Source organism: Corvus moneduloides, chromosome 2 (genome assembly GCF_009650955.1).
Source record: "Corvus moneduloides isolate bCorMon1 chromosome 2, bCorMon1.pri, whole genome shotgun sequence".
In the NCBI taxonomy this organism is placed as follows: domain Eukaryota; kingdom Metazoa; phylum Chordata; class Aves; order Passeriformes; family Corvidae; genus Corvus; species Corvus moneduloides.
This window is the reverse complement of record NC_045477.1, coordinates 111,201,636-111,273,724: the sequence shown is the minus strand read 5'-3', so window position 1 is coordinate 111,273,724 and position 72,089 is coordinate 111,201,636.

Genomic DNA, 72,089 nt, shown 5'->3' with positions numbered 1-72,089 from the left:
AAAATTTCTTCACAGAAAGATTTTTAAAGCATTGGAACAGATTTCTCAGGGAAATGAAGGAGTCATTATCAGTGCAAGTATTCAAAAAAGGTGTGGATATGGCACTTGAGGAAGGATTTGACGGTAAGTATGATGGTGCTAGGTTGACAGTTGACTGATAATCTTAAAGGTCTTTTCTAACCTTCATGGTTCTTTGATTCTATGATATATGTCCACACACTGGTCTTTCTAGTTTCACTTACATTCAGTGTCAAATAATAAACTGCTCAATAGTGTGAATATTAAGGTTCACAGCATGATTGACCATCTTAAGGTAGATATTTAAAATTAGCTAGCTTGGTAGGAATCTGTATGTTTCATTTTTTTCCTCTTTCTTGATGTTAAAGGGACCATAAAATGACCACTTCATATATAGATGCTTGAAACTACATGCTGTGAATCTATTTAAAGATATATATTCATATAAAAAGCATTTATACTTGTAATGTCCTCTGAACAGTTTCAAGAAGAATAAACAACTGCCAGATTAATTTTACATAGACGCTCTCTCTTCACTACATTTCAAATAGCCATGGTCCATTCACCAACTGCAAAGATGGAAAAACGGAGGAAGAGCTTAGAACTGCCAGAGAATCCATCTAAAATTATAATCCTCAGAAAAGAGACTCGGCTTTCACAGCTGACCTGTTTCACAGGTATCATTCAGACTCTGGTATGTAAAATTCATAATTTCCACGTTACCAAGAATTTCTTCAGTGCCATTCAGTTCTATCAGTAACCATTCAGATACTGAACTGAATGACTCAGAACTGAATATACTTATTAGCTCACAGTTTACACCATTTCTGAGATCTAGGGGTATGTTAAAGGATTTGTACATCTGAATCACCTTGCATGATGCATGATCTTCCACAGATGACATAAATACAAGTTGTTCTCCAGATATATTGGCTACTCTGTACATACACAGGGAGCTGGGCCCAGTTAGCCCCTAAAATCAGATTAAATGTGTCCTTAAGTTATATATGCTACCCTATCCTTCAGTTGTGACACTTCCCTAATCCAATGAGACAAAAGGACCTAGTCTGTTGCTACCAGAAAGCTGGAATATGGGTTTGTTGTCTGTAAGGTAAAGCATCTCCTCTTTAAGATACTCTTGACACTCTTGACAAAAATAAATAGTGACATATATATTAAAAAAAAAAAAAAAATCTTGCTTTTCATTCAGCTCTTAAAAGCTTTCCACCTCTTTTTGTAAGCAAACAATTTGTAAAAGAAAATAGTCCTTACAGACCACAATAATAATAATAATAATAATAATAATATTTATTTGTCTTGAACTGCTTAATTTTATCAGAAATAAGTATTTCCTAGTCCTGAATTTTGTTAGAAATATTGAAATAATACTGTTGCTAAAAAAGAATTGTGGAAAGGTGTAAAAACGTGCGGATACTTTACTTAAACTGAACATTTGACACTTTTACCTTCTGGAAGACTCTGACAATCTTGTACAAATTACTTGGCAACAAGAGTACAATTAGTGACATATAAGCATAAAATTATGCTTGTTCTGTAGTTATAATTGTGGTGCAGGTGAGTACCACAGCAGTGTTGGGCCCCTATGCACACCCAGGGCACTCAAGTGGTCAATTCCTGGGTAGACCAGGAACACCTCAACTGTCCCCAGCTGAGAGACAATGAGTTGATAAGAGACAATAGATTGACTTTAGCTGAAGTGGCTGATTTACCTCCTCTCTGCCTGCACAACCAATTATTGGACTAATTCATGCTGGATCTCTCCAGGTGTGAATTTCAACCAGTTTTAGAAATTCCCTCAGGCATCTCCTGCTGGATTTAGTCCCTTTTGTATTTTTCAAGTGATTTTCATGGCAGAGAGAACCAAACCGCAGGTAGGTAACATGCAGCCAGGTCAGCAGGAACTGTTCCAGGACATTCCTACCAGAGGTGTGCAAGAACAGAGGTGCTCCAAGGTGGGGAATGAGGCAGGGGCACAACCTCGCTGGCCACATTGCAGTCCCTCAGAGCATCAACAGGGCTGGCAGGAACAGGGGCTGGTAACACCATCTGCCAACAGTCAAGACAAGCAATTATCAATCAGACCCAGAGCCCATCCAGGGAGTCTTTTCAAAAGCAGAAGGAGATGGGACCAGATGTCTGTTACAGCTTTTTACTTCAAGTTAAAATCTTGATTTATGGAAGAAGGGAGCCTTCTAAATTCAAATAATGTGACTATTAAGTGTGGGAGTAATCTTTTTGTCTGGTACAGGAGGAGAGATAAAACAATGGGGAAGGTGATTTTCTCAGGATGAGGTTCATTATTTGCAAGAGGGCTGTGCCAACCCCTAGAACTTCCCTAAATACAGGAAGCTCAATTGCACAATTCATGGCCGATTTTGTAATGCAGAGACAGAGATTTTGAAATTTGTCTGAGGTTGCCTGAAAAGTTTCTGGTTTTGTTGTGTTTTGTCAGTAACACATTTTAGACCACCTTCTGTATAAAATGTCACAACATGAAAACGGAGGTAGTGGCAGAAAGGATTTAAATCCTGTGTCCTGTATTTTGCCCTCTATTTTCCAAAATATATTCTAAGCGCAGCTGTATCTTTTTGTCCTGAGTGAATAACAAATCTGTCTCACAAAGAAAAGCAAGATAAAACTTTGCAATGAGAGTCAGGTGATACTATTATGGCACTGCTAGTCCTTCAGTCCTGTTTTCTAGAACAATCAGAAACCTGCTAATTCCCACCCAACCCAAAAAAACTACACTTAGTGAGTTCAAGAATTCAGCAGTTAATAACTATGGGCTTCTGACTGGGAAACCAGCTTAATAGGATTCAGGAAAAAAAAAAAAAGGCTACATTTAATTTCATAATCATAGTCTGCTTACTATCATTAACCATGTTTTGCTTATATCCCCAAACAAATCATGATTACTAGCAAAAGGCTCCAGGACATAAAATGTAATTTATTAATTATCAGACTTCTGTTAATTAAGAGTTATAGTTATACTGTACCATCATTAGTATAACATTGTTTTTAGCATCACTGACATGAAGAAGAGCAAAAGATTTAAGTCTGAGACTCATATCTCATCCATATGACAACTGCATAAATTACTACTTAATACATCAATATTCTTCCAGTACATCTCTATGGCAAATATGCAGATTAATATGAATAATTTCATGTACTGACCAACGTCTGATTCTTAATATGGAAACATTTCTATATACCAGTCATTATGAAAATATGGCCTTACATGTTATAGCAGAGGTAAAAACAGAGGAACGCATCCTAATCGTTGTCATGAATCCCACAGGGATTGGATCCCAACCCTGGTTGTGAGAAGCACGCAACTTCTTTCCAAAAAAATTTTCTAGTGATACAAATCCTCGAGAAGAACAGTGAGTAACCAGAATTAAAGCGTGGTTTAAAACTATGTGGTACTACAGAAAAAGAAACTCAGTGCTTTATTTTACTGAAACAATGAAAGTATGGATATTGTACATAATCTCAAGTACCCATGCTCACCTTACAGTATCAAAATCTCTGCAGAGCAGTCTAGTAAATGTTTATTTCTGCTGTTGGTAACTGTCTTTAACAGGTAATCCCATTTTCCTTGAAATCCATGTTATGAGCGTGGAAGGTGCATTTATAATATGAGACTCAGCTATCAGCGGAACAACATGGATCAAAAGCTCTGTAAACAAAAATCAGTGAGAGAAGGTTCCTCTGGAAGTGGAATCCAAGCTGCAAGCAAATATGTATGCGTGGTTATCATCTTCAAGGATAAGATTATATGCTGTTCTTATCCGAATACATGAAAAACTAGATTCAAATACAGGCTTTTCACCACAGGCTTAAGGGGAAATGGTAGAAAGCCTTTAAAATTCATTTTGGGCATAGTTATTTTACTGCCTAAATCTCTGACCTGGTATTTCTTCTGGGAAGATGGGAGCTAGCAAACAATGACAGGAGAATAAAAGGGTTTTTTTCCCATGTGCAGTATTTTCAGTTTTCCAGGTTCTTTTGTCCTAGTCAGTTTTTGAGTGAGATGGACAAAAACATCCAAGAATCTGAGAATTTCATGACCTTTTCTTTTCAGTGACACAATTTTACATGAAAACAATTCCTAAATCATGTCGCTCATGTGCAAGTAAAACTGCAGTAAGATCAAACCGGTTTTCGGCAACTTCCAAGCATACTTCTACCACTTCTCAGGGACTAACACAAGAGAGAGAAAAGCAAGGAAATTATTTGAGGTTTTGGGCAACAGCTTTGCTTTGACCACTGATACCCAAGAGCTGTTGACTAGAAAGGTAGAGACACAGCAAGAGAATGCTGGTAGGTAAAGGACACATTTCTTTCAGGCTCTTCTGCTCTGAAGCAGGAAAATAGCTTACCTGCTGTGACTACAGGAAAACGGGAAAATCATTCGTGTCCTGGGTGGTAGCTTAGCAGCATCACACTGACAGGCAGAGACGGCAGAGCTGCCGCAGTGCCACAGCAGCCCTGGGGCCGGGCAGCTCGAGGCTTCCTGCTGCCGACACACTCAGGCTTCATCCACCTCTCATCGCTTTTGGTTCTGCCACCAGAGGGCACGAGGAGCCAAACTTCGGTGGCTTCACAGCAAAACAGCTCCCCTTTTCCTACCGAAGGAGCAGAGTGACTGATCTGCGCCTTGTCATCTCTGCAGTCCCTAAGCAGGCTGCTGATTGGGAAGGAAGAACCTGGAGGTTTCCTTTCAAAGGGAGGAAATCCATGAACATACCCTTGTGTACACCTTTATTTCTGAGTCTTTCTGTTTGCACATTTCATCTTCTGTACCCCAGATGATGTGTACAGGAAACAGACACAGCTTTGTCCCCTAGATGTGGGAATGTATTCCTCCAGGAGGAAAAGGTCACATTATGCACCTGTCAATGATCTTTTGTCTGCTGCCCTATGGAAGCATGCCAAAGGAAATGTGGCCCTGGAGTGCAATGTTAGCTTTCTCTTCTATGTGCTGCATGACTACTGCCTTTATCATGACACAGATGATATCCACAGCTTAGATATTCAGAAAATCTACAGGGAACTGGGGCCCATCAGTTTTCTGACTACTTAGCTGAACTGACAAGTAAGTTTCAATTTGATGAACATATCACCCCATTAATTTTTTCAAGATCCAAGACATGCAGCTTCTCACAGCCAGGGAAACCTCTTCCTTAAATTTAAGGGTATCATTCTAAATGCATCTAACAGAAAAAAGCAAATTCTGAGTTGTGGAGGAGCTTCATGTTGGTTTCTGTGATAAATCTATCCAGTGCCGTCCTTAAAATTGTTCTCATAGAAGAGGAGGATGAGAGGAAGCAGGCCCCTTCTGAAGATGCAGAGGGTGGTCTATAGGAAATAGGTAATAAATGAAAAATTCAACAGTAGCCCTAACAATTTTTTCTGGTCTGTTTCTGATGACCAATATGTTCTAGCAACACTACTTTATCACTGTTCTTGCAGGGTTACCTAGCTATCATGAGGAAAAGGGGTTTTTTTTTAATCTTCCCTGGAGAATGGTGAGCAGTTACTTTCTTTAATACCTGAAAATATTGTATGTGTTATAGTTTCTCACAATTAATAGATTAAAAAGTTTTCTGTAAATGTCTTTTTGTCAAATTTGTGGGGAACTTAACTAAAGTCCTAACAGTAAATCCTTTATTTCCACAAATAAGCTAAATATGATTGTAATGAATGATTCATTAATTCTGCTTGTGAAGTGTCAAAACTGAGAAAGATTTTTCTAAGTATACTTATCACAGGCATCTTAGTGTCCTTTTTAGAATCCAAAATTATTTTGTCATGGTAGAAAGAGTTGCAGCATCAATCTCAACACAAAGTATGCAGTATTCTTTATAACCCCTGAGAGATGTTCCAAAACTTACCTCCAGACAGATGTGTCATAGGAAGACATGCTCTTCTTAGAAGTATCTGAAGATGTTAGTATGTGACCATCTGGGTAACTGTCTGTTGTTTTAAACATTTATGACCAGAGGCTTTAGCCTGAGAACAGGACATTTTTACCTGCAAAAGCAGTTTTCCATATTCATATTTGGAAAGCCAGCACTCAGAAATAAAAACAGATTGTTTGATCTGAAATACTTGCATTGATATCAAGGCAGAAACGGGAGTATGATGTCCCAATGTCTGAACAGCTTTTGCCCCTTCTGGAGCTGTTGATCTCCTCCCCACAGACAGAGGAAAGTTATGCTTTGATCTGTTTTTGATGACCTGATAAAAGACATTTCCGAATTTCCCTGAATACCTTGAAAGAGAAGGTCCTCTTAATGTCTTGCCAGACACATGTGCTGAAAAGCTGTAACAAATTCATTAAAAACCTGGAGACTAAAAGGATGTTTTTCAAAAGAAAAAAAAAAAAATTGTTAGTGAAACAAGCTGGAGGGTTCATTATCCTCTAAGTGTTGAACTTGCCCATTTCCAGGTTTTTCTGTTAAGTAGTGACAGAACATATGATAAAAAATTACCTGGTATCTGCAAACCAGCAGGAGGGGGTAAGGATACCATCTATACCTGGTGAAGACACTAGGGATGACATTTTTCGCTATCTGGATGTAGAAATAAGGGACAGTTCCCAAAAACTAGGCTTAACAGGATGTTAAAGAGCTAAGCTGTGCAGCAGAGACCTTCAGCAAAGCTTGACATGTGGAACAGAATTATCAGGAAAAGTGAGATGAAGTTCTACTGGGACAACTAAACAGAAGTCATAGTCCATGAGAAGAAACGTGAGTAACCAGATCACATTGCTCAGGAAGTATTGGACAATGTGCAGGAAGAATGCATAGGTGTGCCTAGATAAGCCAGGGCAACACAAGCATATTCTTTCTTGAGACAGCCAAGAAAAATTCTGTATTTAGCAAAGGAGTCCAGTAACACCACTACAGCAAATATTCATTTGTTCTTTCCCTTTCACTGTGAGTTTCTTAAAATTTTTTTGTGAAGTATGCTTCTCAGGGCTCACTTTCTAGTTCCTAGGGGTAAAAAATTCCCTTCCTGTATTTGACTGTCATATGTTATCTGGTACACCTGTATCTGACGACCTTTCACCTGGTTTCATATACCATAAATATTTCTTTCATAACTTTTTTTTGTAATTTCTTTATTGAACTGATTGATACCAAATCTCACTTTTTCTCTAGTTATCTCTTTGTACTCTGTCTTTCAAAGATGCATAATTTCTTTAATTTTAAACCGTTGTCTCACAAGGATTGAAGGTTTCACTTCCATAGGTCTGTATCTGACAGTGATGTGGAGGCTGTGGTTAGAAACATATCCATGTAGCAAAAGGTGTTACATGTAAAATATATCCACAACTTAGGCTTTACTGTCTTGTTAAAAGACTTGAGATGGAAGTTTTTTAATGTATTATTAGTAGAAAAACAGGGTGAATATTATTCTGCTTTTTTATTTTCTTTTAGTTCTGGTTTACAAATTATTTTTCACAGTGTTTACTTTCTGAGGCACAGGTCTCTACTAAATCTGTTTTTAAAAGCTATGGCTTTTTCTGAACCCATCTTGCCTTTTAAAAGTACAGTCCAGAAACACATCAGAATTATGATGTGCACAATACTGTCTTTCATTTTGGAAAAACAGTGTTTATGCACCAAATCCACCTGCCTTTGAGCACGCAGATGACAAGCACTTTATTATTCTCAAAGTTATTTTTCAGTGAATTGTGCAAACTGTAAGCATTCTGTTTTGCAAGCCATGGTGACACTTGGCTTCTGCTGACATCAACCATTCAACTTCTTAGATGCTTGAAACATTGGAATTACACCAACAAAGCTTTCCACCTCCCCAGGAACATAGGAAATGTCTTTTAATCGATATTCTGGCAGACACATCTAGAAACATACTGCTAAAACATGCATGTAAAAACTTCAAACAGGAGGTGAAGAAACAGCTGTTGAAGAGGCTTTATTAATCAGGGACCAGAAGAGGTGATGTTATGTTTGATATTTTCAGCCTTTTTTCTTTCTTCCTTTCAAATGTTGCTGTCTTTCCTTTGATAGTTAGGCCATCTTTATAAAATGAGGTTTGGCCAAGAGCACATGTTCCTGCTCTTTTTTCCTCTGGCTTTCAACTTCTGTAGGAAATGTGACCTGTATATTGCAACAGAGGAAAATCTCAGGGACCAGGAGGTACCACCAGCTCTGGCTGCTCCTAGTCAGCCACCCTGTGTGTGACTCTTCCAACTCTGCCCATGGCCCAGGACCCCAGGGGCCATCAGCTTCTGTCCCACTGACACCGTAGCACAGTTGGTCTCCACTTCCTCACAGCCCTGCCTTGACCAGAGCGGGGCCATGACTACCCAAAGGAAACCTCCAGGTTCTCCCTTCCCAATCCCTGCTTAGGGACTGCAGAGATGACAAGGCGCAGATCAGCCACTCTGCTCCTTCGGTAGGAAAAGGGGAGCTGTTTCGCTGTGAAGCCACTGAAGTTTGGCTCCTCGTGCCCTCTGGTGGCAGAACCAAAAGCGATGAGAGGTGGATGAAGCCTGAGTGTGTCGGCAGCAGGAAGCCTCGAGCTGCCCGGCCCCAGGGCTGCTGTGGCACTGCGGCAGCTCTGCCGTCTCTGCCTGTCAGTGTGATGCTGCTAAGCTACCACCCAGGACACGAATGATTTTCCCGTTTTCCTGTAGTCACAGCAAGTAAGCTATTTTCCTGCTTCAGAGCAGAAGAGCCTGAAAGAAATGTGTCCTTTACCTACCAGCATTCTCTTGCTGTGTCTCTACCTTTCTAGTCAACAGCTCTTGGGTATCACTGGTCAAAGCAAAGCTGTTGCCCAAAACCTCAAATAATTTCCTTGCTTTTCTGTCTCTTGTGTTAGTCCCTGAGAAGTGGTAGAAGTATGCCTGGAAGTTGTAGGTAGGCCATGTTGCCAAAAACCGGTTTGATCTTCCTGCAGTTGCGTACATGTGAAATTATTTAGGGTGTAATGTAGTTACCTAATTTTTCTGCTCCTCCTGTTAGATAATGCTTTTAAACTGACTTAGCCAATCCTGTTGCAAGCATGTAATTCCTTATGGGTGGATTACTCCAATAGGCTGGCTACTGCTTCTCCCATGCTCCATTTCAGAGGCAGCATGCTCTGAAAGAGCTTAAGTCAGCTGTCCAGCCATGCTGGGAAGGGCAGCCAAGGACTGTTTCAAATGAGCCAGAAATGGCTGTACATGGCATTATTATCCCATGACTCTTCAGGGATGCCAGTGGACAACTGGATTTGCACAAAAAATGTGTCACTGAAAAAAGCAAGTCAGGAAATACTCAACATTTTGGACATTTGGTCTGTCTCACTCAAGCACTGATTACAACAAAAGAAACTGGAAAACTGAAAATACTGCATGTGGGAATTATCTTTTATTCCTCTGTCTTTGATTGTTAGCACCCATCTTCCCAGAGGGAATAGCAGGAAAGGGAGAAAGAAAAGAGAACAGCTTCTGGTCAGAATTTTAGGTGGAGTAGCTATGCTGATGGCAGATTTCAAAGGCCTTCCGTCATTTGCCTTTAGCCTTACAATGCAACAGTTTAAAACCTATTATTAATTTATTCTGAAACAAACTGAGTGGAAGTAAATCCCTATGGGATTCCAGACAAATACAAGAATGCATATTATTGTCATTGTCATGTGTCACTGCACGGTTATCGTGGCTGACCTATTGGAATTTCACCATGCTGAGGTTATTTCAGGCCAGAACATTCCTGTTTCTGAAATGTTTACTGTTTCCTTATTACTCTACCATTCTTTGGGAACACATGTCCTCCGACCATCATGACAGTGGCAAAAGTACCACTAGAAGATGCTTGATCATGTTCTTGGCTGTAGAAATATGTGTCATGTCCAAGGTCAAAGTGTTATGAACCAGTACACAAGATTAGAATCACTACAGCTAAACAAAATTTCTAGCCTTTCTTCGCATTATTTACAGAGGTAGTTTTGAAGGAAAAGAATTTTTATTCAGACTCAAAGGCTATTACACAATATCCTGGTTTAGTTTGGAACAGACTTCATTTTTCACCCTAGCAGCTGGTACAGTGCTATGGGTTTGATTTAATATGAAAACAATGTTGATAACACACTGATGTTTTGGCTGCTGCTGAGCAGTGCTTACCCTAAATCAAGGACTTTTCAGTTCCTCGTGCTCTGCCAGGGAGGAGCTGCACAAAAAGCTGGGAGGGAGCATAGTCAGAAGAGCTGACCCAAACTGCCCAAAAGAATATCCCGTGCCATACAATGTCATGCCCAGTATATGAACTGGGGAGAGTTACCTGGAAGGGGACTGTTCATGGCTCAGGGATGGGCTGGGCATTGGTCAGCAGGTGGTGTGAAATTGTATTGTACATTACTTGTCTTTCTGGTTTTGCTACTCTCTCCCTAGTCAAAATATTTTTATTATTATTTTTATTATTATTGCTGTTGCTTTGATACTATTATTTATTCATTTATTTGTTATTATGATTATATTTTGTTTGAATCAGTAAATTGTTCTTATCTAAAACCACAAGATGTACCTTTTCTTTCCAGTTCTCTTCCCCACTGAGACAAGGAGTGGGGAGTGTGGAGTGTGAGCAAGAAGCTGGCTGGGATAAAACATGTCATAAAGACATATTGCTCTCACCAAGATATACAGAACTGGAGCCTTCTAATTTACTTCCTAGACCTTGATCCCTAAATTCTTTCGTTCAATATTATAGGAATAAAAGTTTAAAAATGCATTCACTTGTCAATAAAATGATAAATAAAAAAGGTCATAAAAAACCCAAGGATTCCACCCTCTGGCTAAAATTCAGAAGAAATATTCTCGTCCCCAATGACTTTTATCTCTTCTCTTTTTTCCATTGGACAATGAGCATTTGGAAGTGAATGTTGTGCACAGCTACATATGTGCTAGTCCATGAAAATCAGTTTGCTCTTTTAAAATAAGTAATTTCTGTAAAGCAGCAAATATTTATTAATGCCGCCATTTACGTTGCAATGAAGTAAAAGGAAACGGCATTTTGCTGTTTAGAACATATCTGGGTGAGATTCAAGAAAGTACATTTTGATAAAATAACGAGCCCCTGATGTCTGTTTTGAAGAGATACTGAATAAAACCTTCCAACTATTTTTTCTACTTTATTTTCTTTGCGTAAAACTAAGGTATAAAACTGCTAACACATGAACTTTATGTACTGCATACCAGCTTTCATAATTATTCTTCACATGCTCCTGTATTGATATTTGTCACTAAAACAGAACAGCAAACTGTCAGGGCACATCCTGTGAGCTTAGGCCACTGGGGATCCCCTGGGAGTTCCACATGGGGCAAGATCTGTCTGTGGGCAGCTGGAGACCACCCCTGCAGCAACATTGCTGGGACAAGGGCTGGTGGCCCAGGGGACTCAGTGGTCCTGGGCCCTGGGCAGGGTTGGGGGGAGCGCTGGGAGGCTGGGCAGGCAGGGAGGGCTGCTGGGGATGCCCTGAGGGTCCTAACAGAAACCATACCAGCATATAAAAACATACCAAGGTGACAACCAACAGTGTCAGACATCACCAGGGAATGACGGCTTATCCCAGCCACCAAATAATAAGGCAGAAAAAAAACCAGAAAAATTGAACAACACAAGCATTTACATCATGTTCAAGACAATTTCCTCATTCTCCTCATTCTTCTATCATAAATCTGAGACCTTACATGTGTAAGAAGCCTTATCATGGTTCTTAAACATTTTGGATGAAATTTACTCTCTCTTTGCTTTCTTTAAATCCAAAGTCATGCTGAATTTATAACGTTATGACTGAGAAAAGAAGTTTGCTTTTCTTGAAAAGCATTTTGTGCCCCAGTGCATGAAGAGTGCTGTTAAAATAAATTACATTTTAGCTTCATAGAGCACTTCGTTCTTATGTGAGTGCTCCCATTAAACTAGTAAGGTTTGGATATTCAGCACTTCTGGGAACTGCATCCCTATATGTCAGTTTCTATATATAGTTTAAAATGAACAAATTTAGCTATTCATGTTTGAAGATACTGGCCCATTTTTAGAGATGTTATAGCAGCATTCTAATTCTAATTGTGACCCAGGTTGAAAATACCTGCTAACCTGAAAAGTCAGAATGGCTAATGAGCTTGTAAAGGGTTGGTCACCAATAAGTATGACCTCTTGAAAGAGAAATGGTTTCCAAATTTGGCCATTTTTTTCTTTCTCTCATGTCTATAAAGCAAACTCTAAAGAACTGACTAGCCAGCATTCATTTCATTGTTCTCTTGGGTTTGGAAATTGGAGTGCGACCTTTTCAACACATCTAGCTTGAAACCTAACCTTTTATATCTAAAGATGATGTATTAGAAGGTCTGGAGGAGGGGAAAGGAAGAAGGAAATTTCTTCTTTTATTTTAGTATTGCTCTAAATACATTGGATATCTGAATGTGTTGCGCACAAAAAATAACATATGGTGAACCTGCAAAACAGGGAATGTTTGCCTCCTAAACAGGTTGGGGATTTTTGGTTGGTTGGTTAGGTTGGTTTGAGTTTTGTTTGTTTCTTTGTTTTTGTTTGTTTTGGGAGGGTTGTTTCTGGTTTGGTTTGATTTGGTTTGATTTTTTTTTATTTATCTGAAACACTGGAATTAATTTGTTTAAGTTGTGAAGGTCCCACAAATACTTGTCTAATTTTAAGAAATTTATTGCCTTTTCAAAACAGGAAAACTGTAATTATTGCATAGCTACATCTTCCTTTACTCAGTCTTTCTTTTGCTCTTCTGAGTAAACTGAATTCTGCCTTTATACTTAATTCTTTCATATTTAAATAAATCTAGTTGAAATACTTACAGGCAAATTCCAATTGTCTTCAACACAAAAACAGACTAGGCAAGCTAGAGCTGCTGATTGTCTTTTTAATTCTGAATGTCATGCACTGGGAGTTCATGAATTTAAGAAACATGTAATGCAACAATCAAGAGACTCCTTACCACTACTTAGTAAGAGTCAGATGGCTTTTATATCTCTTTAATTTTATTGTCACTTAATATTGCCAGTAGTGAAAAATGGAAGACATTCTTGTGTTATTACTACAGAAGTTATTCTCACAACTGGAAAGCCAGAAAATATTGCTGACATTGTCCAGACAGAACCAATCACAGACATTCCTGAGACTGCCATGAGTTGGGGAACAGCTGCCTTAGCAATCTACCTACCTCACTCTTAGTCATCTTCAAAAAAAAAAAAAAACCCTGATGAAAATTTTGCTTCTCTGTCAACATGCATTAGAATCTAAATTTACAAATTCAAATCTACGCTATAGTAAAAAAGGGGGAAAAAATAAAGGAAAAACCCCTCACAAAACAAATTTACAGATGTTCCTTTTTTCAAAGCAGACAAGGGTTTTTGTGCATGGTGTTATGTAAGTGGTTAGGTTTGGGTTTGGGTGGGTTTGACAGATTCACACAATAAAATAAAAAACTACTCACCTGAAAAAAATCACTGTTCCATACACTCTTAATATTAATATTTTAAACTGATTGAAAACAGAGACAATATCCAGTACAGGATACTGTTCAAAAGTCCACTGTTCAAAACACCTCCTATGAAATTAAACATCCAGCCTTCAAAGAATGTCATAACTCTAAAATTTAAAAATGCATTTAAAATTGCCGAGGATTGGAACGTGAGAAAATGGTAAATTGTAAATGGAAACCTCCTTCAAGACAAGGGAAACAGCCTCCAAAAGAGTTGTTGTAGAGTGTTGGCAGGTGTGAATACTGGTAATTCTCAAAGTAAATAGAATAGCTTGTAACTAAGAACTATTATTTCAGACTCTCTTTCAATTTTAATATGTCTTCTCTGAAATCAGAACAAATGAGACACCTATACTTTTGCACGAGGAAACAGAAAGCAGAGATAACCCTTGTCTTTGCACGGCCTCTGCTTTTTCCTCATATCTCACCAGCAATATGCCTGGGTTTAGAGGAGTAATTCGGGTTGGTTTTTTTTTTCCTAGTAATTAAATTAGAAACTGCACTATAAAATTGTGCTTTTATAACCTTTAGCCATTCTTTTCCTTATTCTGGTCAGGTCTTTAAATGTGAATGAGGTGTTAAAATGCAAATAGATTAAAATCTGAAGCTGGTTCTTGGATCACATACTTATAAAGCTTTTCTCTCTGTTCCTGCTACATCAGAATTTTTGAAAGAAATTTTCTAACAAAGCTACATGTTCCACATCACTAGCAGCAACCTCCTGCAGTGTGGTTGCACCCAGGGAGTGAAGTAAAGTAAAGAAAAGAAAAGATCTCTCTGAAAAATGAATTAATTTGAAGAGTGGTAGAAAGATGACACGTAGCCTCTAAATCTGACTGTAGGTAATAAAAGCTCTTTACCCAAAACCAAATACACAATAATAGAATTTTCCACTCCATTTGGTGCTCAGTCATTTTGCCCGAATTCACTAAACTTCTGTTCAATGACTGCTCATAATTATACAGCTTCACATCTCTGGTGTGCACGTCAAATGGAAGACCTGCTGCAGGTTTTAATGTCAGTGAAAAGATTAATTGAATTTATAAACTCCACAAAATAGTTTCGTATTTATTAGAAGATGAGTAAAACAAGATTGCCAAAACTTTACTTCCCAATTCCTATCTATCTATATATATATATCTTGTATTTTCAGGCTACTTTAACATCTTTTTCTTTCCCTTTCTTTGTTCTGGTAGTCCACTTTTGCTAAGTGACTTTTCATAAAAATTACCAAATACAGAGGCATTTTTTTTGTAGAGCTATTTTTTGTAAACGGAATTTGTATAATACTTCATTAACTCCCTAGAAATATGTTTTTCACAACACTCTTTAAAAGCTGATGGAAAGTGAGATATTTCCCATAAAAATGAGAAATCCTATTTTTGCTGCTAAAAAAAAAAAAAAAGCCCTCTTCCTTCTCCATGAAAATAACTCTTCTCCTTTTCTAAAATTCAAAAATGTCCCCCAGATGCTGTGGACACAACTACATGCTAAGCAACAGTAGGATTTATAATAACAAAATAAGGATGAAAATTGACTTAACTTCTGGATTATTAATTAAATATAATAATGGTCTAATAACAACTGAGCTTCTCATCATGGAACTGAAACCTAAAGTTCTAAGGTCCTAATTCATTCCTGATTCAGTCAGCTGTTGATTTCAAACCCCTGAAGTTTCATTTTGAATTTCAATCAGCTGCCCTTGCCTCTTACATCTACCAGATCCAATAGGAGCAATGAGAGTGTTGCAATAACTCTGGTGGGTTACAGTTAGATATTAGTACAAAGGTCTGAGGGAAAAGGAGTACCATTTATTAGACCAACTAAGGCTGTGTTTAGTCTAGAGAAGCTGAGAAAAATAGTGAATTATAAAATGTGCACTTTGACACATCTTGATCCCATAAGAATGAGACCCACATACTTTGAAATTCTTGCTTCCATGTGGAGGAACAATTATTTTCTCAGTTGAAGTTGAATGAGGTTGAAGTTGCCTCATTCTTAGATGTCCATCCTAGAAGATTGGAAAATCAAACCCCTGGAGCACAGCCTGATGTAGTTTATAATATGAAGAATGACTTGAAAGCATAGACCATGTTTGGTTTTCAGCTGATACCAGTTCTTCTGCTAAAGGTATTTTTTTCTCCTTTAGGCAAAAAAAAAAAAAAAACCAAAACCAACAAAAAACCCCAACCAACCAACCAAAACAAAAGAAAAAAATCCAACCCCACAAAAAACCAAGAAAAACTAAACAGGAGAACTGGAAGTTCAGCCTCTTTTTCATGACAAACTTCTAGATGAAACATGAGAATTGAGTTCTTGTTTTATCTCATGTAGCCAGCGCAGTCAGTGGAGTCTGGGGTTCTATTTATCTCCTTCTAAAGTAGATAGCTGCTTTGGGAGAGCTGAATAGCTTTGTGTCTCCATTGACTGTATCGACTAGATGGCTATTGACTCTAACAGGAGCTTAGATACCTGGCCCCATGTAATCATTTATGCTGTAGAGAGCTGAATTTAGCAGGATGACTCAGCTGCCTAAACACAGGTTCCTGATCCCACCACAGTGTTATCCTGCTCATATGCTTCTGGATAAATAGTTGTCAGCCACAACATAATACACAATAATGGCACTAGAAGTTTATGTTCAAGCAGCTTTATGTGTCCGACTCAGGACATGAATCCAGCTGTGTGTTTTCGTAGTTGTTAACAAAATTCAGCTGTGGACTGGCTTGTGAGCAGCAGGACAACAGCACCTGCAGAAGTCCACAGTGTGGCATGGTGGCTGGGGAAGGGCCTTGGTGTTCCATGGGGTTAAAGCAGGGTGATCATCCCTGTGATACACAGTGCAGAGATACACACTCTGCAGAGTGCAGGTGTCTGCATTCCTCACAGTAACCTCCTGCTGATCAGCCAGTGGTGAGGAATCCAGCTGGGTTTCTCTGTAAGAGATAGCTCTGTAAGAACTGCTGCTGACTGGAGCTGCAGAAATTAACTGCAGCAGCTGCATCCGTCTGACCAAGGCAGGAGGAGCCGAGAACTCTGAGCACACTGGAGACAGCTCTGAGCACACTGGGAAGTAGCACTCCTCTGGATGTTGAAATCCAATTGAGTTAGCTGTTCTTTTACATGGAGTAGCCATAAGATGAAAATGCAAACTTTGGCGTACTCATAAATGTATGAAATTTTATCCTTAAATGAAACAAAAATGAAGATGGATAAAATAATTATGTATAGTTCTTTTTTTTTTTTTTTACTGTTTCGGGGTTTTTTAATTTTTGGTCATTCAAAACAATCCCAATATTACTATTTATCTCTCACAGTCAAATCACAGTGTTGGGCCTGTTTAGGATTCAGTGATAAACCGCCATGTTTTCTTAACCCTTTGACCCTTATATTTGTACATTTTTTATAACCTGGTCTTCATTCGTTGTCCTTGGTCATAACTTTTTTCCCCTTGATGTGCTGCTAGAATCTGCAAATTCAGCATGGTAGAATTATAGATATATGTAATTATGGCAGTCTCCAGCAGTGGTGGCATTCTTGCTATCTCCTCCAGTTTTATGGCCCACCAGTTTATCTGTGATCATCAATGCATCCTGTCATGACAACTCTCCAACACACTTTCCTTCTGAAATTTAATTCCCAAACATTATCCATAAATGAATGTTTCCAATCGTTGATGTTATTTTAAAAATTTGACTATTTCTTTAAAGTTTGTTTTGTTGGTGTTTTTTCTCTGTATCTCCCTGTTTTCTATATAACTTATTGCAATAGTTCGGAGCCATCTCTGTTACAAAAACTGCTGTATCATACACAAACACAGTGGAAAAGACCCATCTGGTAACAAATAAATGACTAAGAGTTTAGGAGAGGTGCTGTTACTTTTCAAGTAATATTATGCCTCAGGAGAATGTGCTTTTTGATATTTAGCATAGACTGCTAAACAAAGTAGGTCAGCTTCTGTGTATACAAGATTTTCTCTAATTCCTGTGCATATACTAACAGCTTAAAGATTCTAAGTCTCTCCTGTGTTTTTGCTGTACATTGTTGTGCATTTTAGTGATAAAATTCATGAAACTATGCTGCTGGTGAGCTTGGGAAGAAGCAACTCTCAGTTATGTTCCAACTGTCTAATTTTCTAGCAGTAGCAGGGAGCTGGATCTTTTAACTATAATTTGTATACAGCACCAGATCTAGCTAACAGCAGTCATCTCATTACAATGAGGCTATTCAGGTGTTTCAGACTAAATGCCAAACACTACCAAACAAAACAAAAAAAACTACACAAAAAAACCCCAAAACCACTGCCAAACAAACCCAGAACTGAACAAGTGCGTAATAACCAGGTTTATAGAGCAAGGCTTTACTCAATTATTTGATTGAATTAATGTATTTAGCAGTAAAAGCTACGTTCTTCACCTCTCTAAAATGTTTATCTGCCTTGTAAGTGTCACCTTACTTTTGAATTCCTGCACATCCTAATTTCTTATTTGTGGAGATTTACAGCATTAAGTGCTTTTTCCAATAAGTCTTTGATATCTAATATTCATATTTTCCACTTCAGTTTCACCTACTTTCCTTCATTTAGGAAGACTGTCTGCTTTCTCTTGACCCGTGCAAGGGTAACATTCACGTAACTTCAGTGGTCTCCATTGGGTTACCTCAGCTCTGTACTGACACTGTAGATGAGGGAGGAAATAACAGAGAAAATGAGATTGAGACAATAAATAATTAGTATAAAATGTATTCATTTTTTATTCCAGATTTAAAAAAAAGTTGTAAGATTTATGAGATATGGATTTATATAAGAATCAAAGTCATCCAACTATCTGAAGGAAAGATAGAAACAGGAAAACTTCTGTGTCAGTATTTTCCATCAGGTATGAGTGTCATATTCTATAGAATTTGAATGTGTGGGAGTTTAAGCCAGAAGACCAAGTTAAATGAGAGAAAATCCAATGCAAAAAACTGCAAAGTTATTGCAATTTAAAATAATTCAGGATTTTTTTTCTGTATATGTTTTTGGGAAAAAATACCTGGTCAAGGACTGTGGTGCTCAATGTCATATCAGATTTAATTTTAAAGTTTCATAGAGCCAGAGAGTCTAAAATTCATAGTCTTCTGTGCCTCCAGTTTTGTTCTGTAACATAGTTATATTACCTCTTTTCCCAGCAACTTTTCTAGATATTTACCATTAGAATAAATATTGTGTTCCTGGGATCCTAAAAGCACAAATGACAGATTTGCATTCATTTAGAATGCTCTTGCTGTCTGCTAATCTGTTGGAATTTGGACTGATCATGTGAAATTATTCCAACAGAGTATTTCAGATATTATCCTCTTCCTCTTTCATAAAATGAACTGTTTACTTTCTCCTTTATATCCCTTGACTCACTTGATCTTCTTAATTTTCATTGGATTGAGAAAATCAAAAGTAAATACTTAAGCAGGAAGGACCAGGGTAATCCACCCTTCTTGTGAGAAGAGAGGAATACTTAGAAGAGTGGAAGGAGAATCAAAAGGAAAAAGAATTCTTACAGAGGGTGGGAAAGGTATTGGACAGACTGGTTCTTAGCAGCCAGTCAAAAAAGTGAGGCAGTTCCTAGAAGGATGTTAGGGGGCAGAAATGTATTTATTACCAAGCACAATTCTGAGGTTGTAACCTCATCATTCTCCATAGGATGACTAGGAGCCCAAAGCTGAGCTCTCTGGAGGTAACAGCCTACGCTGAGATTACAAGAAGATGGCACCAAGTGTGTCACCTATCAGCACTGCTTTCACAGAAAAAGGCACACTGGCAAAAGCAGAGAAAAAACCCAGAATTCAGCTTTTGCTCCAATACCATGGCTCCTACACTGACTGTAACCATTATTGCCTAAGCACAGCTTTGGAGCTTCTCAGCTCTGAACTAAATTACCTGGAGTAAGAGTGTGTCCTAGGGAAATGTCATGACACAGTTTCTGTGTCTAATGTTCTTCCCAAGCATTCATTGAGGGCTCCTGGACTCACCACTGGACTCAATCGCCCTTTGATCTGGACTTCTGGAGACATTCTTAAGTTCTTAGATATCTTGGCCTAGAAGCTAAGCTGTGATGGCAATGGCATGATCTTGGATAGTGTCTGAGCCTGCTGCTACTCAAAACATCCAGAAACAGCCACCTGATATCTTCCTTCTTTGCTTAGCAGAGAACATGCCTGGGGAACTTTCAAGGAAGGGGAGTTGACATTCAAAGTGTGATGAACATTATAACTAATTGGTTTGCTTAAAGATTCTGTATATGCATTGAATGCTGTGGAAAGCATGTAATTAAACAGCAGAGATTTTGCTTGTCCCTGTCCTAGCTGCTGTATTCTGGTTTAAGATATTATTTTACTATAGCTGACTGGTTTAACCCCAGCCACCAACTAAGTACCATAATGTGTCTTGCTATTTCCTCCATCCTGCTCCAGTAAAATGGGGAGAATAATCAGGGGGAAAAAAGGAAAAATCCTCATAGGTTAAGAGAAGTTTAAGAATTGAAACGAAGGAGAATATAATACTAATGATAATACTGATGCTGATGCTGATACTAATACTACTACTACTAATACCCCTACTAATTATAATATCTTGAATTCACAGGAAATATTGTGGATTTCCTCATAACTGAAAAGTCATGATATTGAATTTGAAAAATTCTGCATCAGATCTATAGGCATGGGCAATAACAGCAATAATGGCATATTGCTAAATTAATTTTTATTTTCACTTTCTCACTCATGAGATCAAGGATTTGTCTTTGAATAAATCACTGGTTTATTTCCTGCTCTAATAATGCATACCTTAGGAGATACAAAATCTGTTTCTTGATTTTTACACGTGTACTTCAAGAAAATGTGTAAACTATTCAGTTGTAAAGCTCTTGTCAACCCAGTGTCTATATCATGTAAGATGCCACAGAGAGAGAAGAAGGCTTATGTGCAAAAGCTGCTTTGGGGAGTGTTCCCCTCACAGCTGTCTACCTTGAAAAGCTCTGTTTGGCCTCACTCTGCTGTGGAGTCTCAGATTTCTCTGTGCTTTGACCCTGACCCAGGCTGAGACCTCTGTTGTGAGATATGCCAAAGACCAAGGTGGAAAGATTGTTTACAGAAGAGTTCACATAACAGCCCGTTGGAAACCTCCCTGGGTTGAGACTCATTTTCAGTGCCCTGAGTGCACTAACAGGCCTTAACTGTTCAGAAAAACTTCATCTGGATCCTCCACCCCAGCACCCTTTACCCACTAGCCTGGGAGCTGCATTAAAGTTCCAAGCTGGGGCTTACCCCTTGTCTAAGCTGCATTATGTGTTTGTACCTTGTGTGTGCGTGTGTTTATTTTTAGGCATATATAAGCTATAACACTGAACAAATTAAACAAATATCCTAATTCTTGGTGCTACCAGACAGAAAGCTACATAAAGATATTTTAAATATATTCCTATTTTCACTTAATGACAACACTAAATCTCAAAGCCTGGGAGAGATTGTCCTGAACTTTTGTAACATTTCAGAGTGACTTCTTTTCTTTTTTCCTTTAAAAGAAAAAAAAAAACTAAATAGACTAAAAGACTAAATACACTAAGCGAAGGAAAAACGGCTTATAAAGTCCTTTATATTTCCTAATACAAGTAATGTTGCCATGGTAGTCTCTTTTTTTTTTTCACAGAGACTGCTGTGAAAACTAAAGAGGTAATCAAAGTGCAATTTTTGTTTTGTTGACAGATTTTCTACATTTTTATTTCTGTTTTTCTTACTGGAAACAAAGAAAAGTTTGCTTTATTGCATAACTTGATTTCAGAAAACTTGATTGCTTTGAGACGACATAGAGCATGTTTCAAGAACTTTTGTACAGGGATTTAGCTACCCAGGTAGAAAGCTAGGCAGGAAGCCAGGCAGTTGGAGCAGTCTGCCAGGTGGGAAGCAGGGCAGCTGGACAGCCATGACAACCGTGAGGTCCAGCGAGATGGGCAGGGAGCTCTTTCACCCACCATGGTGCCAGCTGGCATGCAAGAGGTGGCAGGGAAGCCTCTCTGTCTGCCTGGTTTCCATAAAAAATGCAGAAGAACCAGTTTGTTTCCAAGGAAAACAACATTTTTGTGGAACCAGAATCCTCAAATGGGAAATTGTTTTAGAAATTGTTCAGCCGGGAGCCAAGGCAAGACCAGAGTCATCATACGGGAGGCAGATCTGGGGGCCCTTCGAGAAAGATCAGGGCAATAGGGCACAAGGCTGAGCAGAGGCACATCTATAGTGTAGCTCAGCCAGAACTGGTTGTCTGCTTTAGGGCTTACACAGAGCTCCCAGAAAAAACTAACTGACATAAAATGCATGGGTAGGGCTTCCAGGTAGGGCTGGAAATGGAAGATAAAGTTAATGCACTCACAATCATTACATCTGGATAGAGGTAAATTGATATTTGTGAAGTTATATATGAATTCTTTAATGGGGGTGATTTGTTTGCATTTTTTTTTATCTTCTGTATCTATTATGCATTAAACATCAAAGTCAAATAGGAAGACAAAGGATTTAGAAAACTAAAATATAATGTGGAGATCAGTAAATCCAATAGTAATAAATATATTATCTCTGCAACTAAAACTGCAAAGTGCAATGGTCACGTACATCCCATATTTTCCATCCACAAAATAACGTTACATAATGGTGTACTTTTCAGAATATGGACTGTAAAATTGAGTTTTAAAATCTATGAAAAAGTCTACTGTGTCTTTGAAAGTAACTCTGATCTGTAGTATATCTTTCTAATAATGAACTAGTGTCTGTCTAGGAGAGTACTCACTTTTATTCATAATATTAAGCTGCTGAAGGTGAGAAGTGTGCTCAGGGCATTCTGTTGACTTCAGTTATTCTAAATACCATTAAAAATATGGGCTACATTTCCAAGTATTATAAACTGAAGAGCTGAAGAGATTTCCATGAGTATTATGTAAGTCATCAAACTTAACAATTCCAATGCAAACTTCTCACTGAAGTCAGCAGGGTTCAAGCAGATGCTTACATTGAGTTATCTTTAGCTTTGTCTGTTTCACTGAACAAGAACTAATTCAAGTGTATGCTTGAAAGTGGGTGTTTCATTGAATAAAAGTTGAAAGTTCCCTTGCCTTCAGTGCGAATAACAGTGAAATTTGTTTCACAAAAAAGGCTGTACACACCTTATTACACAGATGCACCAGGATTCCCTTCATTCCCTCTGCCTCCTTCTACCCCTCTTTTTTTTCAGATAAGGGTTCATTTTACTTTTTCAGATCGTTAGCCCGCTCTCACTTAAATCTGCCATCTAACTTAGGAAGAAAAATGTGGAAGCTCTACATATACAAACTTTACATTCACATATATGTAAGACTCAATTTGAATGTACTGAACTTGTTTCAGCTATGTAACATTATTCATACCAGAGTTAAAAATGAAAGAATGCAGCAGGCCAAAGTTAAGGGAGAAGACACAGCCCCAACATCCTTACACAATTCAAGGAGCTGCACCACCACTCAAAACTTCAACTGCTGAGGCCTGAGTCCCTTCAGAGCAGGTGGCTCCAATGAGCCAAGAGCAGCCCCTTCTGACTCCTCACTCACACACACTCATGCTCAGAGGGGATACCTCTTTCTTCAGGCTCACCCCTGGATTTCTTGCTGCAGAGTCTCAGAGTATCAGATTTTATTGAAAAAAAAATAATTTAATAGAGCAGTACAGCAGTAGGTCAGCTCAAGCTGGGTGTCTCCAGAAAGGGACCCAGAACAAAGAAATCCCTGGGAATATAGGCCCTTGCAATTTATGCACCCATCCTTCATGTGCTCTTCACACACCTTTTTAGTTCAATGGTGATTTTTGGTCTGGGGTCCTCTAACACCTTATTGGATTTTTTCTCTTCTTTCCATTTAGGTGGGACATTAACTGCTATCATCTTGATGAGTTACAGCTTCTGCTGACATTTGTAGCCTCAGCTCTGGTTTGTGTTTCTTGTGCACCTGCTCTATGACAGAGCCTGGGAAACTAAATCACTAGATTTGGAATAATCATTACTTAGTAACAACTGAAACATCAATGTGTTATCAACATTCTTTCCATACTAGAGACAAAACACAGCACTATAGCAGTTACTTGGAAAATTGCTAAGAAAATCTACTCTAGTACAGCAGAAAGCATATCTAGGTGAAGGTCCCCAGCTTATGGCCTAAGGCTTCAACAAATCTAGCTTCTCAGACTAAGCAAGCAGAGCTAAGCAATCAGCATACTAAACCACGCAATATTATAACAATAAGTGACTCGTTCTGTTTCAGAACGAGTTTCAGCTTATTTATTTAAGCCAAACAACTAATATCTCACAACAGGCAAAGCACTGAAAAATATAGTTTTATTTTAAAAGGATTTTTGCAATGGCTATGTATTTGTTTCCCATAATGATTAAGGAGTAGAAATAACTATCATCTCTAAATGCCTGGCTGGTGGAGATCCCTGCAGAATGATTGTTTAGACAATGCAGTGCTTTTTGTTGCCTTGTATTATTTATCCATGTCCTAAAGAACTTAGTGCCTGATTTACAAGGTTATGGAGGGACCTATAGATCCACACATGCCTATCTGGCTGATACTTCCTGAAATTCCACTATCTGAATGCCTTAGCATAAAATACTGAGCAGTAGAATCTAGCTGTTCCAGATCCTTCCAGTAATTTCCACTCTAAGCAGTGTGATAAGTGACAGGCATGCCAGACCAGGCGGACAGGTGGGATTCCTACAGCTACTGAGTCTGAATGTCAGTCCTGGGATGCTCCTGCAGATGGAACACCTGCATCCTGCCCTGCTTCAGTGCTTGGTCAAACAGAATTACCACTGTACTGGGTGTAGGTGGTAAAGGTTTTTGCAACAGAGTGGGAAGAGGGAAGTGAATGCCAGTTCCCATTGGCTGGATTGGGCCAACTGCAGGACAGTTTTCCTGTTTCTTTGGAAAAACATATTTAAGAAAAAAAGAAAAAAATGTTGGGCAGGTGGAGGAGGAGGGGAAGAGAGTGAGAAACTACATTTTGAACACCAAAATCAGAGAAGGAGAGAGAGGAGGAGATACCCTAGGCACTGGAGCTGGTATTCCCTGCAGCCTGTGAAGAGGACCATGATGAAGCAGGTATTTCCCTGCAGTGCAGGAAGGGACTCCATTCTGGAGCAGATGAATATTTCCTGAATGAACTGCAACCTGTGGAGAGCCCACACTGGAACAGATTTTTTTCCTGAAGGACTTCAGGTGGTAGGACAGACCATAGTGGAAAAGAGGAAAGTGTGAGAAGGAAGGCGAGTTAGAGAAAAAAATACTATGTGATAACTCACCTCTGCACACATTCCTCCCTGTACTGTTCAGCGGCAGGATGGAGGAGTCTGGAATGAAGGACTGAAACTGTTTTAAGACATTGTTTTAATGTTTGTCTTCATTCTTTATTACTCAAATCATTTTAATTGGCTATAAATTAACGTATGGTTTGGCCTACAACATAACTGCTAAGCAATCTCCCTGGTTTTGTCCCCTTGTCCCACTGAGGAGGGGACTTAGTGAGCATCTGGGCAGACATTTGGCTCTTAACCAGGACTAATCCATCATTACCAGAAAAATCAGATTTAATTAATGTCCTCTTTCTAGGAGAAGGAAAAAGGCTCCTAGAGTGAATTGGTGGCATAATTTGGATCCTCTTCATTTTCTATGTTTTCAAATAGTGCCTCTTTGGATTTTAGTGTTGAAAAATTAAATAGATCTCCTTACTTTTCAAGAAAGATCAAACCTTTGTGCAGTACATCACTTGTAGTCCTACATACGACATTTTCCAAAAATGTCACTTTCCATGAGTCTGATGTAAAGCCCATTAGCATTTGATTTGGTAGGCTTTGAATAGAACTCAAAATTCTAGAACAATTTTAAGAAAATGCAATTTCTAAAGGGCACTTTTATAAGTAATTAGAGGAGTTATGGAAACAACTTATTAGTGAATATAACTTTATCTAAAAGATACTGCTGTATAGGGAAATCAGTCGCTTTTTCTGTATCTGTAGTTAATGTTTTGGAAACAAACAATATCTGAGTTTCTATCAATGAGAATGCATTATCACTCTGCAAATCTTGAACTTCTTGTGACTAGCTAAATTTTGGTTGCTGTATGGATTCCAGAAACTGTGAAACCACTGGTTTCAGTCAAAACTAGAGAGGTTTCCACTGCCACTGGGAGTATGTCCACATGAAAAAAATTCTACTCATTTATTATTTCATATTTTTCTGTCACATTTTATTTTTATGAACAGGGTGAATAACAATACCTATATAAAAGGTAGAAGGATAAGGTGGTTTTTCATTTGTGTAAAAAGCTATCAAAAAAAGAGGAAATGCTTATCTCCTAGTCTTTTCCATCATATCTGACAGTTTGCCTCAGATAGTGTAGTTTCCAGAGTTTGCTCATTACAAATATATTTAGTTCCCCAAAAATTCATGTAAATACTTCAGGAATACAATGAAGATGGTTTATCCTTAATGTCTACCTTAAGGGAAAAATCATAACTCGCCATCCCTGTTGAGATGCCTAGATCTGTGAACAAGAAAGCAGTGGATGCTGTATACCTTAACTTCTTTAAGGCTTTTGACATATTCCCCCAGAGTAACCTTAGAGCTAAACCAGTCAAATAAGAACTCAGTAAATGGGCAACTGAGTGGAGGTGAGTCAAAAATTGGCTTTCACATTGGGATCAAAGGGTAATATCAGCAATACAAGCTCCAGTTGGCAGCTGGTTACTGGTGATATCTCTCAGAAATCAAAGCTGTGATTTTTTAAAATCTGGACACTAGGACCAGGCAGATTTGCAGGGCAGATAGTTGATATGCTGGAGGACAAGGCTGATTTTCAGAGGGACCTGATAAATGGGATTGGACAAATAGGCTAATGGGAACATCAAGAAGTTCAAAAAAGGTAAATGCAGAGTTGTGGACCTGGGGAGTAATAGCTCCATGCACTGGTACCTGCTGCAGTCTGTCTGACTGGAAAGCAGCTTTGTGGAAAAGCACCTGAGTGTTTTTCCACAGAGGTGGGGCATCCTGATGAGCAGAATGTGAAACAAGGACAATGTACCCTGATGGGAATGGAACTAGGAGGCAGAGGGATCATTCCTCTCTACTGAGGCCTGTTGAGAACACATCTCATTCAGATTTGGGCTCTGCAGTAGAAGATAACATTGAGTTCCCAGAGTTCTCCCTTGGTGCCATGGCCTTGCTGTGGCAATTGCTTATGTACTGACCCTTATAAACTTTGGCTGTGAGAAAGGGGAGATAGATCCATTGATGGAAAGAAGTGAAAAATGTTTACATGTAGATTAGTAACCACAGCAACCTAAAAGGAACACGAAGTAAACAGCATCAGTAGGTGAAAAGACTGAATGAAATGATCAAAACTAGTATGTAGTTGGGTGACCCATGTACTGCGTTAGAGCCTTACAGGAAGAAACACTGCAGTTGTTTTCCTGTTGCTGGATCCACAAAACAGCAAGCTACACTCTACACAAATATGGAGTGCAGTCATAGAATCATAGAATATCCTGAGTTGGAAGGGACCCACAAGGATCATGGAGTCCAACTCCTGTCTCTGCACAGGACGGATCCCACCTGTGTCTGAGACCGTCGTCCAAATCCTTCTTGAGCTCTGTCAGGCTTATTGCTGTAACCATTTTCCTGTTCCAGTGTTGTTCCCCTCTGGATGAAGAATCTTTTCCTAATACCTAATATAAGCCTCCCCTGACACAGTTTCATGCAGGCAGCACAACCCCTCCCTTTTCAATGCTTTGTGCCATTTCCGAAATGTCTGATGGGGCAGGTGCAGAGAAGCAGGAGTGCCCAGGTGTAGCTATGGCAGGCACTGAAGGTAGGCTGAATCTGTAACAGATCATGTGTGAATGGAATAGATCTGTTTCAAAAGTTGTTAGAGATCACTGAATCTGGTGGTCGAGGTTAAATGATCAATGAGGCTGAGAACAAATTTCTAATGGTTGCACATGGAAACATGCAAACACACAGAGAGCAGGCATGCTGACACCATTTATACACTGGAGAAAGGTCACCAGGGTCACCAGGACAGTGGAGAATGTGGCTTTGAAGAGAGGATTGGGGACCTTGGCTTGTTCAGCCTTGAGAAAAGAAAGATCAGGGCATTCTTACTGTTGTCTGTGCTGCTCTACAACTGCAAGTTGATGATGCAAGGTGCAGAGCAGAGTAGGATGCTTTTCAGAAGGGTGCAGTGAAATGATGAGAAGGAGCAGACATATGAAAGTTTATAAAACAAACACAAAGTAAATGATACTAGTGTTCCACATGGCACTTTACTTTGTATGAAAATTGAGAAGCAGTAAAGAATTAGTTTATAGAGTACACTTTCAACTTCTCATTTCTTTTGAGCAGGAAAGAGCCAGTGCATCAGAAAAATACTTATTTTATTTTATTAATAAAATAAATGGGATTTGTTTTATACACATCTCAGATGTCCATGCATTTAAATTTATATTCAAGCAGTCAAATACAACCACTTTATGATTCTATGATTTTCAGGTAAAAGAAACTGTAATTTATGCCTTCTTCAAAACATTATATACTAAAATCAGGGTAAAAGTGATGGTGAAAATATGACTTCTAAAATTATCTTTTCTCCAAAAATACTGTGGAGACATTTCTCTAATGTCTCTAATGTTGAAAAATATGTAATTACATATAAAAAACCCCTAAAATTTTGTTATGTTTAGGTTTCATCATTGATAAAAAATTAACAACACATTATCTGATTTGCATATTCTCAAAGGAAAATGAGTGTTATACCGAGTGGGAAAGAAAGAAAAAACTTGAGTGTTATTCATTGATCCCAGGGTTTAGACCATTAGTTATGATTACCTAACTGTTATTTGACCTATAATGCCAGTGCTAGTATCTATAGCCTCAAAACATTTTTAGGAAAATAGCAATTTGATTTTTAAGATTATCTAATGAAGCTGTTTCCTTTTTCTCCTTATTCTTGTTGTCACAACTAAAATCCAGATGAGGTGATAAAAATATCAGACTACTTCAAGAACACAATCAATTTTATAATTTTTTTTACACCATATTTGTGGTAGATTATTGTTTTGAGTGGTATATATCAGCAGACTTTGAAAAGTTTTTTCTCTAAAAAGTCAAAGCTGCTGCCAAGCCCACTGCTGTAACAGGGTCAACACCTGATCTCAAAGTTGTGAATGACAGAATTTGCATTTTCTTTGAGCAAAGACTTACAGTTTTATAGAGACTTACAGTTTTTATAAAAAAGAAAGTAAACTGAATTAAAGATGCACTACCAGTTCAGGGGGTGAAATTGAGTTATTTTTATATTTAAAAAAATAACATTTACTATTGAAAGAATATGTGAAAATAACATTTGATAATTAATTTAGCAATGCTTAGGAAGAAAAGTTCGTTGTTCACATATCAACTCAAAGGTGTTTCCATACCTCCTAGTGTTGCAAAATAAGCAATGGTACTGCTGGAAGTCATTCATCCTGGGAGTGTTCAAGATGATTACAGAACATCTGTGTGCATAAGTAGGGTTCTTACTGCAACTGATTTGAAAAACTTCTCATGTTACCAGGATTCCAAACGGGTCACAAGCTAATCACTAGGACTACATACAAACTTACATTCTATGCCTTTCCACATCCTTAATATATGCACGTCTGACCAGATGTCTCTGGAAATTAAAATACAGGAGGCTGGTTTGTGTTGGAGTGTCTTCCCTGCATAGTCAGGCCATGCCTAGTGTTGACTTTCAAGAGCAAAGATCTTGGGAGTACTCCTGGGCCTAACGTTTACAGATTTGAACTGTAAAATAACATAATGCCAATAGCTGCATGAATAAAATACCATTTCAGCTGCATATGCACAGAGTGCAATTTCAAAGTGTTTGATAAGCCAGTCAAATAATAAAAACCCCCAACTTTCTAGACATTTGCCACCAGTAACTATCAGTTTCACAATCAATTATTTGCCTGCTGCCTCCTGGTGCCAACATCCTTTGAAAAGACAACATTGCTGCGGCAATAAGCTTTACTTCTTTGTCCTCTCTTGCAAATTATTGCTGAAGAAAACAGGATTCTTACATTGATTTCAATGAGTTGTAATGTGCCGCCTGTTAAATAATGACTGGCAATTTCTTAAGTTGCCAGGAAATCAATTTTCATGTAGACGGTATTAAGTGTGAAGTATGGGTACCTTATTCAAGTATTTGGTTTTTTGAAAGAAATTGACATTTGGAGCATTACTTTTTTTTTGTTCTTGTTTAAATCCTATAGTCTTCTGATGTTAAAAAAAAAAAAAAAGAAAGAATGCAAGTTCTTGTTGCTTGCAATTGTATCAGTATATGTATTTTGTTTTAATACTTTCTACTAAAAGACACTGTATTTCTGAACTACTTGGACATATACTCCAACAGAACAGAAGGCAAAGGATCTTCACTATTAGTCAGTGGCAGACTAAACAGGATAGGGAAATCTTGTTGCTAAATATAATAAGATTTAGGATTGAGATAACTGGGCATGGGGAAAAGCTTTAAGATATGAAGAAGATTTCATTGTACTGAGCCATACAAGGGCTGCAGGATTTAGGACAAACTATCTAATTTGTTTTCCCTTATAAGAAAAGGATCAAAGAAAGATAAGGATAGAGTAATGCTTTTTTCCAGGCCCCAGGATCTGAACACAGGTGGGTTTTTTTAACATTTATGACATGCTGGCATAGGTGAGGGATTGTGTGTGACCTCTAGGCAGCCAACTGCTAAGCAGCAGTAGGACTAATGCTGCATGAGAGTACTCAGAAGGCTCCATCTCAGTGCAGAAACCTGAACACATGGGACTGCAATCCAAAAGGACTGGTTCACTGCCAGCACAACACAACACTCTAATCCTCAGTATCACAGAGGCAGAGGAGACTTAAACTGTGTGGAAAGACAAAAATGGCTGGGACCTTTACAACAGGTGAGACTGACGCAGCCTGGTACAGCCTACCAACTTCTCCCTGTCTTTGTTGCTGCTCCTTCAGCCAGTGCTCGTGGGGATTTACTGACACAGACACTCCTCCTTTGGGCTGCAGCTGGCAACCATTGCCCAGCTCCTCTGGCTGCATCCCAGGAGGGAGGATGGAGGAGGCATAGTGAAGGCAGGGGAGAGCTGCTGCTGCTGCTCCACCAGTGTTGGGAGAGTCACAAGGGCTGTTTGGAAAGGTGAGAGCTGGACTGAGAGGCTCACACTGAAAGGAAACACCAGCAAGGGGGAAGTGTGGTGACAGAGCACAAAAATAAATTTTACCTGGCGTTTACCATTTCTGTAGGAAAGTGAGGAGAAACAGCAATCTGCAGATACACTATTAATTATGCGCTGTTTTCTCGCAACAGCTCTGATATTTTTCCAGCTACAGTGGTAGTTGATACATAGAAACTGAAAACACCTGCTATTTTTCAGATCAGAGGATGCAGGCTAACACATTTTTTCTCACAGAGAAGTGTTTGTTTTCCTGTGAATCAAACAATTTAGATCTTTTACCCATGTTGGGCTGTTTTTTCCTCCACTTGTGGAAACACTGTCCTCCTTTTTCCTCATGTGAAGTATTGTGATTGAGTTGTTTTTCTTGTGAGTGAGAATTATCTTTGTCTTTTATATGAGGCTTACATCGTTATGTGGTTTCTTCAGTCACCTCACAAATTCTCAGTAACAGGACCACTGCATCATTACAAGCATCAAGGAAATGCTGCTATGTTTTATATCTTAAAAATAAACCTCGAACAAAACTGAAAAACAAAAGGAACAAATGATGACAGAAATGCTTGTCATACAAGAAAAACCCCAAACAACCGAACAAAAAACCCCACCACAAAATACATCCTGACATGACAATAAAAAAGACATTGTTTAAAAAAAACTTTTTTGATGTTACAATTATATTCACTATGGATGAGTGTTAGAAGTATTAAGTATCTCTAAATTTCCCCTTTGCTCTGGAGCTTAATGTTTCTTGTGACTTTTTTAGAATCACTCCTTTTTAAATGCCCTCCAAGAGAGTGCATATTAGCAGGTCCCTACAACCTTCAGCTTTACTAAGACAGTTTATTTTTTATATCTGTATCTTCTCCTGGAACACTTTAAGACCTGACATTTCTGCATGGACAGATTTTAATTTCCTTTGTCAATAATCTTATATCATACATGGGCTGTAAAGACACAGTTTAGTTAATTTCTGGTTTGCATTTCAACATGCAAATAGAAAATGAATGCATTGTTAAATTGAATTCTCTTTTTCTTCACAAATCTTTAAGTTCTGTCATTATAACTATTTTTTGAGATCTGTGGATATTTAAGCCTAAATTATTGATCATTTAGTGTGTTTTAGCTTCTAGGGTTAAAATTAAATTTTAAAATTTGATGTCTTAAATTCTAAGGTTTCTCTTCTTTCTTTAGCCTAAATTTCTCTTCTGCCCACTTTCTGGTTTGTTCCAGATACAGAACCCACTGGACAAAAAGGTTCTTCCAACAGATTTATTTGATTTTGGTTCAGGACCTTTTTTCCTTCAACCTCTTTACTCTTTCTTGCCTAACTTAATTTTCTCAAGGTCTTCATCCTCCCCTTTTCCCTTTAGCCAATAGTCTTCCTCTTTTCTATTATTCCCATGAATTTAATTTTTTTTCCCTTCATCTGGTGATTTTATTACCTTCTACCTGCTCTTCAAAACATATCTTCATCACTGCTTCCTGATTTAAAGACACTTCAAAACCTGACACTCTTCTTCTGGTCGTGCTGTTCTCTTGCTCTTTATTTTTCTTATTTGATCCACCATTTATCTTCAAATGCACAAGTGTAAAATTCTGAAATTTACATAAATAATTGTGGCAAGAGTTTTTTGTCCAGTGGCTCTTCAGCTGAAAGTTTAATTTAATGGACCCACCCCAAAGTTGTTGACACTGGGAAAATCTCTTCAGCTCCTGGGGCCTCTGTCCATTTTCTTCTTCTCAGTGCCAGGAAGATGAGTTTCTGTTTTTTCGTATGGGAATAAACAGATGTAGGATTCTGTCACAGCGCAGTAATAGGGTTCTGTAGAAATCTTAGAGTGATGAGAAGTTTGTGGCATTTTACACACATTTTGTATAGTTTAGGTCAGCAAAGTGGCCCACTTGCTATCTTGTGTATTCACAGAGCAGAAGACTGCAGAGGACCTACTGCTACATTCCAGAGGGTGCAAACAATGTCTGCCCTTACCCAGGTTATTAACAATATCAAAGAGTTATTTCTAATTTGTGAAGAACCTCAGCGCTATCATTACTTTTCCCAAGCATGCTAGGTGTGAAGATGACCCTATAAAAAGATGTACTTTAAGATTGTCTACAGCTTCTTCTTCCTTACGAATTTCACAAAGTAGAGATTCAATTTAGTATAGTTTGAGAAACAAGGACAGTTTTACTTTTACTTTCAAATTATTGAGACAAAGAAAATAAAACTGTGTATTATTTTTGGTTTTGTTCACCATTCTATTCATAGTGCAAAGAAGGAAAATTTTGTAAACTTTGAAATTTGATTCTGGAACTTTATGAAATTCCAACCCTAAATATATGATTCTTGCTTAGGCAACATTTTTCTATAATAAAAATTTCTAATCTGATTAAGACATCTTTTTCTCTTCTCCAAGATATTTCTGTTGTTTCCTCTCTTATTTCATCAAATCACGTTGTAGAAACCCTTTTTTTTTTTACAGCTGATTTTAATTTTCATTTCACAAATATCATTTGATAGTTTTAGAAGATGGAGATAGTTTTAGAAGGAGGAGGAAAAAAGAAGGCAGGAATTAAACACTTCCTCAGTGGCTATGGTTATACTTATATACTCATATGTTAAGTATATAAGACCCATAAAGGTGGTTGGATTATTTTCTGCTTTGCTTTGTTCTAAAACTCTAAGCAGACTTTGGAAATTTACTTGGAAGCAACTTTTCCAGAGGGAAATCTGTCTTTTTTGCTCTTCATAGATGTTGACACAGTAGGTTTGATGTTTAATGAAAAGCTATTTTTAGCCACGTTGGAAGAAGAAGAAAAGATAAGTCATCAAGATGTAGGCAATTTGTAGGTTATTAAACCTTGGGGTGTCTTGGTCTACCAGACACCAACCATGTCTTCATGGTTGCAAATAAAACTATATTGTTAGCTGCTTCCACATGCATTCAACTAGTGATTAATACCATAATATTGATTTCCTGACCACTGGTTTATATTTGAAATTTGTATGTATTGCAACTATACATTTGTGTAGAAGAAATTTATTAGAAAAGCATTTCTTAACTAAAAAAAAACAAAAACAAAAACAAGTTCTGCTGGGTCTCCAGTATGCTACTGTTCAGTATGTTAAGAAAAAACAAAGAATCTTCTTATGTGATTACCATAAGAAGATTCTCTGACTTCCAAGATACACAGAATAAATCATACAAATATGCTAGCATGTCAAATCAAAGTAAATTCCTTCAGGGAAGGGCTCTTTGTTCTGGAACTAAAGGAAGATGAAAAAAATTAATAATAATTGTGATATGTAGGTCATAACTCTGTTCCACTGGTTTTCATAATAAAAGAATGTAAGATACATTTGAAAGTGTATTAGGAAAGTGTATTAGTAGCTATACCATAAGGGAGTAAACCTTGTATGGGTCATAAAGGATTTATATAATTAATTTTAGAGAGCTTCAATAAAAAGTTTAATATAGTTTTTTAAAAAAACCTGTGACTAAATTCTGGCTTCTTTCTCTTCTTCCCCTCTTGGAGTTTTGTTTGTTTGTTTGTTTAGGTTTTGGAAAAAAAAAAAAGACTATAAGATCTTTACCAAGCATTTTTAACATTTGCTCGTAACTCAAACAGAAAACTCTGGAAAATAATACATTATTCTTACGATATATTAATACCAGGTGATTTTCACAATATGATATTAATAGAGAACTTTCAATCTGTCCGTGGATCCTTCTCTTCCCAACTAGAAAGGAATGATTCTACATTATTGTCCCCATTCTTCCTTTTGAAGCTAGAGACCGCACTGACTGGATGGCTGGGTACATCTAATACATACATGGATACCTGCATACATGATGAACAGACTTTATCCCCTTCTCCAGTACTGCTACACCAAAGAAAACACATTCTGCATTATGTATTTATGTGGTGTGTTTAAGTCCACTTCAAAGCTGAGAATGGATCATTAAAGAGAGAATTAGAACAACTGCACAAAACTATTTGGTTTCAATGATACAGCCTCATATCTGCCAAATTTGGAGTGAATGAGTGAAAGGTGAGGGGGAAGGAGGGTGTAAGAGATGGAAGCACTGTTCTGGGGAGGGTGTGGTGGTAGTGTGGATGTTTCCAACAGTAGAGGACTTTCCCCGTCACAGTCTGGGCAGTGCACTGAGCTTCATGCTCCTATGAGGAGCTCATCAGATTGACAAAGGAAATTAAATTAATCCTTTGTAAGTGCTTAGTGTGGAAAGATCATTGAAAATATTAGATAGTAAAAAAAGGATAAGGAGATACACGACAAATTAAAGTTTCATTGGATCTGAATTTTTTTTCTGGATATAGAGAGCAACTGGAGGAAAACAGAACTTCTTTACAGTATATCTGGTGGCAATGGATATTATTTATGAGGAAGCTAATCAGAAGGCAGCTCTATGATGAAGGTTCTGTAATACTTTCTGTGGGATTTTTTTTCACTTGCTGCAGATAGAGCTTGAATTTAAAACTGTATGTGATAAAATGTAGTGCGCATTAGATAAGTCCCACAAGAGAGGTATGTTTTTAATCAAAGACCCTGAAAAAAGTAATTAAGCCTTAAGTAAGTAAGTAGGCACATGATGGTTGTGTTTCTAGTTCTGCAAGGCACCTAAGAAAGAACCCACTATTAGGTGAGATCTCTTTCAAGGATGACAGTTCCATAGTTATTACCTAAAATTATAGTCATAAAAAGGACAGATAAAGGTCTTCTAAAAAAAGAGAGATGAAAATTCTTTATAATGGTTTCAAATGTAAACAAACAGTGAGAAAGCTATTAAGGCATTGCATCAATGGCATAAGCCAGATCAAACAGATGACTTTGTATTGTTGGCATACACAATTTAGACTCCAGACAAGTGTTTAAGACAATCTGGAAAAGGGGACTTTATTCTTCATTTTTATTTTTGCTCCATCTGAAACTACCTTCTGGAAGATCTTTTAGGTTACTGGCTTGTTATTGGATATGTTTTGCTAGCCACAATATGCTCAATATAATAATTAACATTTAAAATGAAACTTGGTTTAGTCAGGATGTCTTTAAACAGTTGCCAGGGAAATAAAGGTTCATAAAGATTTGAATATAAAAATAAAAAATTTTAGGGCACAAAACTAATAGTTGACACTGATTTCTTTATGTTTGCTAATATGGCTTCAAAATGTTCACAGTAAAATGTAAACAATGTAAATTTAAATTTTCCTACTTCATTTTCATCATCTGTTAGAGGGAAATCTACCATCCCTATAGAACAATGGTGGGGTTTGCAGTGGGGTTTTTGTATGCTTTTATTTCTTTCCACTTTGTAGGTTATCACTTATCAGCTGCACTAATTGGAGAAAATAGATTCAGTCTCAAAGGAAACTTCACGTTGCATCTCAGTGGCAATGAGCTGTTTTGTAACGTAGAGACATCTTGACAAAACAGTTTTAGATACCTGGGGAAGATGGAGCAGGAAGTGCAAAAAAGCCTTGAGAGACTGACAGTGCAATATTGCAATGCTAATTTCTTCATTTTTCTTCATACCGTTATTTCAGGATCCCTCCAGCAACTGGGGAGATGGCTGCAATGTCACTCTGCCCTGCAATACTTCAATAACAGAAATATGATGTGGATTAAAAGCGTAACAAAGAAGGAGTGGAATCTGTGATAATGTAATGGTTCACTAAAGAGTGAGTGAAATTTCAGCGTTTCTTTGTAATTCTTCAATCAGATTCATATATGTAGATATATTTTCCATATTAGGAAACCAAGGTGTCAGTTGAGAGAAAAAATTACGTAGACAAGAATAATAGCAAGTGGGATAGTTCAGTTTGTAAATTAATGCATAGATATAAGATTGGATTGAAGCCTAAGTTTGCTGTATCCCTAGATTAGTTTCTCTCTCTTCTCTCACTCATATGTACACACAGATGCAAAACTTCAAAGAAAGTTTCATTCTCTGTCAGAACATAGATATTTTCAATGTTCTTACAAAAGATGATTCACAAAACCATGCCAAAGGGTTAGTTTTCACATTTTATAGTCAGTAGTGAAGAGTTTTAACAATTTCCATAACTTGAATTTATGGTAGAAGAATTGTTATTAGAAGACTCAGGAGGTTATACTAAAAAGATTAGAGGGATCTTTTATTAAAATCAACAAGGTGAAAACAGCTGGTCATGCCTTTTTTTTGATGAATCCTGCAACACATTTTTATAAACCATCAAGACAGTGGGGAGAATTGAAGAATGTAAATCTAGATTAAAACTAAGGAAATGGTGAAAGACAAATAGTGTGATCTGTGCTATATGAAAGTATAACAATTACTAAACTCCTGTTAATAAAAGTGGGGTACAATGCATATGAAGTTCTAGTGCAATAAAGGCCCAGTGTGTGATTACTATATAAACATCTAGTAGGATGAAAGTCTTGACCTTCTGCAAAGAGTAAAACATAAAACAGTAACCATGAGAAGACATTTTGGTTGCCCAAATCTCCCCCTCTGCAGTCCTGTAACGCCATCTTCCATAACAACTAACTAGGTTGAGATAATGATGATTATCACATTTTTGGTATTTGCATGCACATGAGTGACAGGATACGAATGACAGACAATCCTAATGTCTCCAGATTTGGAGTTGAAGGTCTGCCTATGTTTTTACATGAGGTGAACCATAACTGAACCCAGAGCCCTGTTGACAACTGGGCAAGAGATCTCCAGCACAAGTTGTGTTCTTCTTTGTCCTTGCAGGAAATGATGGAGCATATGGGGTGAATTAGGAAGAAAGTTACCAGGAGGTTGAGGGAGATGATCCCACCCCTCCACTCAGCCCTGGTGAGGCCAGTCTGGAATGCTGTGTACAGTTCTGGGCTCCTCTGGACAAGAGAGTCTTGGAGCTCCTGAAGCAAGTCCAGCAGAGAGTGACAAAGATGATGAAGGAACTGGAGCACCTCTCCTATGGGGAAAGGCTGGGGAAGCTGGGTCTCTTCAGTCTCAAGATGAGACTACTGAGAGGAGACCTCAACAACCTATGTCTAGAGATTTATAATAGAAAAGTGAATTGAGTAAATATCTACTTAACTACTAAATAAGTGCCAGTCACATAAATACATGCAAAAGATGAATTGTTAAGTTTTGTCAAAGCATTAACAATGAAGTGAAGGAACAATGAAATGGATGTTAGAAGAATTCTGGTTTCAGTAGCACAAGCATATATTCTATTACAGTGCTAAAATAACTCCTCCCATTATTAATATTTTTAAAAACCCTTTTCAATAATAATTAGGTGCTCTTCCTTATCCATCAGTAAAGTTCGTCTTGACAAATAATACAAATGCAAATATTTTGATACATACAGAAATTGTACACCTATGTTTCTTAGACTTACATGGATCTGTAAATGTAAAAGAACTGATACCTGCACTTCCCAGTTTTGATAGTGTTCTGAAATCAGCCAGTATGCCTTATAAACTTGTGGAACACGCTGATTTTGTAAGGAGAGTTTATTGAAAGAAGATCACAAAGAAATTGGTGCAACCTTAAACCATACAGCTAAAACAACATTATTACTTCATAGTGGGTGTTACTTTAGTTCTTGGTATCAATAACGTTTGAAATACTCATTAGGAACTGTTCATCGAGTTAGGCTTGTCTTTTATTTATGAAGTGTTTGCAAACCAGTAACTTTGTTACAAATTAGATTTATCTTCATCACTTTTCCATTAATGGCTATTGTAGACACATTGTATATTATCCTATAGATTGTTAATCTCAGGAAAGTGAATACTTCTTTGCTAGTCAATATTTGAAATCTGCTAATGGAACTCTGTGACAGATGACTTGCTACAGGCATGGTTTCTCTACCCTGATTAGATAGAAAATTAGGATCAGTGCCTGATGGTCAATATTTCAAGAACAGCATGCAGGAAGTGTTACTATGTAAGACTTACAGAGAAAACTAAGCTTTGTAAACTGCATCATTCAGCAGTACTTCTAGTCTTCATTTGCACAAGTAATATTATGGCTATTTATGTGATGTGTGATGTAGTGAAAAGGTATCTTTCAAGCCTGTGAAGACAAGATGGTCCAATGACATTTGCACTATCATTATGAACCCCAGCACTTTGGGGTTTCTTCAGTTGGTTTTTCTTCTGGCCAATAGGGACTCTATAAATTGTAAGATCTGCAAGGACATCTTAAAAAAAACCCCCATGAGTATCTCTGAACTCTGAAATTGCATCTTAGTGTACCTAAAACTAAAATTTTATGACAAAAAAGGAAGATCTTTCTCAAGTGTTTAAAATCTCTTCTTAATGTCTGATCAAGCCTTCTTGCATTCTAAAAAGATAGATCTCTAGCAAAATGCTGACTCTTCCTTCAGCTTTTGTAAATTTTCTCCTGGGAATCTTACACAAATCTAGCAGGCATACCGCTGGAGATTAATATTTATCCATTACAGAAAACAATACAAACACGAGCACAAAATTGGGGCTTCGTTCTGAAACTGTAGGATTTACATGAATTGTAGGTTTTAAACAAGAACAACCTGAAAAATCCTAAATGATAAAAATAGCAGCACGCTGTACAGATTTTCTATTATTTAGGTTGGAACATTATTTAGGATGTTACTGCTTTTATATAGGCTCCCTATTCCTCTGCCGATTTCAAACATAGTGTGACCTGCACGTGTGGATCTTTTCAAAGTATTGCTGAACAAGCATTCACACACAAAGTTTCTCACAAATTGCCTGCCTCTCCACTCAAGGTCATGCTCTATTAAGACTTTGATACTAGAACAAGCTTCCCAGAAGGTTTGCTCTTAACCGTTAACTGCACGTAGCCAGACTGCTGTAACATCAGCCTGTCTCCTGACTGATTCCTTACAGAGGAATTTTTTATTACAGAGTATTGTATGGATCTGTTGTAAGCACTATTATTAAGCCAGGACTTGTAAAGATTGCACAGTGGTCTCTTCCACAATAGATTAGAGAACTAGAATGTCATGTGGCCTCATACGGTCTGAGGTTTCTGCTAATTTTTTTTTAGCAATAGGTGATGGTTTATTGCCAATACATATTTTGCATTGTACCCCATGTCATTATTTAACTGATTTACAATTGTCCTAAAAAAACATGTTTACAATAAATTCACAATATCCTTCCAAACATTCCTGGTTTTGGCAAAAGTTATTTGTCTATCTTTTGCCTGATAATTAGAATATTTTCAAGCCATAACTGTTTGGGGTTTGTTGTATGGGTTGGTTTTTTTTCCATTTTCAAATTACTGACCTAAGTCAGATTTTCCAGCAAAAACTATAAAAGATACTCAGTGCTCTCACTTCTTGGTCATGTACAATTGATTAGCATGTTCCAAAAATGTTCTGATAAGAAATTTACATTAGCACCATGTGCATTTCTTCTGAAATTTTGAATCTACTACCTGGTCAAAATTAATTATAAGAACAGAAGTCTTAAGAAACATCTTTTTGCTTTCTTATGAATGATGTCCCCAAGGCAGATTGCAGTTCATGTCAGAAACACAGGGTTAGAAGAGCTACATAACTGCTGCCCTTTTTTGTGAAAGTCCATGGAGATTTCTTTCCCTGAATTCACACTGAGTGTCTATGTTTTCTACTTTTAAATTAATTCTTCCATTAAATATGTTTCTTTGCTTGTTGTTGTGTTAAATTGCTTATTGCATTTCATTTGCTCTTCTTGGTTTTATTCTTTAAGCCTTGCCTTGCCAAGATGAACGATTTAAAATAAGCATTGAAAGAATGGGGCTATGGGTAAGCTGCTCACATACGTTTTCCGCTAGGAAATGATGTGCTACAGTGAAGTTTGAAATTGTTCTGTTTCATATTATGTTCATATCTTAACTGTATAATATTTTTAAAACAAGAATACCTTGCATTTTAGGAGCTGTTTATAGAACATTTGCATTATTAGTGTCCCATCTGTCACATAGCCAAGAGAGAAGGAAGAGCCTGTGCAAATGACAAATAAACCCAGCAAGTTCATTTTCTATAACCAAGTCTTGTTAATAATTAATCATGCTGAATTCCTAACCTATTATGGTTTAAATAGAATACAGATTTGACTCTTAATTGAGATGAGAGAATGGATTAGGAAGAGGCTTAGAGAAATGGGAAAAAAAAAGGCCATATCTCAAATGCATCAGTGATTCTTTATTAGGAGGGGCGAGCAGACAAAGATGCTTATGCATCACAGAAAGTGGTACTTTTAAAGAGGAGCAAAAGAGAGTATATTGAAGAATAAGTCCAATAAATTGCTGCCTATTAAAACTGTCTCCCAGGCCCTCAAAGCAAGAGCACTTTAGGTGCTGTGTTACTATCTACTTTAATAGTAGTGTCACTAAAAGACATGGGATGTGTGCTGAAATGTGTGATTTGCTGAAAATGTATTAAGTGATCCACAGCTAAGATTTCTGTCCATCTCGAGGCTGTAGATATGGCAGTAATGAGAAGGTCATCACTCAGGCATAATTGAGGTCAGTAGATTATTGCTCAAACCAACAGTATAGTGTGACAAGGGAAAGAACTAGCAGATTTAGTTCAATTCCTTGTCAGCAAAGATATTGCTTTTTTGTCTGTTTAAGGTGGGACAGGAAAATCTTTACAGAACAAATGTTTGAATGAGGCTGTAAGACCATCCATTTCTTTGTTGTGCAAACCCCATCATTAATATACCAGCCTCCAAATTCAACTTATGATATAGAGAATGCTGCAATATAATCATCATTACCTAGAGACCTTTTTTTCATCATCATCTAGGTATTGCAGAAGAAAAACAATACTGCTGCTTAGTGGAGATTTAAATAGGTAAGCACTATGCTTACAGCAGCTGTTTAGCTCTTTTGAAGAGATTACAATAAAAGCAAAGAGAAATATTTCCCCTGCCTGTGATCTATTTTCAGTTACTGACCTACTCAAAGTGTAGCATGCCTATAGAAATTATGCATCCTTTCAATATTGAAGAGGGAAACTTAAGGGCTGCTTTTAATTTTCCCTCCCTTTTTCACTTGGAGTGCAATTCTTTCTGCTCTACAAATTCAGCCCATTATGTAAATAAAACACCAAACACAGCCTGAGAACCACTTTAGATGACAATCTTAAACGACTTGATGAATGTCAAGATCTTGAAGGAAATACAGGAAAATCGTGGTCAGAGCTATGTTGCATTGAGCATCAGTCTGAAAGCTGAAGATCAAGATCATGAAGTCTTTCTTAAAGATATTCTAAGACTATTCAGCTCTAGCCCAGATGCAATCTTAATCAGTTACATTTTCTAGCAGCTTGACAGGAAATCCTCACACTCTAGATCTCCCTTTCTGTTTGAAAGAAATATCCCATCTGATCTGGAAAGTTAAGCCTCTTCTGTTGGGTAAAGTGAGTTGGTCTGACCTATGTGAAATTGGTTGCACTTGTACTGAAAAAAATTACCTCATCTCTACAAAGAGAGCTAACCACTATAAAATCTACTCTTTGGGGGTTACAGTAATAGCACAAACAAGCCCTTAGTTATGCTAGTGCTCTGGGATTTCTAGCACTTCCCCGTTTGTATCACCTGGATAAGCATTCTGGTCATATGCCGAGCTCAGTAGAAGCTGAAGCCTTAGAAACCTCTCTGTCCCCCTCATTGCATTGTTTCTGATATGTGAGCCATGTTGCAGAGGTGCGTGTGGGCGGAATCCCTCTGTCTGGGGGGAGGAGGAACTGGCCGGCCAGCACACTGTGAGAGCTGTCAGCTACAAAACTACCAGGGAGAAAAGCTCTTTGGAACCCCGTGAAACAGGAGTGTTTAGTTGTAAGCGCAGTGATGAAGATGCTGGACTGAAAATTTCAGCTCTTTGGGTAGATGGTAATTTCTTTATTAAATATTATATTGACGGAATGACTCAATGGCCTTTTTCCTTTTCCTCTTTCACCATTTCGTTATCTGTCATTCTAGGTTTAAACTCATCAGTTCTCCGCACTGCACCCATTTTTTCCTAAAAACCTGTGTTTCAGAGTTTCATCACTGCTAAGGTCTGGGTACCCTTTTCAGTTTGGCAGCATTTCACTTTGTACTCTTACAAATGTAAATACATTATTCAGAGTACTCCTCCTATGCGACTTCATTCCAGGTCATGGTGAATCCCAGTAAGCAGAGGTTAACTAATAAACCATGAAGTTCTTCATGCATTGAATTCACCTCAAAGGGAAAAGGTTACTTATGGCTCAAATTTAACAGGCTAAGAAAACAATAAACAAAGTATGCAGTACAAAAACAGTCAAAACTTTGGGGTTTTTTTAGCAATCAATTTTAAAAGGATTTAGCTATACTGCTGCAAGCTGTGTGCTTGCTATTAGAGCAAATTGGCTATATCTCATCAGTATAAGATAATTTAGGAGGAAACTTTCAGAAAGGCCTTTAGGAGGTCGTTATTCACAGAATCACAGAATGGGTCATGTTGGAGGGGACCACAGTGAGTCGTCTGGTCCAGCCTCCCTGCTCAAGCAGGGCTATGCCAGAGCACATGGCACAGGATCGTGTCCAGAAGGTTCTTGAATATCTACAGTGAGGGAGATTCCACAGCCTCTTTGGGCAATCTGTTCCAGCGACCAGTCACCTGCACAGGAAAGTTCTTCATCACGTTCAGGTGGAACTTCTTGTGTTCCAGTTTCTGCCCATTACCCCTTGTCCTTTGCTCAGCACTACTGGGAAAAGTCTGGCTTCATCCTCTTGACACCCTGGTCACACTATGTTTGAAACCTGCAGAGGAATAGAGAGCCTATATACAAGCAGTAACATCCTTTCGTTCCAACCCAAATAATAGAAATACTGTATAGTGTGCTGCTATTTTTACCGTTTAGGATTTTTTCAGGTTGTTCTTGTCTATAACCTACAATTCATGTAAATCCTACAGTTTCAGAAGGAAGCCCTAATTTTGTGCTCGTGTTTGTATTGTTTTCTGTAATGAATAAACATTTGTAGTATGGCCATTGTGACTTCCGTCCTAAATGCATCCCAGCAAAGAGATATTTAAATGAGTTAATTTTTTGTTGAATTATTACCCAGATAAAGTTCTCAATTTAATATATTACTGAATAAAAACAATGTTAAAAAAATTAGAACCTGTTTTTCATACTCAAGAATGGAAATTATATTGTATCTCAGGAGTCACAAACCAATTAAACAAAGGGAGACGAAAACAAACAAGGATTCCGTGTAACAAAGGACAGAAATAAAATCTCAATCAGGAGAAAGTAATGAGCAGAATCACACTTTACTTAGACCTATCTCTACCAAGTGAAAAAAGTTATCTACTGAGAATATAAGTAAGACAAATCAAATACCTCAGGATGTATCTGAAGAAATTTTATTCTTATCAGATAATGAACTTGGGTTTTGTGATGAGAATGCTAATTAATTAATTTGTAACGTAGATAGCAATAATAAAGATAAAGTGACTCTCTTGGAAAGATAGATCCAATTCTTTGTTAAAGTTAATCAGAAATTAAAGTGACAGAAAAAACCATAATAAACTCTGATATCTAACTTAATAACAGAAGCCTATAACTTTGAAAACAAACTTCGATAACATCAATATTGAGATGCTGAGAGACAAATATAAGGAGTTAATCTTTTGAATTTTAACTTACTTCTTCAACTCAAAGGTAATATTATGCATTTAGAATATGATCCTGAAAAGTTTTGCAAGAGTGACTTTTTGCACAAGTATATTTTCTACCTCAGAATTTGTTTGTACAAGACAAATTTATATAGCTACCTCTTCTGTCCAAAACCTCTGCTTGTTCCTCTGAAACCCATCATGGATAATTAGTCATCAGATAAAGAACAGTAAGACCAAAAAGCAGATCTTGGCCTTCCGTTCTGACACCCTCAGGTCCCTTCTGTATCACTGTGGACAGCAACATCAAATCTGGAATGCTATTTGACTTTTATCTTTCTAACTTGTCACATTGATTCTCTCCTCATTTAATACATCTATGACACAGCCTTTTCTGTCTATATAATTATAAATTTTACCAAGCTCATATCATTTTACTTTTCACTAAAGCAACATCTTCCGTTGTGGTCCACACAAGTTGTCCTTCTAACAGCCATTCAGAATACTGCTGTAAAATATTTTTTGTAGGTCAAAATGATGTTATTTCTCCTCTGTCTGTCTTTCTAATGAGTGATCTTCTCCATCACACAAACAATTGTTTTGGGGTAGCATTGCCTAAAGGTCAAAATGCCGTACAGGTGTTCTCTTACCATCCTCAACAGGACAGGGTGAGAAAAATCTCAGAGAAAGCTTGTTGGTGGACATAAAGAGAGGTCAATTACTTGTTGCCATCATGGGCAAAAAATACTCAGCTTGGGAACAATTAATTTATTTATTGTAAACTAAAATATATTTGAATGGTAAGAAATAGACACAAACAGTACCTTTCCCCATCCCTTCTTACCCAGGCTTACTTTTACTCCTTCTCTCCCAAATCCTCTACATTCCACCTCCTCTCACCCTGTGCAGCACAGAGAGAATGAGAAAGGGGGGGGGGGGGGGGGGGGGGGGGGGGGGGGCGGGGGGGGGGGGGAATTATGGTAGGCGATAATAATTCCTCTCCTCGTTTTTTTCCTCAGCCTTACATTCATTAAATCAACTTCCATTTCTAACTGGATTAATTTTTCATGCATTTTTAACATCATTTGGGGAGATAATACGTTAAGAGGGACCACAGGTTTTTTTCAGTAAAATGGCAGCTGCCTGGTATCAAGGAGTAGTTTTTCTTTCAGTGTAGGATAGAGGACAAAAAAAGTAATACCAATAGGATCAATTTTAGGAAAAAAAACCAAAAAAAATCATAAAAGATCTTGTAATTAGTGCACTGGGACTTAAAAAAAAATAAATTTATTTCATTTAAGCTCTATAATATTCGGTGGTATTTAAAAATTATGTCCTGTTAAATGAAAATTAATTGTTCAATCTATGAAAAAATCTATAAGAAAATACAGCTGTGCCATCTCACTTGATATTGACTATCTGTAAAAAAACCCTAATAGAGAATCCTGATACTTGATATTGGTATGTGCCTAAATTGCTCTATTTTGTCAAAGCAATGTTTCTTAGTAGTATTGGAAGGAACATATTTACTCATTTCCATTTTTTATGGGGCATTCTTTTTAGTTTATTGTATTTACGGTCTTTAGAGTCAAGTAAGATAAAATGAGTGTCTTCAAAAACACTTATTAAACAAGGACAATGAGTTATTCCTGGGTCATGAGTGTATTCAGCAAAAAGCATTGTTGTGTAATAAGCCAAGGGAAAGGGAAAGGGAAAAGGAAAGGGAAAAGGAAAAGGAAAAGGAAAAGGAAAAGGAAAAGGAAAAGGAAAAGGAAAAGGAAAAGGAAACTCCAAGGCACTGGCCAATAAAATAACTGGTGAGGATTGCCCCAGCTCATCCTCATCTGTGCTGAAGATGTTCCTCTGAATAATTTTTACACAGGAACAGTATGATTTCACCAGGACTGTTGCATTGCAGTGTGAGGCTGTTTTTAGCAGGCACAGATGTTGCACTCTTCGATTGGCTGTTTAGCTTTCTCCATGTGCATTATCAGCAAATGCTTACTGGCCACCTATATCACTATTTTCTACTAGAATTATGTATTAAGATTTATGTGTTCCCTAGGATAAGGTTATGAACTAAAAACTCTGAAGCAATGGCTGGAAAAGGAAAATTCACATTTCAGTGGCAATCATTTTCTACACATCCCAGCTTTACAGATGAGATAATATTTCCTGAATCCTCCAGCAGGAAGCTGTGAGGCTAACAGCACTTTGGGCTAAAAAAGTAGAAAGTACAGCCACAGTGGTCTGGGGTTGTGTGTGTGTCAGGTTGAATACAAAATGAAGGGCAGACTGTAGTGCTAGAAGTGAAAAACAGCAGACTTGAAAATGAAAGCTTTCTACAGAGCAAAGCACTGTGCAACACCAACATTGGTGTGTGCTGAATACAAGAGTCCCCCTCAGTTTCCTTCAAAGCCCACTGATCTAGTCCTGAACAAAACAAGTCAGTCTGGCAGCCAACCCATTCACCAGATCTCACAAAAGGGATCTCATTCATCAACTTGTATTCCCTGAGTAGGTGCCTGCTATAAAATTCTACACACTTTTGCAACCAACCACAGCCCACAGCCAGAACTTTCACTGGCACAAAGTCAGTAACTCAAATGTGCCAGGTCATTTGCAGCAGGAACAAATAACTTCAAATGCTTCAGGGATTAATTTTCAGATATAGAACACAAACGGGGTGCATGTTGCTGGCTGTCTAGACGGGAATCCATTTTCTTCCTTAGAGTATTGCTGATGGCTTTCCTTGATACACCTCTGAAGGGTATTCTCTAGGTACATAATTTTTAGGCCTAAAAATTGACTCAAGTAAGTACATATCTAAAGTAAATGAGCTCAGAATTAACCCTAAAATGAATATAGCCCTAAAATTAAACTTGGTTTAGTTAGAGTAGCCACAATGCACCCTGATAATTCAGCTGTTGATCTATCCCTATGATTTTTTTTTTTTTAGTCATATTTATTTAGGTCTTTTAATTGTATATGTCTGAAACTCTCTCATGCATTCATAGTGAATACTGGGAGGACTGGTCTGTCTTTTGGAGGTACCTACAGGAAACTGTAAAACGTCCTGGAGAGTGTATTTGCATTTTAATAGACACATAGTAAAAATGTCACAGCCAAAGAACTTCTTAGAAATCTCAAAGTCCCTGTGATAAACAGTGGACAATGAGACATTAAAACATGAGTAAGAAACCAAAATGTCTTTGTAGGCTTTGTTGTTAGAAGCAGATAAATTATACTATTTTCAGTCCTTTCCTATGCATACCACAAGAAAGATAAGAATTTCTGACCATGTTTGACCTAAAATGAAGTGAAATAACTGTGTTTTATTATAAATTAATTTAAAAAAAAATTAATATTAGGTGTGGCTTTACCTAATAATATTTAATCTTAACATATTAATAAAGTTTAAAAAATAATAATAATATGTAGTCTTAAGATTTAATAAGTAGGTATAAAGCAATTTAATAATAATGTAATCTAATCTTTAAGTCTTCATGAGCATGTGTAAGGCTTTCATAAATCTAGGTCTGCACATGCTTTAGTATTTTTTTGATTGTTCAGAAATGTCAAATAGTCAAAAGAAATAGGTGATTCTCTGCAGTTCAACATATGGGAATCCACACAATGGGAAGCCTTGTCCTCTACTTTCAATGCAGTTAAGGGCTACTTCATGCCCACAACCTTGTTTGCCTACCACTGCAATGAAATCTGTTGCCTTGTAAAGACCATCCCTACCTACTGGCAGAGGCAAAACATGAGAAGAGCTGGATGCAATTATACAGCATCTGACTATGGCTGCCAAAGGCCCTTCACACATCAGCTTGGGGGCAGCTGCTTTCAGCACAAGCACAGAGTTTCTACACTGTTTCTCGTCTGAGAGCTGAAAAAAATTAAATTCTTTTGCTAGAGGAATAACAGTTTTACAATATTGGAGTGACAGAATTACAAGATTGAAATAAACAATTTTAAACATAATGATGATTATCCTTTGAGCCAGACAATGTGTACTGATCAATACAGTAATTGGACTACAGCCCAAATGACAAAAGTATATTCATGCTTTTTCAAAAGAAGGCAACAGTTCAGGCCATCTCAGATAAGAATGCCATGTTTTATGTATCCACCCATTCTTTCTTTTTTTCAGTGATATTCTACTGGAACATGCTCCTTTCTTAGCACAGCCTGGCCTATTATTAACAAACAGTGTGTAATACACATGTTCATGGTTTGGTACTGATTGAGGTTAATTAGTGGTTCTTCTTACATAGATGTCTGGAATTATAACAAAAGGTTCAAAACCTACAATTAACAGTGGCAAGTAACCTATAATTTTTTTTCCAACTCCTGTACTAATTCTGATTATTATCCAGTGCACATTTGATTTCTTGCCATTTTCTTTGACCTCTTCACAGCAGAGATGAAAATTTCATTGTTTAGGTAGGAGAAGTGCCATGTGGTTCCTTTACCACCAGGGACACAGCACGTTAACCTCTCACAGTCAGTCTTTGGGTACTGCCCCACCAAGACATAGGCTATTAATCATAATTCGTTATCAGTTATGTTGCATAAAATGTGTTTGAATTTAGTGGCCCTGATATTCGTAACTGTCAAATTAAATAGGTATTTTAATCCCAAAGCTATGACTGCAGAGTTCAGTTTAAGACTAGTATATACATCTCATCTCACGATTTCTATATGAACCATTCTGAAAGAAAAATGATGAAGCAGAAAATTATTTATGTTGCATTTGCTGCAATATTGTCTCCATGGACAGCATCCTGGGGAACTATTCTCCTGTGAGCACATGCAGGTATAAATTTTCCTGAAATTTGAACTAGAGATCTCTAAGGTAAATCTGAACCATGACTGGCTTTGGAAGCTTCGGATTGGCAACCAGACTGGTGTGCTGGATTCAGTGTGTCATTTCAGGGCCCTTTTGAACCCCTTCTGTTAATGCTTGAAATCTGCAAAATTTTCAGAGGACATTGAGATATTGAAGTCACATCTAGTTAAAACAGAAGTAAAAGGGATAAATGGATCCTTTCAAGGTCATGCTTTCAGGTAGTCTGCGTGTCACTCTCCAAAATGCATTACACTTAAAAAAATGGACGGTCACGCTACTTCTCACCTCTGAAGGGAGATGAAACAGTACATGGTACTGACATTTGTCCACTAAAGCTCATTCAGTCTTTTGCAATCTTTTCAATAAATGTCAGGGAGTCAGAATTCCTGCCTGTCAATCACAAAATAACATTCTGTTGTGCTGTACTGGAACATGCTCACAGCATGTTAGAGTTCACAGAAGATGTCTTAAAATTCTGCCCATGGGCCTGAGCTTGCCAGAAACATATATAAATACACATATAAACCAAATTATACCAGCATAGTTTCTCCTTTCTTAGCTAAGGTCTGTAGCCTGCATCACTACTTATTGACCCGGGGAATTATCATAATGTTTCAGACACAAAACACGATGGATCCACAACAAAGATCCTCAGACCCTTCTCACAGTGAAGGAGAAATGGCTTAGATCAAATTGCTGTATTCCTTCCTAACTGAAGTAGCTGTGTGGATGAAAGAAACCCCTTGCCTGGTGTGGCTGTCCAGTGGGTATCCCTTGGGAGTCTCTATGCTTCCTCACATTCCTGTGTGACTTTCAGCCATTCAGCTTGACCTCATGATGAGCTGGACTCCTGAGCCAGAGTACAATCCAGGCTCTTGGTTTGGTGGTTAAATTGTGTACCATATGCAGAACCACTGGTGCAGTTCTGTGAGTATTCTGTGATTTGCTGACAGGTTGTCACAAGCATAGACACTCCGGAGCCAGTATTTTATTTCAGGCTGCCCATACACGAGGGAAGCTATTGACAGTATGTTCCTCAGGCATTACTGACAGGGAACCTTCATCTTCAAATAGTAATGAAATGTGAGTCATTCTGATTCAGAAGTAGGAAATCAGAGTCATTTGCCTAAGAAAAATGTCTTTGAGTTCTTGGGACAACAGCTATTATAAACAGAACTTTAAAAATTGCAGGTGTAAATTTCTTTTTTTTTTTTTAAATAAACAAATATTTTCATATCCAAATGATTAACTGCCTATACATATCCAAAATTAAGCACATAAACACTGTTATGTCAGCCATATGGTAGTTCTTAACACGTAATCATTCCTGTCTCTAAGACAACTTTGCGTACATTTATTTGGAAGCCCAATAAAGCATTCAGTTTTTGCCAGTTAATGTAGGGAGAACAACTAAACAGTCTAAAACTCTCATACTTCCAGCTTCTAACATGTTTAAAGGATTTTTTGGTATTTAACTTGGCCTAGTTTCCACCTTACATCTTATTTGACACTGTGGAAATGGCAATTTTTGACATTGATGTCCTTTAAAAGTTTCCAAATTTCTGAGAAAATGATATACAAAATTAAAAATAAAGTTATACAAACATGAGTGTAATATATACAGTCTGAAATGCATATGCATAAATTAAAGTATGATTTAAAGGTTTTGGAAGCTAGACTTTACCATTTCAGAAGGTGTTACGAAAATTTTAAAAACTAGCATATTCAATATTGTACTTACCAATACTGTGAACAAATACCATGTACTCTGTGAAGTGCTGTGAGAGATATTTGTATGCCCCTGGATAAAGCCAGATATTTAATAATATACCACTAAAAGTTAACAGTCATTGGTGATAGTGTGGTGGATTTGTAATACCTGAGGAGCAAAGATGAGATATTAACAAAGTAGACTATAATTTATACACTAAATGCAATCATTAAATAAAGCAGAAACTATCTTGACAACATGGGGACACTAACCTGTCTGGTTTTTTGGGGGGTTCCAGCAGTTTGTTTCTTGACAGCAAGCACACATATTGGAAACAGAACACTTTCTATTTCAAATTGTCCTCAAACATCATCTATCACTTGGTCTTTCAGAGAAAAGGCAGTAACTTAGAGAAGATGAAAAAGGTTTTCTTCTACTCTCCTTTCAGACTTTTTCTTGAATCATAATCATATGCTGCAGAATCTGACATGCCTTGTCTACAACATTAGTGTTCTAACCCATCATAATGTATGTGTATATACACATATAATATATTCATTCACATGTGAATTCTAGAGGAAATTTATATGTGCAATTCAAAAATATTACCTACAGACTTGTTAAATAACTGTCTAGAATTTTAGAGAAGCCTGAATAAACTGGGTAGGCTACATAATTTATTTTGAATAAATTATGTTGAATAATTTATCTCTGTGGTTTGTCAGTAGCTGAACACCAGGAAATTTCCTTAAGACCTGCTCTCAGTATTCCTAAGGGGTGTCTAGAACTGAGGCCCAAGAAAATTCTGTAAATTACATTGATTTTCAGGCAATCTGAACTTCTCCCAATTCCTTGCTTAAAAAAATTTCTTACAGAAATAAATAAACTCGTGAAATGTATATAATCATGAAAAGCTTATATTCAATGTCTTTGGAGATTTAGACTCTCTCTTATGTTTCTATTGAACATTCTTCTGTCCTCTCCCTCTGCTACAAAAACCAAACCCCTGTCTTTCAGAAAATCTTTGCCATTATTAAGTTTAACATCTCTTAAATTAGGTTGGAAACACAAATGTAGAAACAGTCTTCCCAGTATGATTGCCTGCCTTAACAAAGTTTTTGGAACAAGTATTTGGGTTTAGTTTTACACTGGAAGAATCCATTATGTGTGCTCTGATACTGGTCTGTGATAACAAAAAAAAAATATATAATAAATGTAATGGGGTTTTTTGAAAGTGCATTCCTTTTCCAAACCACTATATTGATGTAACAGTAACCATAGATGCACACTGGTAAAAATAGGTACTTTTTCAGTTCTTCAAATACTGGGCAATAAATTTGTCTGCTAAAACATACATAATACAACAAAATAGATCAGAGCAACACTTCAGACAGTTAAGAAAAATTCTTAACTGCATTTTGAAAGAAATACATCTTCACAGAGGTGTTTACATGCTCTAGTTTGTTCCCACATAAGCAGATGGAGTTTCAAAAGATAAATTTTACTTGCTCTAATGCCAGATACATACATACATATATATATATATATATATATATATATATATGCACACCTGTTACTAAGCAGAAGTGGGAGGGAATTCCTCTAGGATTACTCTGCAAATAAGTGCTCAGCTAAAAGGATCCTTGAAAGTGTAGACATATAAATAAAAATTACTCACTACCAGTTGTACATGAGGAAAGTGAATTCAAATATATAGGACAGGATGTTTTCAATCAGTAACATTATGCAAAACCAGGAAGTTTTTTTAACATCTTCATGAAATAATCAAGCCACAATATTATGCTAGTCATTTAAAAAATAAACAAACTCACCAAATTCTAGAGAAAAGCTACGTGGATTAAAAAAGATTCTTGTTATGAGACCAGACAAGAGATTTTGAAGTAACCAGCTCTGCCCACAAAACAGTGTTGGTAGTGGATCCTCAGCCTCACCTATTTCACTCAATGCATTCATTCCTTTTTGGTCTGTGCTGTATCCTAATGTAGGCACACATTTTCTCTTCATTCTCTCTTCCTCTTCCTTCTGCATTAATAAAATGGGAAATGAATCTGAGAAACAGGTTTCTTCCTACAAAAGTAACAGCAGCTTTGACAAAGCTAGATATGTATTCAAGTTTGTTTATTTAAGAGAGATTTCCCTAGAAAACAATTTAAACTGCTTTATTTTAAAGGGCATGATTGGACAGGGGTGGTTTTGTCTTCCCCACTACCCTTTGCAAAGCTTTGGTGGGCAGGGGTGCATGTGCAGTTCAGATGGATGTTGCATTACAGTGCAGCCCTTCCTCCACCAGGTAGGGAAAAGAAAAGCTGCTGCATTGGTCCTTGCCAGAATGTTCATAGCCTTCTTTCTCCTCCTGCTTCCCCCAGTCATGTTTATTCATGAACTAGAAATATCTCAGATCCCAACATAATTGTTGATGCACAGATAAAAAGAGAAATCAGACACTCAAATAGAAGAGTATAAGTGATACCAAGTGCCTCAGAAGACGTGTGATATCTGACAAAGTCAGTGTAGGGTTACTACACTTACCAAAAACACACTGGAGATTGAGGAGCTCTCTGCCTAATTCAACAGAGAGATTGTTGTTTCCATGTTTGGGTGTGTTTACTCTGTGATTGCACATGTACCTTTGATTAGGCAAGAGATTTCTGTTTTGTTTTATTTAGACTGATTTCTACAAGTCATGGTGGCCTAAAATATCTTGCCATACTCTCTCACTTGACTGAGCACAAATCATACTTGTACAAATTTATGGAGGGAAGCTTGATTTAACTCATCTGTCTTTGCTAGGTTTGAATAATATGAGGAAATTTTATGTCCTGAATTTATGCAGAGGTAACTTTCATATAAAGTGCAAACTTAATCTTTAGATAAATCACATGAAGAGCAATTCCCCTGCTTTGAGGAAAAAACAACAAACCCTCCAACTTTGCAATAAAAGGTAAAATTTCAGGACAAAACTTATCGTCCTGTACATGAACATCAGTGTAATTTTCAATCTGTCTTAGAACAAATGCACCCAGCTGAATCCCATCTCTTGAGACTCTCCCCAGAACTCGCTTCTCTCTGCCCTATTACCGTTGCCTTCTACTCCACCTTCTCCATGGGACACAGGGCCCATTGGTACTACAACTCCCACAATATACCCATCTATACTGCTACTTCATATATTCATTGTATTTAGAACTGTTGGGGGGGAGGGGGAAGGGGAAGGGAATACCTTCATACTGTTTATCACAAAAAGGAAAAGTTCACACAGTAGTAACATGTCTCCCCACACATGAACAAAAAGCTTTCCATGATTGGTAATACTATGTGTCCACTGAGCATATTTTTCAATTGAAAATTCAGGATAAAATTCACATCAAAAATGTTCTGTGTTCAATAAAATGCAGCCTAGTGTATCTCTAGCCTCTCTGTGTAACATACTGAGCTTTAATAAACATTTTTGTCCACAGAAACAAGTTCTGTTTGCATTGTCCAAGCCATAGCGAATGCAGTAAAACATATTTACAAGGCAGATTTGTTATTTAAATTATGCATCTGTGGCTCAGAGTGTGCATATAGTAAATCATTTCAGTAAAGAGGTGCTGTCTTTGGGCAGCACTCTAGAATTCTTTTTGCACTGAATATCACATAATAACAATATGTATACTATTCTTTTTCCTTTCTCCTTTTTTCCTCTACTCTGCAACAAAGGTGATTCTTCAGCTCACTGTCATCTGCCTCCAGTCTTTGAAAAAAATGTGAAACTTCACACGAGATAAAAAATGAAAGGTGGATGGAGGTGGAAACAGGATTTTACATTGCTTTCTCTTTTAGAGAGTTTTTATTAATAAAACAGGACTGGATTATCAGGGCATAATTATGTCACTTTTGTTATGTTTTGTTCTTGTCATTCATTTCAGATGGATAATTGAATGCTATTATTTATCTCCCTTTTCTTCACTAAACACATTAAAAAGTGAAGCAGATACTGTGGAAATATCTGTAAATGTCCCTTGACAAGCTCCTTCGGATCAATGCAACACTTTAAAAGGACTCTTGTCATATAACTGCTGTAGCTACAAGACTTTGTGTGGAGATGATTTTGAAGTTTATGGATTTGAAAAAGGAAGAAAATCATATTCAAGGCTTCCCAAAAGGCTGAAGTGTGTCTATGACTTTTCAATGCAATAGGTAACAGTAAAAATTCTGAGAAATTAACTTTAAACCAGGTCTTCTTCTATTACCCAGTAATACACAATGTTGTTCCTATATCCAAATGCCCAGGCAAGATCGTTTTGGTTTGAGGTCCAACTAATACAATGACTATGTCCATTTTGATTAGTAGCATAAAACTATCTCAGAATGGCAATGCACCATTATGTATGTACTTTAAATAAAGCTTCAAATTACTTCAAAGAAGCAATTAATCTATTTTTTCCCACTGAAAAAAATGGAGGTCCAGATAGCTGCTTCCAATATAAAATGACTACATTCAGTCAGATGAATGGCATTTCAGCTGTTCAGACATGGATCCTTTATGCCACATGACGTGTTGTAGGTCAGGATCCTGGGATGTGACACATCAGCTTCTGTGGCCTGACAATCCTCTTTTCAAAAAATAGTAGCTGGCATTCATTCACCTTGTTCAAACAGAAAAAATAAAAGCATGTAGCAAATCTATGTGTATATTATTAATCTTTTGCAAGTCCATGATAAATGCTGTTTATGTGTCACAAAAAAAAAGGAACACATCTACCACCCTTGGCTCTTGGTGCTTCAACTAATTGCTCTGTTAGCAGACTGCTTCTGACTTCAAAGACTGATGATTACGCAGCTACTGATGGCGAGTCTCAGCAGAAGGAAGGAGGATCGTGGGAGTATAGGCAATTAGCAAATGTTTTCAGAGTCACCAAGGAGGGTGAGAGCAGTATCTGAAGTTTACACTGCATTATATTACATTACATTGATGTTTAAATGAATGCCACCAGTGCTGTTCTTACACTGCTTTTGTGGATTATTTTTCTGGGGTTGTTGGGGTTTTTTGTTTGTTTTTTGGGGTTTTTTTAAGCAGCCAGTAAAATGTTAATTCTCATTGTATTTTGGCAAAATCACAGGCAGATGTGATAAAAGTTGCTTTTCAGCTGCCTGCTATAATGTTTGATAAATAACTTAAAACTTTACATCATTTTTGCATTTTTTTTAAATGATCAGCTTGTGATTTGGCAACTGGTGAAGGAGGAGAAAACCACAGTAAATCTAAGAAATCTATATGACCAATATTTAATAAGCCTAAAAGCAAAAATTATTTGGAAAAGAAAATCTGTAAAAGGCTTTCAATGACTAGGAAAGACCTTAGACCTTGTCTGATTACACTGAATATTTAGCTAAGCATAGACAACTCCTGATCTGAAAGGTTATCACAAATTGCAAAACTTGAGAAGAGACGAAGCACTGATTTAGGAAGTTGACAATCAGATTCCTTTTAGAAAGACAGGATTTAAACACTCAGTTTGGACATAGGATTCCAACACCTGGACATAGCACCTTGTAAACGTAAGACTACACCAAAGAAGTGCTTCAGCTTTTCTCACCTGAGCCTCTCTTGACCGGAAACACAGAGAAAGTGTCCCTGCTGTTGCTCACACTATCAAACTGAAACCAAATATTTAATCAAGTCCCTATTTAAATAACTGTTTTCTAACATATCATACCCTTTCTATAGTAACCTACATTCCAGCTGTATGATATGCATGTTTTATTTTGCACTTCAGGAAACCACAGCTGTCTTTGCCTTAATCACAGAATCACAGAGTATGCTGAGTGGGGACCCACAAGGATCATCGAACCCAGCTCCTGGCCCTGCACAGGACCAATCCTCTTCCTCTGAAGGACAGCTGCCAAAATTTTGAGGTTTGAGTCTCAAGCATTTTCTTAATTCAGATTCCACTGAAGTGCAAGCAAACTGTGAATATGTAATGATAAGAGGTGACAGGAATAAAGCAAAAACCAGGATATGAATAGAGCTTTATTGGTTTTTCTTAATAGAAAAGCAAGAGCTATAATGGCAATGCTATCATGTATTCTGTTTTCCTCTCTCCTCTGACTGCAATAACTTCTAGGTCCCTGGAAAAAAACCAAATGATAATAGGAACATTTCAGTGGGAGAGGCTGTGGAAAAATACTGAAAGACAAAACTCAGCAAGGAGAAGTGCCACGCTGGCCATAGTTAACCAGAAACAAACTGTCTGCAAACCTTAGGAGCAGAGACTTTGAGGGAACTTGGTGTACTGCCCTGGAAGAGGCAGGAAACAAAGGATGGAGTGGTACTGAGGGGTTGTGGTCATGCTCTGTTTAAATCAGTGCAAGTAATGGGAACTAAGCCAAAGGAATGACCTAAACAGCAACTGAAAGATGAGCCATGTTTCATTAACTTGAAAGTACATTTGACTTTTCATGCCCCTGGATATGTTAATGAAGTAAAAATCCGCACATGCTTTACATGTATGACTAAAGTCACTCAAACTCCACCTAATGATGAAATCATATCATATGAAAATTTCTCTCCACTCTCAAAGAAAACAATATAAATGTAATTCAAGGGGAGAGGGAAGTCAGAGGAGAGTCTACTTCTGTATCCTGGAGGTCAAAAGGCTGTACCCATCTCCATCCCTACAGGAACATTTATTTGATAAGCTTTGTTCTGCAATCATATTATTGCTTATGATTGCTGATATCAGTGTATTTATCAACAGCGATTTCTGAACCTAATTCTGTCTCACCAATCAATAAATTGCAATATTTGTGAATCTGGAATCTTAATGAGTGTGCCCAGAGTTATAGTGTAACTCATGCTATTTGTGCATCTGGCATTGCAAATGTGCCCAGATTTATTGTGTCAGTACCGCCCTATTAGTGCGTTTGTGATAGTGAGAGCCCTAATGTCCCAGATTTACAGTGCCAAATTGGTTACTCTGCAATATTATCTGTGAAATTCTCCTGGGTTCTTGGACAGAGAGAAAATACACCACGTAAGAAGGGGGAGGCTCAGCCATCCCTGGGCTGGCTGTATCTGCAGCTAACCAAGAAAACAATGGGGACTCCCTTTCCTAAATTTTTACAAGACAGAGGTGCAGGCACTGGTAACAGTATGGTTCAACAACCGAATTCTTCTCCATATGAGCAATAATGTGTTCAACAAGTTCTTATCAAGGTAAAATTTTTTTGTTAGAAAAATTGCAGACATTCTCATTTTTCAGAAGATTTTTGTATGTTAGGAAAAGTTCCTATTCTACTAATTCTATTTGTATACAATTGCATTTGCTGTTGAAATACTTTCAATGAAAAAACTTTTGAAATAGAACTTTCCTTTTCTCATCACCAGAGATACCTTCAGGACTTCAATGCATCAAAGAGAGCAGAACACAAGACCTTGTAGCCTCATCAAACAAGGAAGAGTAGGGAAAAAAGTAGAGAAAAATTGATCATGAGTAAAGAGTTTCAGGATAAATTTGCATTTTGCAAATAAAAATTTTGTCACTTTTGGGGGAAAATGGACCTTATTTTCTCAAATAAATGTAGTTCAGATGCAGCATCCATAGGAGAAATGTGTGAGATAATGAGAAAATTAAAGAAATATTTTCCTTTTTTTTGCTGTGTCTTATGATAAAAACTGTTGAACAGGAAATGCAGAGATTCATAAACTGGTTTTGAGACAGTATTTTGAATTAAAGGACTATAGGGTTTATTTCGAGTTCTGTCAGGTTACAAAGCTGATTTCAAGAAACATGCATTTTATTGCCAGATTTAAAACAATAAAAGTCTCAATGGTTAATGAAAGTGTCTAAATAATGTGGCTCAATATAAATTTGCTGTACAAAATCAAAGGCAGAACAATCAGTTAATACTGAATGTTAAGGGAGCTATGATTCTAATGGGCTTGTGTTCTCCAAAAAAAGAAAAAATGAAAATTCAAGGAATAATTGATTATTTCTTTCCAATTAGTCTTGACCTTGTAATCTAATTTTAAAGCATAACTGTGCAGCAAGGCCCTTTTCGCTTTCCTTTTCTTGGAAAGGAAACATTAGGGCAATAGAGATTTGTGCAAAGGTCCTTCCTTTAGGATTATCTTTGGCTTCAGTCACGGAATCACAGGATGGTTGAGATTGGATGGTATCTCTGGGGATCATCTGGTCTTAACTACCCTGCTCAAGAAGGGGTTCCTACAGTCAGTTGCCCCAGATCCTGTCCAGAGTGTTTTTGAATATCCACAAGAATGGAGACAACAGCCCTGGGCAACTTGTGTCAGTGCTCCGTCACACACACAGTGCAAAAATATTTCCTGATATTCAAAAAGAGTTTAATGTGTTTCATTTCGTGCTTATTGTCTTTTTTAAACTTCTTTAAAATTTAAATACAATACTTTGGGACAGAATCAAAGAAGAAAAATTCTTCCAAGTTACAGTAACTCACAAAGATTCTGTTTTCAAACAATTATTAGTTACTTAGTTTTTTATATATAATATTTGTGCACTTGTTGCCATCTTTTTAAGGTTTTGGTTCCATATTATCCACTGAAATGAAATTCTGAACCCTGCCAGACTAGATAATCTTTGCAGGAATTTGTATTTTATATTCAAATGGCATCAAAAGACATTGAATTCCAAGCATTTTCCAAGCATACTTCCTTGATGCTTGATGAGACAAACATGTTTAATGTGTCCCTAATGTGACTTCAGTGACTTCTGTAGAGTTACAGAAAGGATCGGTTTAATCCACTTAATAATATTGCTTAAATTAAAACAGAAATGAACCAAAAAAGATTTAGCTTAGCAACTCATAAAAACTCTATGCAAAGTAGACATTTAAAAACAATAATGTTCCTGAAATAAATGCATATCTGATAAATCTGAACTTTTGCTAAAATCTTTATCTAACATTTATGTCAAGAGTACCAGAGCACTGGAGGAAGACAAGCACTGGTAAAACCAGATGTAAATGGCTTTTCTGGGATTTGAGATAAATTGTAAATCAAATCTGAAGCATTCTCTCTAAGGTGGTTACTTTTGCAGCTATGCTTGGATTTGACCACTGAAGTAACATTAAAAATTTTTTATGTGAGTTCCTTGAGCCCACCATTTTAAGTGTATGTATTTTCAAGAGAATAGATCTAACACAATGTTTTATTCCCATGATTACCTGAGGTAAAAGCTGATGGGAAAGGCCTGATAAATATATATTTTTATAGTAATATCATGCATCCTTTCAGCTGACTCCAGAAGTTAGGCAATATTGCTTTCATGGATTATAGATGTCAGTAAAAAACCTGAGCTATATATTTAAATTAAGTAGAGCTTTTTCCTAGAGCTTTCAGTAAAAAATAGCAGGCAGTCAACTGAACAAGGGGGCAGAGAAGAGAACAGAGTTTGAGAAGTAAAAAGGGCAATTAATCTTTCTTTTTAATACTTCATTGAACTGCACCGTTCCTGTCATGATACCTCATTTGCAAATACTTATCGATGCTATGGTAAATATCCACATAACAGGAGCAAGTTTTCAAAAGTATTTATGTATACATTGAAATGTATGCGTAAATTTACATTTATTATTTAATGCAAATTATCTTTATTTGTTTGAAAAAAATGCAGAATATTCTTGGGTTCCAGAGCAGTTGGCGTAGCGACAAACAGGAAAGATAAAATGTCCTTTTTAGGTCTTCTCCAGAAGAGTACAATTCTTAGCTCTTGGAAACAACCACAAAATACAGCACAAACAAAGGTAAAGTGAAAATATTACAAACACTTAAAAATAGTGTCTTGCTTATGAATTTTTCATCAAATTAGAAGCTCTGGTCATTCACTGTCCCTAAAACACCTAGTCTGGATAAGTATTCAGAATCTTTATTATACATAACAGGCAGTTAAATCCTGTCCTCAGATAAATGAGCACATTTTATCTGGCAGAGGCTGGGACTGGAGGCTCCACACAGTTCCTGTGTTTCTTGCTGTTGCTGCAGTGCCATGAGTGACACAAGCACCATAACAGGAAAGATTTTATGTCCTTTTTTCAATTACATTAGAAGCATCTGATCTCATTTTAGGTCCCTCAGTAAACCTGCTGCATTGTAGATACATCTTACCTAGTGTGGAACCCTTCCTCCTTTTTCTTTTTTCTGAAAAAGATGAAAATATGTACTTATCTCTTCTCACCCTTTTCTCCTCCCCCCTTGCAAAAAGGGATAGAAATATTGATCATATTCTTCAAGTAGGATAACTGATCTCTCCCGAGGCAGAACACAGAGCCCAGAGCACATCATAAAGGTTAATCAGTGCCAGTCAGGAGCAGAGCTGAGCCTTGCAGAGCTTGGTGAGCAGTGCTCTGCCATTTCCTTGCACAGCGTACTAGACAGTCTCTAGCTGCCTAGACCACATCATGCTTGCAATCACACATAACGTTTTCAACACCTACTCCTCCATCAGAATTGTAAATACCTTCTCTCTTTTTAATTCTCTCTCAGCATTTGGCACAACCAGATAATAGCAAGCAAGAAAACACTTCTTTTTCTCCTGAAAAAGTTAAGCTGTTTTTCGTAGAACTTTTTTCAAACTTCCAGATAACAAGACTTGTTTCTCCTGTATTTTGTATATAACTTCATGGGATGAAATAATATTTACTTCATTTCTGCTTCTAATCCCTTTCTCTCTCTCAGTATTTTCCTGTGCTGTTTTTGACTAAGAAGACAGAAAGTTTTGTAGATGCTTTGGAAGTCAAAAGTAAGAGGAAATAGTGATAGCTGAAAACACACAAGAATTTCATCAAATCCTACACAGAGAATAGATAAAAAGACAGAACTTTCCAAGAAGGTTAGTGACAGTTTTTCCAATCTAGAAAGTGCAGTGCCATTTTCAGGAGCCTTGTAAACAAATATTACAAGATCCCTCCAGAAGAACCCCATGAAGCCTTTTGCTACCCTCATCACCCCATTCTGCCGGATGTTCTCGTTCTATGGGGTCAGTGGGAACACACACCGAGCGGGGGGCGCATCCTACAGAGTCCCCCAGAGTGGGAGATACATCCCTTACAGTCGGTGCATAATGAGGAGTCCTTCCTTGAGGAAGGAATAGAAAACTTGCCATTTGTAAAAAACTGCTGTGCCACACTGCAGGATGATGTTAGCCATGGGAGGAGTGAAGTTGCATGTCAGCAAGAGCTGTACATTTGTTTGTCATCTATAGGGATCAGTCCTATGGAGGCATGGCCTCCTTCCATCACATATATTGCTCAGATGTTATAGATAATGCTGTTAAGCACCAGAATCTGGCCTATTTTGTATCCTTGTGATGCTTGTGTCTCCAGGGCCCTCACAGAATTAAGTGAGTAGGCACTTTTCAGCCAAAATCCTTATACCACCTTTGATTTGGAATTTGGACAGAAAATTCATGAGTCTGGGTTCACAGCTATAAGATGTTGTAGTTTCCATGCAGATAGATCTTCCCCAGAGAAAACTTTCTTCATGGCGTGTAATTGGATATTTTATTTTTCTGGGAAAACTAAAATCTCTAACTTATAAAAAGGCTCTGCAGAACTTTCAGCCTTCAAGCAAATACACTGACTGACAGACAAACTATATCAATTCCTTAAGGTGATACTGGGTAGAGCCTTTACCTGGCTTTAAATGTGATATAAATTTCAGGTTTCTTACTGCAATCATAGCAACATGCTTTCATAAGAAAGGAGTTAGACTTTGCTAAGCAAGTGTGCTGAAACAGCTTCTTTGTGTGATGCTGCTCTGTGTTCTTGGAGTAAGAAACATGTCATTGCATTTAACAGCTTTGTCTGCTTGATACACTTGATACATAAATCTCTGGTTTTCTGTAAAGAAAGACCATTATTTTTTCACTCTGGTAGATATTGGGCCATTTAGAAGTTGGCTGCAAAAGAGTCTAAGAACTGTCTCTGGTCAGGAAATGAAAGGTTTCAGACTCAAAGAAGAAATTTCTTTTCTGTAAGATACATAATACATTACCAAAGCAGTTTGCGATGTCAATAAGTTATCTTACTGGCTATCCATTAAAACAGCTTTAGTCTGTTTTAACTATTTTTAGTTTAAAGTGTGTATGCAATTGAGGACTGTTATAAAGCATTTAGGCAAACAGAAATCTGCTGTATAATTGTCCAGCTCTAATAAAAAAGAGGCCTAGACAGTTTAAAACAAGGAAAGACTGGCTCATGGATTTTACAGGTACTAGAGTTCTCAAAGGAAGTGCTACGGTTCAGGGCATCAAGGCATTTCAAAATGAAGTGCCTTATGGAACATGAATAGCATGGCACCTATACTGATCTGCATAAAGAAACATCTTTGGTGCAGCTTTACACAGTCTCCCCAGTCTCTCAATGATGCAAAAAGGAGTTCACTTTGTTCTCACAGAGAGTCTGAAAAGAAGCACTGGGTTGAAGAACCCCACAATAAAAATGTCGATGGCGTGGCGCAGCAGTTCATTTATATTACTGATATTGCTGCTCTCATCTTTTTAAGAGTTCAGGAAAACTGCTCTGACTGAAGCATAGGTTCACAATGTCCCATTTGGGGTTGTAATGATTTTTTAATGATAGTTTGAAATCCGGCTGCACAGTCAAAGGTGATACCTACTACCAAAACAAATGAGAACACTGGCAATTCTGCTGCTGGGGTGCCTGCCTTTAGTGGTGATAAATGGCAGAAGAGACCTGTGCTGTGCTGTCATGACAAGGCACTGTATAACCCCTGAATTATTTTGTTAGCCATGGAGAGGTAGCCTGCTGTCTTTCATCCAGCATTGATCTCTGTGATGCTAAAGAATGAACCGGCTGACAGCAAAATACAACACCTCAAAAAACACAGCTTGGGTAAATAATGAAGATCCAGCAACACAAAACTGCTTGAAGGTCTGGAAGAGAGAGGCTGTAGGACAGGAATGTTTGGTCATTATAGTCATAGGAAGAGGAAGAATTTTGACAGTAGCTAGCAAAAATGTTTTCTGTGATGCTTTTTTTTCTTGATTCTGTTCATAAGGTTGAAGGGCTACATCCCACCCTGTTTCTGTGCAGTTTGAGCAGTGAAATACAAAAAAAATACAGTCTTTTTGTGGATTCCCTAATACTAACAAAGCAAGTTTTGAGGATTCCTGGCAACCTATCCTCAAATCAGTTTTCTGGTGTATTTAGACTTCATGGTAGACTCTCTGTAAAGTCTGTTTCAAAATAAATCTTTTAATTCTTATAAATAAGGAATGCATGCTATGGTCTTAAGCAAGAAATTTGCTAATTAGGGTACAAAATAGAAACATGTTTCAAGAAACTTAGAAAGAGAAGAGAGAAAATTATCTGAACATTGTTTCACTGTGAGATGTCACACAGTCCAAGAATAAGCAACAAGAAAACAAGCCTTTTAAAAGGCAAACAAGTGATGCTTATTCAGCCTTAAGATAGAAAAGAGCAGTATATATAGAATTAATGATAGAGGAATATGCTTCATAAATATTTTCCTTTCTTATATATAATATATTAAAATTTTTTACGCTCACATGTGTGAAGTGATGAAACTGGTTCTAAGTATTCTGACACATAAGCACTCATACCACACTTCTAGGCACTGCAAAATCATTTTCCAGTGGCAAATTCCTTGAATGTCTGTCACCATGTAGGTGGTTAGGCTTCCAAGAATATACAGAATGGTCTACCACTAAATTGCAAATGTTTCATTGCAAATAGAGTCATAAATTTTCAAGTTATAGAAAAATATATTTCTTGTCAAGAGAGTTGCCAAATATCTTTGGCAAGGAGTGTGGTAGCAAGCAGGAAGTAGCTGGGACACTGCATTAAAGATGCACCGAGTGTCACTCTGAACCCCCATTTGATTGAGAAAATGTGGGTGTCTTTTCTCTTCCTTATGTAGACATACCTGGACATCTTACAGAGCACTCATTAGGGTGGGTGAGGCTTATTTTCAAGTCAGTACTCCAGCAAGCATTTCGGTCACTTGCAATTTGGCAGACCACCACCACTTGGCTCTTGGTTATTCTGTGCTTTAAGCAGTGGGATGTTCTCTCTCATTTTGGCCAGGATATTCCATTACGGAGGTAAAATCCTAGTCAGTGGAACTGGCATATTCTTGCAAACTTACCAAATAGTGTCTAAAAACTTGTAATTTTACCCCCAATAATGCCTTACTGGAAATATCTGATCGCTTCTCTTGGAGGATTTCAACCTTATTTTCTCTCAGTGTCTCAGCTATTCTCTTGAAGAGAGTCACACAATGAATTTGGTTGGAACCTATGTTTTCCACACTGATGTAAATAAATTATTATAGCAATGATAATGCTATTATCCTGCCCTCAAATCAATCTGTGTTATGGTTGGTAGAGAAGCAGACTGTTCCTTCCACTCTCTGTGCAATATGAAGATTTCCCTGGCTTTTTAAGATAATGAAATTAGTCATGAACTCAGAAGAACTTGAGATAACACAGCCAGGATTTCTAGTGCTCAGAGAGAAAGAAAAGCTAACCCCAGCAAAACAGAGGAGGTTCAAAAAGAGAAGTAACTCAGAGAGCTGGAGAAGAGTGAGGAGCCAGTGAAAGTCATCCAAAGGTGAGAAGTAACCACCACAGAATGAACCAAAGCCGAGGTCTCTTGGGCAGCCAGCACTTCTATCACAAAACATAGTAATAATAAAAATATGTAATAATAATAATAAATGCTAACTAGATCAATACCATAGTTCCATGAATCCCCCATCTAACTCTCCTACCCCAAACCCACTCATCATCACCCCAGTGTCTCCTTCCCAGTCATGACACATTACTGAACAGTCACATAATCAAAGGAGTCTTGGCTCAGCCCTGGAGCTGGTAAAACCTTGCCGAGGACACCTAAATCAAATGTTACATTCCCCAGACTGTGCTTTTGCATCTGAAAGTCATTGAATGTGTTATCAAAGAGGCTCAGGCTGCAATTCCATTTCATGTTTTTTTGTTGATGGAGTTCTGGCTCAGGCACCTATATTTCATTTGGGTAAGCAGCATAATATTAGAAAATGGAATTTCCTCTTCAATGTCCTCCGTTTTACAGGTAAACCCCTCAACCTTTCCAAGAACCAAACAAAGACAAATCCGACAGAAATCCCTGAAAAACCAAAAGTTTTAGCTGCATAAGTCAGGATCTTACTGATTTCTACAGGTATTACAAGGAGGTATTTGAGTAGTTTAAATCAATAGAATCATTTTTGTCACTGTAAATTCATAAATCCCTACTAAACTACCTAAAATGCATGAATGCTGAACAAAATCTTAGCAGGTGTTCCACTTTTATCTGTTGCTATAGACTGTATTTCAGACAGTATTCACGTTGCACTCCAGAGATAATTTTGCATCAGACTTTCTTTTCACTAAATAAACTCACTGGTTCAGATGGTTAAGTACAGCATCCGTGCTTGGTGTCCTTGGAAGGACCTGCTGTCATAGAGAGAAAAATCATTGCCTCCTCTGTCCACAGATCAATAGAAATTATAAATGAAAAACAATAGCTAAGGTTCTTCTATAAGTGCTTGCTGTTTTATTTCATTTAAGGGAGAAAAAAAGAGAAGATTTCCATTTTCTTTCATGTGCTAATAATGAGTTGCTTTTAATTTGTAGACTTCACCAGACAAATACAAATTGTGCAGATGTGTGTCAAGAAGCTAAGAGCAGGTAAAATTTCTTTCTCAATCTCACTTTTTCTTTGCAGGATTTTAGGGGTTTTTTTTCGTCCTTCTAATAACCTACACAGAAAAGTATGACTTTCTGTACATTAGTAGATGCTTTCTTTCCCGTTTGGATATATTAAAATAAAATTTGGAGTTGTTTATATTTAAGTAGTTTTACAAATTGAATTTGCTTTGTACTTGGTAGCAAATGCACACTAACTTCCTCCCATCTTGTAGCTGTTATGTACAGACCTCATAACTTTCCTCTTTGGAGCAATCTTAAAATTTTCTAAAAATAACTTCCCTGGAGTTAACAGTATTTCACTGAAGTTTTCACTCTGACCTTGAAGCAGGTATATTTTAAAATTTAAAAAAAACATAATGAATAAATGTTCAATTTATCTCATACCTCTGTATGATAGAACATCCAGTAAATTTTCCACTGCATAAAAATAAACCCCTAACTATTAAGTCTGGTTTTCATCTTAAGGTAAATCAAAATGCTCCATATTTAGAACTGAAATGGTTCTATTTATTTGCTTATAAGCCTTCTCTCCAATTCCTGAATCAACATGACATGCATGAGGGCTTAACCAGGTGCCAAAAGCAAAGTTGTGTGTGTGTGTCTGCTTGCGTGCAGCTGGTGAGTAAAGATTAATAATGATCATGGTGATTACAGTCCTTGGTATTTTGGGGATTCTCACCTCCCTCTCAGATCTAGAATAGATAATAAATGAAGTACACAGCTGCACACTGCAATTTGTATGTCTTCAGCCTGCAGTTCTGTGATCTGATTATCAAAGGCAGTTGTCTCTAACTCCTGCAGAATTCTACGTGAAACTTAGGAGTTCAGAAAGTATTTTATATGTCACGTTCCTCTTTTTTTGTGTTTTTTCCATGCTGGACACTTACACTATTGTAATTGTATTTGTTTACAATTACGAATTAGTCTAGATTATCACTTGATTAAACAAATTATATAGGGCAGGATGAAATCGATCTACTAAAATTGTCTGCAATTTTACAGCTGTTACAGATAGGGCTCTGAGTCCTGTGATGGCTGAAAATGTCAGATGAGAAAAGTGAGCTCAGACTCCTTCAGGTAAATAAGAAAATGAAACCTATCTCCCATGCCCATTAAAGCATTATCCAGTAGATAAAAAATGGATGCAACTTCCTTCTTTAGAGCAATTTTGAGTTATTTCCTAAATAGAAAATTCTGTAAAACCTCTATTGAGCGAAATTATTTACCAAGTGTCATGTGAAAATTGCTCCAGGATAACAAAAGAGAGGAGAAATAACTTTGGTTTTTTCCCTCAAATTTCCTATTACTGAAAATTATTTCAGTAGATCTGAGTTTCAGAGACCTGACATCTCAGTGTTGGCCATACCTTGTATTAGGCAAAACAATGGTCATCTGAGGGCTGACTGCTCTCTACTAAAACGACTCCTGCAGATATGGGTTGAAGTCACTGACTCATCTTCAGTCTCTCTCTGGTAGTTCAAAACATTTTAGTCTTCCTCTATATGAACAAACCATGCTCCCACATATATAGAAGCAAAAGGCAAAGTAAGGTTTTCGAGTCCTTTTTAACACTTCAGTTAGAAGGATAATGACTTGTTCTCTTACTTTGGATACCTGGGGGGTTTTTTTGCCCCATCAATTTATTTCAGCTATAGAAGATATAAGGAAATCTGCAACCTGACTTTCCAAGAGATGATCTTTGGAGATACATCACATGAGTATTTCTACACAAAATATATTTTGTACATATTTGTATATATTTGCTCTGTGGTCCAGGAGCAGTGTACTAATCATGCCTTCCAGAAATCTTTCTCTCACTCAGCAAAATGCAAAAGCCCAGGTTTCAGAAGCCACTAGACCCCAAAATTTGCCTCATACTACTGGTGCGAAGAGAGGACAGATTCTGCTGCCTTAGTTCCCCTCTACTGGCAGTAGATAGTCGAGTATTTAGAACCTTAGTGATTAAAACTTAACAGTGAACTTTCTTACCACTCTGTGACAGCAGAAGATCAGCATCATCATCTTCTTTAAAAGCTTGGTGTGAGAATGAATCCCCTAGGAGAGGTGTTCATTAACTATCTGCACATCATTATCTTGATTCAGCAAAGTCTGACATTGATTACTGAAAGGTGCATCACTTATGCTTGAAGGTAACTGCTGTGTGCCTGTTGCCACAATGGATAAATCTGCTGTTTCACCATTAATTTTGGTATGATGAAAGATAAACCACTTTGAACACTTTTAAATACTTCAACTTACGTTCGAATAAAATAAAATAATAGAAAGGCTTTAATATCCAGAGCATTATTTTTCTTGTTGTATCAGCCCATATTCTTTAGAAAAAACCACTAAATTAATTTTAAAGATAGTAAATCTCAGTGTTGCAGAGTTTTCATTATTTCTATGCAAATTAGTGAAACATACCAAATTAAATAGTGTCCTTTTCTATAGGACACTACAGAACTGCTGTACTGGTATCAATTTCCTTCACCTTTTATTTTACTTGTAAAACTATATTTGCCACTTAGGTTTCAAGGGATCAAAGAACCTTGGATTTAGTACTTGGTAGCCCTTTGTAAGGCTCCTAGAATTGACACATGTTGCATCTTCAGCTCTGAAAGAAATGTTCTCACTCTGCTAAAAGACTGTGCTGGCTGCTTGGATCAGCTGAAATAAAGTGCCCTGTAATAGCTTACATGAAATAAAATTTGCTCATTCATTCAGAGAGACAGAAGTTCCAGAGAATGAAGGATAATTAATTTTCAGAAGATTAAAAATTAATTAAATTGATGCTTTTATTGTATAGGTGAACAGACTCTTCTACTAAAATGGAAATTTATGAGTGAGCAATATACATATTTTCAAAAGGGAAGTCATAGGAATAAAAGCTTGCTTTTCTATCAAGGCATGTTAAAAAAAATTATTAAGAGCCTATGGTCTGTGGGAACACAGCTAAAAAGGATAGAAAAAATGCCTGTACGCAGAGAGAAAAAAACAAATTTCAAGTTTTCTTATAGCTGTTATTTCACCTTAAGTATTTTTAGAAAATATTCTGATATACATAAATATGGCAGCTTTCCTTGAAGTGATTAAAATTTCGAAATACCATTTGCATCTTTTCTTCTTTCTTATGTCTGTAAACTGGAAATATGTTTAAGCATTTATTTGTGCTTTTAGACATTTATGTTATTTAAAATCATCTCCCTTCCACCTAGTGTATCTCATGGAAATGTTATTACAGCTATACACAACTGTGAAATAATATGACACATTTACTCATCTGCTGTAGGAAACACTACTCTGAACAGGTGAAACTTAGCACTGCATAATATATAACCACAATCAAAGGCTAAATTATCTGTAGATCCATGGAAAGTAATAAATCCTTCAGAGATGCTTTAGGTACTGTAGGATACAGTAAGAGTACTACACTAAGGACAAGATTTCCCTTATAAACAGTACTGCAGAAATGGCAAATGCAACTCAAAAAAAATAGTAAATGGGGAAATAAAGGAAAAGAAGAGGAGAGAGTTCAAATCTAGTACTTACAGAGGAAATCCAGCGCAGTTAAAGCCAGAGGATCTTATTCCCTCCACAGTGTTTTCAGTGTGAGATTTGTTCTGAGTAATGATCAATTATGAAAGGCATAAGCTATGAATAAATTTCCTCTTATGAACATATGGGCATTATTTATCAGTGCATTTTATCAGTTTTTCTCTGTTATAACTCCACTCCTTTCAGTGGAATCACAGTGATGTACAAGGGGTGGATCACAGTAGGATAAAAGTAAGCATAGGCTTTCTCCTAACTTAGAGCATGGTGAATCATTTCTCCTTTCCCAAAACAGATGAAATTTTGAGTGTCCATTTATTATTTTGTCTTATTTGATCAACTACTTGCATAGATACAAATGTGTTAGTGGGGATAAGGTGGATCTGAGTATTTGTATTTGGGTCTGTGTATTAGAAGTATTTGAGGGTGAAATAACAGAAGCGGCCACAGCTGGCGCTGAAGCTGGAGGATGAATAACTCGTTGGTTGCAAGATGGCACTGGCAGAAGTACGTGGGCATTGTTTATGGAAGTGACCAGAGCAGCACCATGTCATTGTACATCAGGTGGTTGAATTAAAACCTTTGCATAAGCTGAGATACATGAAGCCACACCAAAGTGAAATAGAAATATAGATTTTTAGCTTTTAGTAGAAATATATGCTAAGTGGCTTAAACATTAAAAAGCTGCAGCAGAGACCTTAAACACAGTTCTTACTGCAGCAGTGTTACCTTTTCACAGAATTTTTTACTTTAGACAGAATACAAATAGAATTACACTGTTCACATTTTTTAGATAGTGTTCACATAAACAATAAGAACTGATAGAAACTGTATTTGCAAATCTGTGTAATACCTATGTAACACTTGTGTAATGCTTACAACTGTTAGAATTAGACGAAAGGTTTTAATTTAAAAATTAAATTAAAATTTTTAATTCAAAAATTCAGGCTTATAATCTTTCCAATATTTCAATATTTCTATTGATTCCAATCTACATTTGCCTAACCATAGAAGAGTTGGAGGTTGGAAGGGACCTCTGGTTATCACCTGCTCCAACTTCCCCTGCTCAAGCATTTTCACTTAGAGCTGGTTGTTCAGGCTGTGTCCAGACAGCATTTGAACATCTCCAATGATGGAGACTCCACAACCTCCCTGAACAGTCTGCTCTAGGTCATACTGAAAGGTGTTAACAAATATCACACTGAACACGTGGGCAACCTGTGTTAGGTATCTGATATTTTTGAAGGAGTTTTGGTTATAGGAAGACAACAAGTTGAAAAAAAAGGAGATTAATTAGTATTAAATTCATCATTTGCAACTAATTAGGCACAAAATTCCTCATTTTTAATTTTCCAGTGAGAAAGCACAGATAAAACAGACAGATACAGGTGCTATTGAATATTATTTCAAAGTGACTCAAATCAGATATTTCATCTATTTTTTTCCCAAACTTAATGAATTCCAGTAAGAGTCAGAATAGTGCATGAGATGATGTGAAGTAGAAAATAATCCTCAGTCAACTCTTTGCTTTACTTTTAATGTTCAAAAAAGACAACTAGTCATGTACCATTATGTGGAAGCAAAAAAAAAATAATTTCTACTGTAAATTTGAAAACAAATTGTGATTTTTCTGAGTTATCATTCTTTAATATAGCAAAATATCTTTAATAATCTTTTTTAAAATGTTAAAAAT